We start from the raw sequence: 51,553 nt of genomic DNA, 5'->3' as shown, positions 1-51,553 counted from the left end.
GGGATCTGAATGGAGCGCCCAGCTCTCAGCTCTGGGGAGTGAATCAGCAGATGGGAGATTGTCTCTCAACCTCTCTCTCTCTCCTTTAAGTATAATAACGTGTGTGCAAAGATTTCAGTAAAATTAGAAGATAGCTTCCTGAGATATATATTTCAATTCTTTTTATTTCCTGTCTCCATGTTTTTTCATTCAGTTACCAATAATGAGCTTTTTTGTGTTTTGGAGTTTTTAAATCATTTTGTATTTGAAAGCAGATACACAGAGAGGAGAGACAGAATGATATTCCATCTGCTGTTTTACTCCCCAAGTAGTTGCAATGGCCAGAGCTGAGCCAATGCGAAGTGAGGAGCCAAGAGTTTCCTCCAAGTCTCCCATGTTGTACAGGGTCCCAAGGCTTTGGGCCGTCCTCAACTGCTTTCCCAGACCACAAGCAGGGAGCTGAATGGGAAGTGGAACAGCCGGGATTAGAACGGGCGCAAATATGGAATCTTTGCGCGTTCAAGCTGAGGACTTTACCCACTAGGCCACACCGCCGTTCCCAGTCTATTATTAGTAGTAGTTTTATTATTATTTATTTATTTTTAAATTCCTGGCTTCCCAACTAACCCAAACACTTCTACATATATGCCTTTTGAAGATTTATTTATTTGTATTACAAAGTCCGATATACAGAGAGGAGGAGAGACAGAGAGGAAGATCTTCCATCCGTGATTCACTCCCCAAGTGAGCATAACGCCGATCTATGCGAATTTGAAGCCAGGATCCAGGAACTTCTTCCGGGTCTCCCACACAGGTGTAGGGTGTCAAGGCTTTGGGCCTTGTCGACTGCTTTCCTAGACCACAAGCAGGGAGCTGGATGGAAAGTGGAGCTGCATGGGGGGGGCGGTGAGAGGGGAGGATTAGAACTGGTGCCCATACGGGAACCCGGAGTGATCAAGGCGAGGATTTAGTCGCTAGGCCACGCCTCTGGGCCCTATTATTTCAATATATAGTACACATTACATTGCTGTTGACCATGGTAAAGACAGAAAAAACTGTTTGCCTTGATTCCTGTGATATAAAATGCAATCAATCTCAATGAATGTCAATTTCAATGAACATCTTTGAACTTCTTACTCTTGGCAAGAAAATATTGTATTCTACTCTCCTAAAATGTGTATGTCAATTTTTCTCTCCTCAATCCCCAAGATTCCTCCAATCATATTTTACAGTTAATTTGTTTTATTTCACTAAGCACAATGGAAACTCTAATCTGAGAACTTCTACAAATTTCTATTGTCTATTAACCCTTTCGTCTATACCACCTAGACTTTTCCCTCAGCATACAAATGTAATATTTTATTAAAAATACTGAAATTGACTTCACTTGAGTAACTCTTTCATATAAAACAATAACCAATGTCTCTACTCCAATTTCCAAGAAAAATAAAGTATTTATGACCCACAGTTCCATTTCTGTCTCACTTTCTGTCCATCAAGTGTTACACAGCACATCTCCACCAAAAGCAGTGTACCCAGCTCACTAAGCACTTTTATGCTGCTAAATGGTTGTGCTTTATCCGATTGCACTGTTGTTCTTTTTTGTGTTTCCATTTTCCCTAAAGAGTTCATTTGAAACCATCTAAAATGGTATTAAGGACAGCATTTTCAACAGCATACTTTTATTACATTAGCACGAAGGGGCTGGATTCATTCACTGCATAGGTAGTTTGAACAAGACCACCTCACTCTTCTTACTCCCCTGTTGCCATCATCCCGCTCCCTCCCTCTGGACTCTGTTGGTTTTTGCCGAGACATCATTTCAATCCACTCTATACCTACGGGCTTTATCCACCACAAATCAAACTTTAAACAGGTATAGAAAACCCTAAATCCCCATGAGTATAAATAAAGACTAAAACCAAAATGATCCATTTATTTCTATAGATATTTGTATTCTATCTTAACTGCCATGTGCAAGAGAAACATACATTTGTATGTTTAAGACTGGTTTATTTTAATAGCAATAATAGTTTCCAATTGTATCCACTTTGTTGCAAAAGACTTCATTTTTTATGGCTGAGTACTCCATAGCGTATATATACCACCTTTTCCTTATTCAGTCATCAGTCGACGGATATCTGGGCAATACCATTCTTTAATGAGGAAATCATAATTCTTTGAAAAAAACAGAGTAGCTGGAAATAGATTCAACGTGTTCCATTGCAAGTCAGGTTTCTCAGAAATGTCTGGAGTATCTCTAAACAAGGAATGGATTTCTTTTGTATGAAAAATCAATATAATAAGAAATCAACTAAACCCCAAAGTGAGGAAGTGAGAGAAGGGAAACCTACTAATAAAAATAAGCTGGTAAAGGAAGGCAAATTTAGACAGTAGAAAAAAGCTCATAAGGAAAGAAAATATTTAAAGTGTGATGCCAAATAACTACTTGTACTCACTCCAGAGGAAAATTTACTGAAGGATGTGTTTTTAATATATATTCTTGATTTTAGAAAAAGTTGTGGAATATAAGGAAGCATGCGAGGTGCTGAAGGATATGAGAGATTGACTGGGGTAGGGTTTTCACGAAGATTCTGATATGCTAGATGCTCATTTTTTTAAAATGAACACTGTTTTTGAATATAAAACATTACTCCAAGACATCATCCCATAGGACTGAAAACCTCTATGGAATATTTCTATTTCCTCCTAATATTTGCTTGGTGTTATACAGTTTTTGCTTTGTGATACCTGCTTTGCAGAAGGAGGGGCTCACACACACACAAATACACACACATGTATAATTTCAAAGCTTTTGTAACATAATCTGTGTTCTCTCAGGCATGTTAGTAGCAGGTGCTGCATTGGAAGTGGCAAGTAGCAGGACCTTGAACTGAGCACACTCATATGGGATGCCAGCCTTCCAAGTGACCACTTCAAAGTTGCTGCCAAGTGACAATGCCCATCCTGCATGCCACACATTTAATGGACTGTCATGGAGATTTTGAAAATCCAGTGTAACATAAATAAACTGCCTGAGGATTCCAGCTGTTCCCTGATTTACAGTGGCGTTAGATCCTGAAAAGCTCATCAGAAATGTAAAATAGCCCTCTCCCTCCATGTGGCCCTCTCTGCCCCCAGCCCCAGCGCCCGCTTTCCCTCCCCCAACACGGGCAGCTGCTCAGAGAGCTTCAGGGCCGGCCGGGGCTCACACCTGAGCCCGACCGCAGAGGGGTTGCACCGGGCCTTATGGGCTGAGAAGGAAGCCAAGGCCATTGCAGTAATAAATGCCGTCGAGGAACACCAGGGCTCCGGGATGCTCAGAAGGTGGAGGAGGCCAGCCCTCCTGCTGTACAGCAGCCCACCGACCCTGCGTCCCCCACTGTGGCCACCACACCTGAGCCTGTGGGCGCCAATGCCAGGGACAAGAATGCTACCAAATCTGCCCATGACGAGCCGGAGTACGAGGACGGCCGGGGCTTTGGCATTGGGGAGCTGGTGTGGGGGAAACTGCGGGGCTTCTCCTGGTGGCCAGGCCGCATAGTGTCCTGGTGGAGGACGGGCTGGAGTCCAGCAGCTGAGGGGACCCGCTGGGTCATGTGGTTCGGAGACAGCAAGTTCTCAGTGGTGTGCGTTGAGAAGCTGTTGCCGCTGAGCTATCACGCCGGGTCCCAATATAAAATAAATCTTAAAAAAAAAACCTGTAAAATAGGTTGTCCTTCCATTTGACGGACAGAGATGGAGGAGGCATACAGATACAAGTTGAGTTTGAGATCATGCTTTAAATTAAAAGTCATCTGGACACACTGGCTCATCTTCACTTGCTTATTTACTTATTTATTTACTTATTTATTATTTACTTGTTATGTAGTTAAGAAGGAGAGATGGCAAGAGAATGAAAGAGAGAGGGAAATATGATCCCATCTGCTGGTTTTCTCCACAAATGCCTCAGCTGGAAATAATCCAGGCTTTTCAGCTGGGTATCATGGCCCCAACTAGTTGAGTACTCACCTGTTGTCTCCCAGGATACACACCAACAGGGAGCTAGAACCCAGGAGAGTTCAATGCCTACCCATCATTGCCACATCCTCTGTCCCATTAAACTAGCCCATAGTGCATGCATTAGTGCTACCATGCTTTGTGAAATAGATAGTATTACTAACATGATCACATCAAGAGAAAAGTGTACATGAAGCCAGTTTGAAAATATCTCCTTCATAGTTCCCTCTTTGTGGAGTCATGACTCAAATCCCATCACTCACACAATAAACCTGCTTGGGTCATGCCATTTCCTTCCAGACCCGAGTCTCCATTTTCATTCTGAATTGATTTTAGGCCCTAAAATATGCACCTCTCTCATGTTTCTTGTGGTCTTTTCTTCAATCTTCTTTCTCATTAAATCATTTTCTCCCTCCTGAGGGAAATTGAAATCAGAAAACAGACCTCAGTGGTCATTATACCTTTAGGATTTCACAGCACTGTCACATGCTAAAGTTTCAATAGGTTTTTGTAAATAAAAAAGGATATATTCATTAAAACGGTATTATGTGAATTCAATGCAAGGGAAAGATAAGCAATGAAAATCAAAGATAAGGGCCCAGCGTGTAGCCTAGCAGCTAAAGTCCTTGCCCTGAATGCTCTGGAATCCCATATGGGCACTGGTTCTAATCCCGGCAGCTCCACTTCCCATGCAGTTCCCTGCTTGTGGCCTGGGAAAGCAGTTGAGGACCGCCCAAAGCCCTAGGACCCTGCACCCGCGTGGGAGACCTGGAGGAAACTCCTGGCTCCTGGCTTTGGATCTGTGTAGCACCGGCCCTTGTGGTCGCTTGGGGAGTGAATCATCAGATGGAAGATCTTCCTCTCTGTCTTTCCTTCTCTATATATATTTGACTTTTCAATAAAAATAAATAAATCTTTATTTAAAAAGAAAATGAAAGATATGCAATGAAAATTGCTTATTTTTCGCTTAATAGAAAATTTCTTAACATCTAATACATAGAGCAAAGATATGTGAATACTTTCTAGAACAAGAGCGTGGAGGGTGTTTTATCCCTTGAGACAAACCCTGCAGCACTCTGATGATGCAAAGAATTTCCTCTGCCATCTAACTGAACGATCTGGATTACTAATAATTGGAGAAGATGGTTGCTAATATAGATTACATTCCCCAGCTTACACATTCACCTATAAATGGAAGGAGTAATGCAGGTAAAAGTATCTCATATATCAAACATAAAATTCTTTGCATGATGAAGAATTAAGTATATCTTAATTCTCTCTCTGATTATATCTTCCCAATTGGGCTCTTGTTTTTTGTTTGTTTGTTTCTTTGTTGCTTTTCCAACTTTATTTAGAAAAACAAGTGCAGGTCCCAGTGCCCCCCACGCCCTCCCCCACCCAGCCATAATTTAAATAACAGAGACAGTTGGAGGGAGGGAATGGGGGAGGAGAGCAGCTACAGCCTCTGCAGGGCTGCTTCTAGTCTGTCTTCTTGGCCACCAGCTTCTTATCATGCTCATCTGATGCTTCTCGGCCTTGGGGCCTTCAGCCCCTCCCCGGCCCAGGGTCGGAGGAGGCAGCTGCAGCCCCACTCACTCACCAGGGCCCTGCCACCCTCGGCCTCGCGCCGCCATGGATCAGCGAGCAGGAGCGCGTGGGTGGCACACTCCTAGCAGTTCTCCAAGAGCAGGTGGCTGGCCTCCTCATTGAGTGCAGACTCAGGGTTGGGGTGGATCAGCAGGCACTTGATGCTCAGCAGCACGTGTCGGATGCCCAGCTCCACCGTCCAGTCCCTCTTGAGCACATTAACACAGCTCTCGCCATTGGCGCCCACGTTAGGGTGGAAGATCTTGGTCAGGAAGTAGCCCTTTGCGGGAGCAGGCGGGGAAGTCCTTCACAGCAAGAATTCCATGCGGGAACAAGCCTCCTGCGTGTGTGCAGGGTTCCCTCAGGGCCCCCCATGGTGACCTGCAGGTCAGTGTGGTCCTCCGGGTTGGGGAGCACCTTGATGCCATCAGGCGGGTCAGCGGTCAGCATCTTCACCTCCTTGTACACCAAGCGGATGAGGTGGGCAGGGAGGTGACTGCGGCTGGCCGGGGCGGGTCCCCCCACCTCCTTCCAGCGCTGTCCGGGAAGCCAACCGGGGCGGGAGGGAGAGCGCTGCAGCCCCTGCGAGGACTCACAGCCCTGCTCTGGTGCCTGCTGCATCCAAAGCCCGCCGCGCACTCAGCGCAGACCCACCTGCCGCAGGGGCTCGGCTGCACTCCTATTTGTCTTTTTGAAATAAATGTTGCTCATACCGCAAAATCAAACAGGCAAAAGCACACGGAAATGAAAAAACAAAGAAGCATACAACTGATTTACAACAGAGTCAAAGGCGACCTGGGATGCCAGGGCAACTTGAACGAGGTGATGGATCACATGTGAGAATATGAACTTCTGCAGGAGCAGAAGCCGTGGAAGACTCCATATTTCTGGACAAGGAGAACGGGGTTAATTCCAACTCAGGTTCCTGCTGACTTTGGAGGTGACAGCTATGTATTCTGTGTTTCGGCTGTTACACTTCTCAGGGCGGAACAGAATTTGTCCAAGTGATCTTAGAGCAGAAACACATGCGGATTCAGCAGTGAGTCTGTTACAGGTGAGTTTGACAGCAGTTGGCTCCCCTTTCCCTGGGTATCTGATATGAAAGATGCACCCTTCTAAAAAGGCAGTGAGAGGTGTGCTGCATGGTCTTGATTGTTCTAATGCTCAGATCTAATGGTTTAATCAATGTCCTCAATTACTTATTCTTTTCCCCGTATTTTTCTTTTTCTTACCTTATCATGACTATTAGTATAGTTATTTCTTTTATTGGAAAGGCAGATATACAGAGAGAAGAGACAGAGGGAAATCTTCTGTCTGATGATTCACTCTCCAAGCATCCAATGGCCGGAGCTGCGCCGATCCAAAGCCAGGAGCCAGGAGCTTCTTCTAGGTCTCTCACGTAGGGGCATGGTCCCAAGGCTTTGGGCCGTCCTTGACTGCTTTCTTAAGCCACAAAGAGGGAGCTGGATGGGAAGTGGGGTTGCTGGGATTAGAACTGGTGCCCATATGGGATCCTGGTTTGTTCAAGGTGAGGACTTTAGCTGCTAGGCTACCGCACCGGGCACTACTATCATTATTGAATCTCCACAATCCTCAATCAGAACCTCCTTGCTGGATTTTTCTGGGCTAAGAAAATACATTTAAAGCTTCTAAATTATTTTATAAAATATTGAATGCAAAACATCACTTGCATGGGAAAACAAAAAAAATGAGATCTAAAAAAGGAAACAGATGCAACAATAAAAATACATGAGAAATAGGAATGAAGTCGCATTTTGTAAAGCCTGATGCCTAAAAGTCTTCCTGGATTTTCATTGTCTTTTTATATCCATCTATACATGCTAAGCTAGACATCATATTTTATCTGCAATTATATGTATTTCTGGTCTTTACCACTGTAGGTTAATCGAATCACAATGAGTCAGAATTCATTATTGTATGATACAATTTTGGAGATAATTTCAGTTGTGTGCATTTTAATGAAACGCAGTTGAATTTGTCATATCCTCAGTTTATGCCACATTTGCTGTCTGTGTAGCTTCAATTGCATCATTTGACAAATTGGCATGTATACACACGTTTTAATATGAATCATTCACACGACTTTCAGATTTGTAGACTCTTAATTATTTGCATTTCTGTTTCAGAAGAAAACAGAGAGAGAGATTCAGAGAGCTTCTCTTGCACTGATTTCATTGCCCACATGGCTGCAATGTGTAGGACTAACACAGACTAACACGTACCCAGGCCAGGACTCAGGGACTCAGTCTCGGCCTCCCTCGTGGACGACAGGGATCCACCTGCTTGGGCCAGCACTGACGATTCTCCAGTATGCGTGCACCTCTGATGGACAGCAGATTCTTGTGCCCAGCAACCAGGTGGTGGCACAACTGCATCAGGAGATGTGCAGACACACCAGATCTGGACCATGCCCTCAGTGACTTCACTGCCACAAACAGTGGTGATGACGTCACTGCTGACACTGACATCTCAGGCAACTAAAACAGATGGCCCCCAGGTGAAAAGACGAATACGGCTGATGAAAAACAGGGAAGCTACTAGAGAATGTCGCAGAAAGAAGAATATGTGAAATGCCTGGAAAATCGAGTTGCAGTCCTGGAAAATCAAAATAAAACTCTGCTAGAAGAGGATGCACCAAAGCCTTGCACCCCTGGGTCCTTGGGGGTGACTTCCAAAGAAGCTCCAGGCTCCTCGCTTCTGAAGAAACTGGCTCAGCTCTGGCCGTTTCATCCATTTGGGGTGAATGGAAGACCTCTCCTCTGTCTCTTTTATGTCTTAATGAAGGTCAATGGAACTAGAATGGATTGGGTATTTTGTTTTACTGTTTAATTATGCTGATCATCTGAATAAGTACTGACACATAACAACCAGTCAGGGTGTGGCCAGGAAAGAGAAGCCAGCATTAATAACGAGCCAAACAAAAGAAAACGTCACTGTGCTTTCCCTGTTTTTCCTTTCATCGGACTGCATTTCATGATCATCACTCTAAGTACAAGGAAGGACCCGTTTCATATACGTTTGCATTCCTGCCAGTCCTGCATACCTGCTACATGTGTCAGGTTAAAACTACATACCATGAACTGCAGCTATTTTAATTTTAATAATTCATTATACTTCTACCACGATGTTCACTATGGTTAATCATATCTAATACATCCTATCATTTTTCCTTTTTCCTTCTTTAAAAATGATATTTATGGGCCCGGCGCGGTGGCGCAAGTGGTTAAGTCCTCGCCTTGCACGCCCGGGATCCCATATGGGCGCCGGTTCTAATCCCGGCAGCCCCGCTTCCCTTCCAGCTCCCTGCCTGTGGCCTGGGAAGGCAGTTGAGGACGGCCCAAAGCTTTGGGACCCTGCACCCGCGTGGGAGACCCGGAAGAGGCTCCTGGCTTCGGATCGGCATAGTATCGACCCGTTGCGGCTCACTTGGGGAGTGAATCATCGGATGGAAGATCTTCCTCTCTGTATCTCCTCTCTGTATATCCGCCTTTCCAATAAAAAATAATAAAAATAAATCTTTAAAAAAATGATATTTATTTGTTTGTTTTTGAAAGACAGAATTATAGTGCAGGAGAGGCAGTGAGAGGTCTACCATTCACTGGTACACTCCCCCAATGGATGCCAAGGCCAGAGCTGAACTCATCTGAAGCTAGGAGCCAGGAGCTTCTTCTGGGTCACCCTGAACTTCCACTCATTGGTTTGTTCTTCAAATGGTCGCAACAGCAGGAGCTGAGCCAGGAAGAAGGAATGCCCTCTGGGTCTCTCCTGTGGGTGCAGGGGATGCAGCATCTAAGATGTCCTCTGCTGCTTTCTCAGGCCACAAGTCGGGAGCTGGATCCGGAGTGGAACATCAGGAGCCCGGTGGGCGGCCAGAGGGGAGTCAAAGCCAGTTGTGTCACTGCAGGGACCCTTCCATTGCCCTTCGTAACAATGCTTGGATTCTATTCATTTGGAAAACCAAATCATCTTCTCATGGTGTTCTGCTTTGTGCATTTCAAATGGTAATTTTGTGACAACATTTTAAATAAAAGCCATCCTTATTTTTTCATGTTTATTTTAATAGTCATCTATATATATAGAAATAAAGTCTTATTTTGAGGGAAGAAAGTTTTAAGGAAAACATAATATATCCATATTGTTCCTTCAAATTTTTTCTTTCATTAATTTCCTTATATATTTTTTTATTATTTTTTTTCCATTTAGCAACACCAGTTTTGTTTTGTTTTGTTTAAGATTTATTTTAGGGCCTGGCGCAATAGCATAATGCTTAAGGTTCTCCCCTTGAATGCCCCGGGATGCCATATGGGCGCCAGTTCTAATCCCGAAGGCCCTCTTCACATCCAGCTCCCTGCTGGTGACATGAGAAAGCAGTCAAGGACAACCCAGGGCATTGGGACCCTGCACCCGTGTGGGAGACCTGGAAAGAAGTTCCTGGTTCCTGGACAACATTAAGCATGGGCATTGTGATGTGGCAGCAGTTTTTTTAAAAAAATTAATTTATTTTTATTACAAAGTCAGATACACGGTGGAAGCAGAGATAGAGAGGATTACACTTCCCAAGTGAGCGTGACGGCCGGTGCTGTGCCAATCTGAAGCCAGGAGCCAGGAACTTCCTCCAGGTCTTTCACATGGGTGCAGGGTCCCAAAGCCTTGGGCCATCCTCAACTGCTTTCCCAGGCCACCAGCAGGGAGCTGGATGGGAAGTGGAGCCTCTGGGATTAGAACCGGCACCCACTTGGTATCCCTGCACATTCAAAGTGATGACTTTAGCCGCTACATCATGCCGCCGGGCTCAATTGGCAGCAATTTTGAAGTGATCACTAGCAGTGTTGGCATCCCATATGAGTGTGCTTAGTTCATGGTCCAGCTACCTCACAATTCCAGTGCAGCACCCTACTACTAACATGCGTGAGAGGCCATAGATTATGTTAACAAATCTTTTAACGTGTGTCTCTCTGTGTGTGTGTATATTTAGATAGTTTGAATTTGTTTCTTTTTATTTTGCCTTTCTGTTGAGACCATCCTTCTGCAAAGCAGTTTCCACAAAGCCAAAGCTGTATAGTATACTACAAAAGGAATATCAGGAGGAAGCAGAAATACTCTAGAAGTTTTCATCTTATTAAGGGATGACGTCTTGAATGAATGTTTCACATTCAAAAATACTATTCATTTGAAAAAAAACAGCTTCTAAAATAATTGAATCTTTTTGAAAACTCTATGCCAATCAGTTTAGGATTATAGAATTAAATAGATGAATAAATAGCTAAGGCAGAATGGAGACTGAGGCTATTACAAGACTGCAAGAAAATGAAACACGCCACTGAGTAACCAACACATGAGTGACAAATAATGTTTCAGCAATTTTTCCTTATTCATTTGAGGGGAGCTTGATTACAGTGTGTCTGAGTGAGGGTCTTTGTGGATAGGATCTGTTTGGGGTTCTCCAGCCTTCCTGAATTTGACTTGCTTTTATGTTCTTCAAGTTTGGGATGTTCTCCGATACAATTGTTTCAACACCTCCTGCAATCATGACTGACTCCCCACACCTTCCGGATCTCCTATAATTCTGGTATTTGACATTTGATGCTGTTGTTAATTTCTTGTCTAGATTTCTTGGTTTTGATCAGATTTGCTTCCAGGTTTCTTATTAGTTGTGTGTTCTGAATCTCATTATCTTCTATGTCTGACATTCTTCCCTTGGCAGCATTCATTCTGTTGGTCAAGGTTCCTATTGTGGTTTCAAGTTGTGAAATTTCATGTTGGACCTGCTGAATTCCTGTAAAAACGTTATTTTTAATTCCTTAGGCTCTTCCCAGTCCTTCTCACTGTCTTTGATTTTCTTTTTCATGACTATTTTGTTTCTTGATTATTTTTTAATATTTCTATCATGCAGCTCCTCAAAGTCTACGTCTCACAACTCTGAGTTTGAGCTAATTTTTATTATTACTATTGTTAAACTTTGGGGGGAGTGTTGGATTTTTCATATGAACAATTTCTTTTTCTGGTACCCCTCCTCATTTCTTTTGTTTTAAGATTTTGGCCTTTGATGTGCTTCTGTGGATAAAGGACCAGCTTATGTGTCTGCTGCTTTGTGAGTTTTGAGCACCTCAGACAGCCAGGTAACCAGTGTGTTTGTCCGCTACTGCCACCTTGTGGCATACCAGTGCTTTCACGCTCCTCAGCATTCATGCTTTCCAGCTTCAGGTGGTTGTGGAGCTTTGCACATTAAACCTGTAAATTCCTGCTCTGTGTGCAAACCCCTGGACACCTAGTGTGGTCACAGTGTCTGCCTGCTGTACACTTGCCTAGAGTGAGTGTGACCCAGCTTCGGCTACACAGTGTGCAATCATTACCTAGTTTCATCATAGAAAAAAGACTTTTTACGTTTAAAGTTACCAATCTTTTTTGTTGTTTTTTAAAAAGATTTATTAATTTATATTGCAAAGTCAGATATACATAGAGAGAGAGGAGGAGAGACAGAGAGACACATCTTCCGTCCAGTGATTCACTCCCTAAGTGATCGCAATGGGCATCACTGTGCCGATCCGAAGCCAGGAGCCAGGAACTTCCTCCAGGTCTCCCACGCGGGTGCAGGGTCCCAAGGTTTTGGGCTGTCCTTCACTCCTTCCCAGGCCACACGCAGGGAGCTGGATGGGAAGTGGAGCTGCGGGGACATGAACCAGCACCCATATTGAATTCCCACGCATGTAAGGCAGAGACTCCAGCCACTGGGCTAACATGCCAGGCCCCTAACTCAGTCTTCGTGTCTGTTAAATAAAGTGAATGATGGTACTTATTGGGAACAGGCATTTAACTTGGTCATTAAGGTGCCCGTGCCTGCTCTTGCAGTACATGGGTTAGACTCCTAGCTCCAGCTCCAGGTATGACTCCTAGCTCTTGCTCCTGTCTTGTTTCCAGCCAGTGAAGACCCAAAGAGGTGGGGCTAATGGCTCAGGCAGTCCTGTTCAGATCACCCATAGAGGAGATGTGGCCTGCAGTTCCAAGTGTTGCCCCACACTGGATGTAGCACGTATCTGGGGAGTGAATCAGTGCATCAGATTTCTGTGTGTGTGTGTGCATGCCTGCCACTCTCCTTCTCTAATAAACACATCAAGATGTTCAATAATAATTAATCCTTCATAAGCCTGTACTGAGAATTCAATATATTTAAAGCATTTATAGCAGTAGCTGGAACATAGCATCATGTGAATGGTAAACTGTTCATGTGAGTCTGTCATTGAAAATGAGCTTTTTTTAAAAAAAAAATTAAGATACTTATTTTACGTGAAAATCAAAGAGAGAGAGAGCACCCATGCATCTGCTGGTTCACACCTCCATCTCCAAATAGCAACAACAGTTAGAGCTGAGTTGATCCGAAGCTGGGAACTAGGAGCTTCTTCCAGCTCTCTCACATGAGTGCGGAGGCCCAAGGGCTCGAGCCATTCCCCACTGCTTTCCAGGCCACGAGCAGACCGCTGGATTAGAAGCAGCTGGCTCAAGAGTTGGTGCCCAGAGTTCGGTCCTTGGGCTCAGGGGCAACTGACGCTCCCTGCAGTGTGGCGACTGTGGGGGGTGCCCCTGCCGGGTTAGACCCAATGTGGGGGACTCACGCCAAAGACACTGCCACAAGGCAGTGAAAGAGTCCTCGGCCTCCCCCAGGACCCAAGAGAGCTCTTCCCTCAGGGTAAGTCCGCCATGAGGGAATTTGGGAACTGGGTGGAAATTCCTAGCTCCGCCCTGCTGCTAAGACCATGTGGCTGGGGGAGTTTGGGAGGAGTTCAGTCCTTGGGCTCAGGGGAAACTGACGCTCCCTGCAGTGTGGCGACTGTGGGGGGTGCCCCTGCCGGGTCGGACCCAATGTAGGGGACTCACGCCAAAGACACTGCCACAAGGCAGTGAAAGAGTCCTCGGCCTCCCCCAGGGTGGCCAGTGCACCAACTGGTGCCAGGCATTGCCTGCTGGCTGCCTGGAAGGGCGAACTCTGGGGTTTTTCAAGATATGTAGTTGCTGCCTGGGGTCACTCATGACTAAGGCTAGGTTGAGTGTAGGTGCAAAGTGAATTTTCGGGTATTCTCAGTGACAGGGTCATGAAAGATTTAAGCAGGCAAGGGGACCAAGACCTAGTGGTTTGGGGGAAGTGTCCAGAAGATAATTTTAGTAAGACAGATGCAACAGCTCAATTATGAATACACAGATGGGATATTAGTATAGAACATCACTGATCACCACATACTAGCCCACACCGAAGCTATGGATGGGGGCCTCTTTGGCAGTGTTGGGTACCATTGCCCAACTGAGTGTTGGAGTTGTGGAGTGGTCACATTTGGCAGGATCAAGACACTATCCAGCACACAAGAGAACTTGGGCTGGGGGTAGGCTCTGTGGGGTTGTGTGGGCCCAACCCTTTGGAATACAAGTCCCCCGGGTTAGGTCCCAAGCTGGGGTTGCAATGGTCTAAGCTAGGTGTGACCACGCCATCTGCCATCACTCATGGGTAAAGAAATCCACAACAGTCAGGGTAGATCAAGGCAGCAGCACCCAAATGTGCATCTTTAAACAGGATGTGGGGTGGGCCGGGCTGCCACTGGAAGGGGGCAGAATGGGCAGGGCTGAACAAACCTTAACTCACAAGTAACAACAGAAATCAGGTTGGAGCACAGCTCATGCCAGGTAGGTCCTTGCACATACTGATCTGCGTGAGGCAGAGGCACTAAGCCACAGCATCCAAGGGGCCAGGACAAGTGAGGGGCTCTGCCAAGCGAAGACAGAACAACCACCGGCCTACACCTGCTCTATGGCAGGGCAGAGGCCCGGTTGGGGAAATAACGGGACACCCTAGCTGGGTTGAGTTTCCCACCAAGGAGCGCATGAGGTGGAACTGAGGCTACATTCTGATCAGGATACGATCGTAATCTCACTTGGCACAATTGTGGACTGGGATGGGAAGCACCAAGCCAGGCCAAATTCTCACACCATCTGGGGCTCTGGAGGACCGGGGAGGGTTGTGTGACAGACTAGGTTAGGTCTCAGCCCTTACTGAACCATGTGTGAGCTGGGTAGGGGTATGGAAGAGCCATGGCTGGGTTGAAATATCCAACAAGAACCAGCTTGGGTCGGAGGCCAGGCAGGAAAAGCCACTGTTCCTCCTAGGATAACTGAGTAGTGCTGGCTCATGGACCCACTGGTATGCGCGAAAACTGGCATTGGGAGAGGTTCTGGTGGAGGAGCCTGGGCAACTTCTCTGGCAGGACACAGTCCCATGCAGGTAAGCGCAAGAAGCACAATAGGGAACAACCCAGAACAGGCAATGAGAATTATCCCACTGGCATACACATGGCATCGGTTGGGGGCAGACCAGCCTGAATCTGTTCACATTACCTTCTGGTGAATCCGAGCACCAGAACAGAGTGTGGGTCGAACCAGGTTCGGTTGCAACACATACCAGTACACAAGTAATGCCAAGGTGAGATGAGCCGTACCAGATGTGGCTGCAGCACACAAACAGCACATGCGACAATCAGGGAGGAGGCAAAGCCAATAGGGGAACGTGGGCACCCCTGCTGGATAACTACTTCCATTGGAAAGTGTGAATACGGATGGGGGCAGTTCAGACTAGGCAGGGCTATAGCACCTGTGGGCCTCACGGTGAGCTGACTGTTCTGACTGGTGCAAGTTAAAATTAGAGTGGGTTGAGGGGTGTTTGGGCTTAGCCACAGCGTTAGCTGGCAGAGGCTGGTACTAGGAGCCAATTCTGACGAGTCAAATGCCAAAACTACCTGGAGACTGCATACTCTGGGAGTGGATGTGGCCTAGTAGGGAAATAGTGGGCACCTCCCTCAGGGTTACCACCCTCACTGGACAGCACAGAACCAGGCTAGGAGCAGGGGTGGCTTGACAGAAAGGTACCTGCCAGTGGGTGTATGGGCTGGATAATAGGTTGGTTGGGTTGAACCAGGCTTCCATGTCCATTGACATGTGCGAGAGCTAATTGGGATGTGGGACAGACTGGACAAGCCTGCAGTGCATACTGGCAAGCATGGGAACCAGGGTAGGGGGCAGAACTGGTAGGGGTTTTGGGGAGTCGCCCCAACTAGGCTGCAGCTCCAACTGGTTTGCATGAAGACCGAGTATGAAGTGGGTAGAATCAAGCTGGACTACAACACCCATTGGTTCACAAGGAAGACAGGGCTGGAAGCCGAACGGACCCAGCAATCGCAACGACCAGCATATGCATAAGCTGATTGGTGTGACGAACAGTGTTGGAGTCTGTACTAGCAAACTCACTCAAGAATCAGATCTGGGATCAACTCAGATGAAGTTTCTTTGGATATTTCTCGAACTGAACTGCTGATCTTGGAACCCCAACCATCAAGAGACTGTCAGCCAGTGGACTCTGAATAGGTTTCATTACGGTTGGGACGGATAGATTGGCAGCAATCCAGAACTGATGAACTATCAAAACTGTATGAGCAGGACCCTTGGAGCGCGCCTCATGCTGGGGATCAGGGATGGGTGGGAGGTAGGGTGGGGCTTTCCCCTTTGTTACTCCCCTAACCCTAGATACAGGGCAAAATGATTATATTAGTGTGGAAACAATGATATTACCCACTTTCACCCTGTAGCCCGTGACCCTTTGTACCCCAATAAACTAAGATTATTAAAAAAAAAAAAAAGAGTTGGTGCCCAGATGGGATGCTGGTGCCACGGGGTGGAGGATTCGTCTTTCTGTACCATTGTGCAGGCCCCTGGATAGGAGCTTTGTAATGGGTCTAATTATTGGCCCCAGGTTAAACCTCTCCTCTATTTACAACCTTCGCTGTACAGCTGCGATTCTCCCACAACAGTGGATTCTAGGGCGTTGTCCCTGACGTCAGGCTCACTTTATACGGTTCGTTCTGGCCATTGTGGTGTTAGCAGATGTGAAAACACAGAGGCTTGAAGTGTGTGGTTTAGGTGTGGCCCGTGCACTTCTGTCATCGGGAAATCATTCTAGAACTTGCTTGCTGGTCCTAAGAGTAGGATGAAGACAAATGGACCAAGGTCACCCAAACTGACCTCAAACAGCTAAATGAGACTAATCAGACGCCACTTGTTATGGGACAATAGTTAATTAACAGAAAGTTCATTCAGAGTATTCGATGACTCAAGGAAATGTTCCAAATAGATGATTAAGTGGTGAAAAATCAAATAATAAAATAGTTTGTTCAGCAAGATCATACTTTTCTTTTAAATAAGTTGGAGGGAAGAGACAAGTACATCCCTGAAACTAAAAGAGACCCAACATTTAATCAACAGTTATCTGTAGTTTTTTGAGAGTTTTCCTAGATTCCAAATGAGTCAAGTGACTATTTTGATTTTTCAGCTCAGTGAGTAAAACATGAAGAAGATACGAGATGGATATGTTGTTAGGCAACAGGTCTATCCACTTGTGGACAAAGCACAACTCCAACAACAACAGTGAGCTCATCATCTGAGAAAGAGATTAGTTCTAATGACAAGCTCTCTAGGAGACAGAGTGGTGGGAGGGGGAGGGAGACCAAATTACTTTCTCTTTTAGAAAGTGGTTGGGGAAAGTGTGGTTAGGGCAAATGGAGCACGATTGTGTCAAGGAGACACAATAGGGCACTAGCAGAGGGCAGTGTTGAGAGCAACGCAAGCAGACTCTTCTAGAGGAAGAATGGCCACTGCTTCTCCAGCAAAACTGGGGCAGTCGTTTTATGGGGTAGCTGATGCTTCAGATGATGCTGTCATTGGAGGTGTGTCACTCAAGATCATAATGAACCCTAAGGTAGCTCAGCTTGAGGTGCTCTGCACGTGCTGCAGCCAATGCTCTCTGGTATCTTCAGGAACCTTCTGAAGAGAATCCCACTGATGTTGACCAGACAGCTATGATGGGACAGCAAGTTACTGTGTAACAGGGCGGTCCTTACTATGTTAGGCACCTGGGGGCGGCCTGCTGCTTAAGCTGGGGGAGGGGGAGCTCAGAGCTGCCTGGGAGGTGGTAGACCCAGCAGTTTCCACATTCCTACTGCCCCATCCAATGCTGGTCCTTTTCCTTTCAGGCGTGGGGAAATCACTGCAACCACACCCCAACAGGGAGGAAGCCACTGTCTCTCACTGTGTAGGCTGGAAAATGATGTGACAGCTTGTCACAACTGGCACAACTCGCTAAGAATGAACAAGGTCCCCCCAATAATTCCTGCGAGGCTTGAGCACTGGTGTTAAATGCATTCGGGAAACATGCCAGGTTAGTGCTAAAATAAGGTTCGCAGGCATGGTGGCATGGCCTGACAGCCAAAGTCCTGGCCTTGAATGCGCCAGGATTCCATATGGGCACTGGTTCTAATCCTGGCAGCTCCACTTACCATCCAGCTCCCTGCTTCTGGCCTGGGGAAAGCAGTCAAGGATGGCCCAGAGCCTTGGGACCCTGTGCCTGTGTGGGAGACCCAGAAGAGGTTCCTGGATCCTGGCTCCAGATCTGTAGAGCATCGGCCATTGCGGTCACTTGGGGAATGAATCATTGGACGGAAGATCTTCCTCTCTGTCTCTCCTCTCTGTATATCTGACTTTCCAATAAATAAATAAATATTTTTTAAAAAAAGGCTCGCATTTAATAAGAGCAACACAGGAAAGCCCCTGGGGAACAGGCTCAGAATATCTGCTTGCCACATAGTCCTTCCCCCTGCTGTGCCCCCTTGGAGTGGCAAGCATTGGTAAAGGAGACTGAGTAACAGCACACCGAAGACATAGGGCAGACTACTGTAACTGTACTTTTTTTTTTCCCTTTCCGCAGGCAACTTTAGTTGAAGCGTCATTGACAATAAAATCCATCCATTTACAATGGAGTCTAACAAAATCCTACAGTTTTGTTGCTGCCACAACTCCCAAGATTCAGCACTTCTTGACCCCCAGGGAAGCTCTCCATCAGCCCCTTTTGTAGCTCATCCTAAAGACCATTCCTGATCAGGTAACCACTGCTGTGCTTCCTGACTCCAGGTTAAGTTTGCCTTTTCTACAATGTTCTAGAATGAAGTCATCTATGCACCCCTCAAGGTCTGGCTGGCTTTGGTCCGCATCCTGCTTTTGAGATTCATTCAAGTCGTTTCACCTGTCAGTAGTTCCTTGGTATTGCTTGCTGGTTTCCAGTGTAAGAACATCCCACAGCCAATCTCTTTGTCCATTCATCTTTTTTAAAAAAAAAAAAAAGATTTATTTTTATTATTTTTTATTGGAAAGGCGGATATACAGAGAGGAGAGACAGAGAGGAAGATCTTCCGTCCAATGATTCACTCCCCAAGTGAGCACAACGGCTTATGCCATGCCAATCTGGAGCCAGGAGCCTCTTCTGGGTCTCCCAGGTGGGTGCATGGTCCCAAAGCTTTGGGCCATCCTCCACTGCTTTCCCGGGCCGCAGGCAGGGAGCTGGAAGGGTAGCGGGGCTGCCGGGATTAGAACCAGCACCCATATGGGATCCCGGGCGTGCAAGGCAAGGACCTTAACCACTTGTGCTACCGCGCCGGGCCCAGTCCATTCATCTTTTGACAGTCCTTTGGATGGCTTCCAGCTTGAAGCTATTACACATTAAATTGTGTTGTTCGGCTGTGTTGATCCAGGCATTTACAGGCATTGGGGTGCACTTAGTACTTAAAACAACAGTTTTTTGTGAAATTTGTTTTCATGCCGGGAGAGAAACCTTTGCTATCAAAATGCATGAGATTTTGTTCATTCCTTCAAATGATCACTCAATTAGCCATTAATCAAATCACTATTCACCTGATGCCTATTACCACTTAGTAATAACCTGACAATATTATATTTGCAGGGTGTTTCATAAAAGGTCGCATATGTCTGGGAATTTTGTACATTTCTCACAATAGTTCTGCAAGATTGCTTTAAACTGGGTCCAGCATGATAGCCTAGATGCTGAAATCCCTACCTTGCACATATTGCGATACCATATGGGTGTTGGTCAGTGTCCCAGCAGCCTCACTTCCCATCCAGCTCCCTGCTTGGGGCCTGGGAAAGCAGTTGAGGATGGCCCAAAGCCTTGGGACCCTGCGCCTGCATGGAAAACCTGGTAGAACCTCCTGGCTCCTGGCTTCAGATCGGCTCAGCTCTGGCTATTGCAGTCACTTGGGAAGTGAATCAGTGGACAGAAGATCTTCCTCTCTGTCTCTCCTCTTCTCTGCATATCTGCCTTTCCAACAAAAATAAATAAATCTTAAAAAATAATAATAAAAAGGAAGAAGAACACTGAGGCAGAACAGTTGAGCCACTTACCCACAATCATCTAGTCCAGCTAAGATGAGGCCCTGCAGAGAGATGCCAAGGGCGAGTGCCGGGAACATCTCTCTGTCTCTCCTTCTCTCCGGAAATCTGACTTTACAATAAAAAATAAATAAATCTTCTTTTGAAAGATGACACTCTATGTAAATAAGATTTTATTTTTTACCTATGATCATTTTTATACAACTGAAGTTTTTCATTCATTTATTCCTGTTGCTCACACTGGGTGCTAAGTTGGCCATATGCCCTCATCAGGACTAGGTGGCCATGAACTTGCAGCGGTTTTAGCAAGACGCTACATCAAGACTCCTTCCAGGCACACTCTGAATCTTCCTGATAACCCGCTGAGCCCAAGCACTTTATGAGTCACATAAATAAACAAAGCCTCTGGAATGCCAACGGGGGGCGGTTCCCTCCTTACTTGGCACTTGGCAATGTTAACATTCTCTGAGTTTGTGTGATGAATGTCAACTTTCACCAGGGAGGAGGAAGGGAAAACAAAAAGAAAGAGAGGTTAGAGGAGAGAACGTGTTGACTCCTGAACTGTCGCATTGGCGAAAGTATCAGACATCATCTATGCGGAGAGCAAACAAACAGAGTCGGAAAGGCAGCATTTTCTGCACTTCTATCAGGTGCTAAAGAATATGCTCTGAGACCTCACCAAGCCTTGGAAAGACCTAGAAGGCGAGTTCTAACAAGTTTCCAAGCAATGCCTATGCTTAGGCACACTTCAAGAGTCACTATGATTCAACGTCGCGTACTCAATGCATACCTTCTCTTATTTAAACACCCCAGTGGCACTACGAAGCCAGAGAATGATCAGAGCTTGCCCTAGAGTCACAGCTCATGAAGGACAAAGCCAAATTTGGAGCTTAGTCTGTCTTGCTCCCAAAGCTATGGTTTTCCCACCGTTTCAGACTGGCCCCAGACCAAGCCCTGAAAAGTGGACCCAAACTATTGCATGAGTTTGGCTCAGGCCCGCACATCATGGGCAAGATGGGAAAGTGCCGTGGCCCCCGCCGGGCCAGGAAGGTCAGCAGCCACCAGCGCGACCAGAAGTGGCACGACAAACAGTACAGGAAGGCGCACCTGGGCACGGCGCTCAAGGCCAATCCATTCCGGGGTGCCTGGCCCACGCCAAGGGCATCGTGCTGGAGAAAGTGGGCGTGAAGGCCAAGCAAGCCAACTCTGCCATCAGGAAGTGCGTCCGTCCAGGTGCATCTGATCAAGAACGGCAAGAAGATCACGGACTTCGTGCCCAACGATGGCTGCCTCAACTTCATCCAGGAAAACGACCAAGTGCTGGTGGCTGGATTTGGGAGGAAGGGCCACGCCATCGCTGACATTCCCGGAGTCTGCTTTAAGGTGGTCAAAGGAGCGAATGTGTCCCTCCTGGCCTTATACAAAGGCAAGAAAGAGAGACCAAGATCATAAATGTCGGTGTCAGAAGTCTAGTAATAAATTTTTCATATTCCAGAAAAAAGAAAGAAAGAAAAGAAAACTATTGCCTGAGGCTTGATTGCTTATGAAAATCCCAGTGTTTAGGGCCCAGCATCATGACCTAGCGGCTAAAGTCCTCGCCTTTACCATCCCAGGATCCCATATGGGCACCGGTTCTAATACCAGCAGCTCCACTTCCTTTCCAGCTCCCTGCTTGTGGCCCGGGAAAGCAGTCGAGGACGGCCCAAAGCCTTGGGACCCTGCACCTGCGTGGGAGACACGGAAGAAGCTCCTGGCTCCTGGCTTCGGATTGATTCAGTTCCAGCCATTGCGGCCACTTGGGGAGTGAATCAATGGACTCACGATCTTCCTCTCTGTCTCTCCTCTGTATGTCTGACTTTCCAATACAATACATCTTAAAAAAAAAAAAATAGGAAAGAAAGAAAATCCCAGTGTTTGGAATGAACAGGCCTGTTGACAACACTGGGGCTGGATGCCAGTAACACGAAAGGGAAGATAATGACCAATCCGGGACCTACAGCCAACAACCCTGCCCAGAGCTGTCTCTTCTCCGAGGTTCTCCGGGAAGTAACAGAATCTCAGGGTCACCATCCCTCTGCCTGCTTTCATAGTGACTGGCTACAAACCAATTTCAACCTCTCCCCTAGCTTCCTGCCTCTCACATTCACTGTACAAAAACCAAATATACAAGAATGTATAAAAGCCAAGATTTTAAACTTGAGTGTATTTTATTATTATTATTATTATTGTTGTTGTTGTTGTTACAAAGTCAGATATACAGAGAAGAGGAGAGACAGAGGGGAAGATCTTCTGTCCAACAATTTACTCCCCAAGTGAGCGCAACAGCTGGTACTGCGCAGAACCGAGGCCAGGAGCCAGGAACTTCCTCCAGGCAGGTCTCCCACATGGGTGCAGGGTCCCAAGGCTTTGGGCCATCCTCGACTGCTTTCCCAGGCCACAAGCAGGGAGCTGAATAGGAAGCAGGACTGCCAGGATTAGAACCAGTGCCCACATGGGATCCCGGCACATGCAAGGCGAGGACTTTAACCGCTAGGCCATGGTGCCGGGCCCTTGAGTATACTTTCTAATGTGAACAAAGAAATTTTACGTGCCTGCTTATTTTCTGTCATCTAGCAGACTTGGATTCGGGGCATCACTGTGGCACAACAGGTGAAGCTGCTGCCTGAGATACAGGCATCTCCTATGTGTGCTGGTTAGAGTCCCAGCTGCACCTGCAATTCAGTTTCCTGTTTATGCAGCTGGGACAGCAGACGACAGCTGAAGTATCTGAGCTCTCGTCACCCACATGGGAAACCCAGATGGAATTCTAAGCTCCTGGCTTCAGCCTGGGCCAATGGTGGACAAGGTTTCCATTGGAGGAGTGAATTAACACATAAGAGCTAATTCATTCGTTCTCTCTCTTGCTCGCTGGCTCTGTATGTGTGTGAGTCTATGTGTCTCTCCCTCTGTCTCTGTAATTGTTTCAAATAAAGATTCCTAAGGAAAGAAAGAGGAAGGGATGGAAGGGATGGAAGGAATGGAAAGAAAGGCAGAAAGAAAGAAAGGCAGAAAGAAAGAAAGGCAGAAAGAAAGAAAGGCAGAAAGAAAGAAAGAAAGAAAGAAAGGAAGGAAGGAAGGAAGGAAGGAAGGAAGGAAGGAAGGAAGGAAGGAAGGAAGGAAGGAAGGAAGAAAGAAAGAAAGAAAGAAAGAAAGAAAGAAAGAAAGAAAGAAAGGAAGGAAGGAAGGAAGGAAGAAAGAAAGAAAAAGAGAGAAAGAGAGAGGGGAGGGGGAGGGAGGGAGAAAAGGAAAGAAAAATAAAAGAAAGTCTAACTCTTATTTTTAAAAAAAAGACAAATAAAAGCATGAAAAACTTGACCTCACTAATGGTGAAAATTATTAAAACTTTGTCAGACACAAACTATGAAGCGTCACCTGAGAAGAAATAGCTTAAAATCTCTAGATTCAATAATTGATTTATAGTGTAACTATTTTTTTTACAAACCAAGCCTACACCTAGATGACCACACAGAGTCTATGACATGTGTAAAGAAGATGATCACACGGATAGTACACAAATTCTGCTACCGAAAAGAGGGGGTTTCTTTCCAAACTAACTCTACAAATGAAAGTTAGACTGAATTGAAAGACTTTGGGTCGAATGGAAACCAAAGACCGCTATTTCAGGTGGAGAACAAAGTCACAATTTTAGCAATGCTAGACAAGGTGTGAACTGGAACGGACAAGCAGCTGCTGGTTGGCAGACACGCCTCTGTTGCTATGTGCAGAGGAGGAAATAGACTGCGAAGGTCAGCCTACACACTTCCCCCTCCCTGTCAGCAGGGTGGGCGGATCTGAGGACACAGAACTTCAGCCTGACCCAATAGAAAACAAAAAGCAGAGCCTCTGAAGAATCTAAAACCAGAGGAAGAGGTCTTTAAGAAAGGCTCAGAGATGGCTAGTCACCTCATGGGCCTTTTTAAAAGTTGCTCGCCTTGTCGCGCAGTGGTTAAGGTCCTCGCCTTGAACGCCCGCAATCAGATATGGATGCCGGTTCTAATCCCGGCGCCCTACTTCCCATCCAGCTCCCTGCCTGTGGCCTGGGAAAGCAGTCGAGGACGGACCAAAGCTTTGGGACCCTGCACCCGCGTGGGAGACCCGGAAGAGGCTCCTGGCTTTGGATTGGCATGGCATCGACTGTTGCGCTCACTTGGGGAGTGAATCATCGGACGGAAGATCTTCCTCTCTGTCTCTCTCTGTATATCCGCCTTTCCAATAAAAATTTAAAAAATAAATCTTTAAAAAAAATTTGCTCGCCTTGAAACCTCGCCCAAAGTCAGGCGTGTAACCCAGCCGGAGCGGCACCTGCAGCAAAAGGACCACCTGGACGCCCAGAACAGCGACCCCAAGGAGGCGTCACGTGACCCTGGCTGCCAGCGCCCAGTGACAGCGTGAGAGGGTGCTACATCTTGACAGGTTTGCATCATGCGTGAATATAAACTGGCTAGTCTTGGCTCAGGGGGTGTTGGAAAGTCTGCTCTGACTGAACAGTTCGTTCAAGGAATTTTTGTTGAAAAGTATGATTGTACAATAGAAGATTCTTACAGAAAGCAAGTTGAAGCAGATGCACAACGGTGGATGCTTGAAATCTTGCATACTGCAGAAACGGAACAATTTACAGCCATGAGGGATCTGTACATGAAGAATGGACAAGGCTTCGCATTGGTTTATTCCATCACTGCACAGTCCACAGTCCTTGAATGCGCTGGGAACACGCATGGGTGCCGGTTCTAATCCCAGCAGCTCCACTTCCCATCCTGCGCCCAGCTGTGGCCTGGGAAAGCAGTCGAGGATGGCCCAATGCTTTGGGACCCTGCACCCGTGTGGGAGACCTAGAGGAATTTCCTGGCTCCTGGCTTCAGATTGGCGCAGTACCGGCCATAGTGGCCACTTGGGGAGTGAATCATCGGATGGATGATCTTCCTCTCTGTCTCTCCTCCTCTCTGTATATCTGACCTTGTAATGAAAAATAAAATAAATCTTAAAAAAAAAACAAAACCTCTGCAAAAAAAAAAGATGTTAATGAGATCTTTTATGACCTAATGCGGCAAATTAGCAGAAAAACCCCAATGTCTGCAAAGGCCTGCAAAAAGTCATCAAGTCAGCTCTTTAATAAGCTAAATATGCTGTAGCTCTGAGCCAGGTATGAAAAAGTGTTGCCCAGTTCAACAGTGCCAGCGTTCCAACTTTGTTAAACCTACCAGCATCTTAAATGCACTTTGCAGTGGTGGTACCCTAGAAGTGGCAGATGAAAGCTACTGTATCAGTTCGCACACTCTAATCACCTTTCAGTATCACAGGAGAGATTTTTACTTCCATAATAGTCCTACAGTGTGCAGCTGGTAAACCCAGAGGCTTCCTCCACCAATGTTGCACATGTATGAAAATAGTGGACTGTATACTGTAACAGGCCCCATTGTTTGTATTGGAGAGGACGATCACGCAAATCCTAAAACACCACTATTTTAGCATAATGAAAGTCCAAAAAGCTCCTGTATACACTACTCAGATAACTTTGCATCTTCGATAACTGTAGCCTATTGTAATTTTTGAAAGAAATTCAAGGTCATTATTATTTTATTGTATAAAATAAGCACTCTAATTAACACAGCTATGTAGCTTTCTTTTAACTTTTAGAAAGAATACCTATGGTGACAGTAATCTTGTCTGAAAATATAATAGTCCTGGGCCCTAGTGGCTTAAGTCCTCACCTTGAACTCACCCCGGGATCCCATATGGGCACTGGTTCTAATTCCAGCAGCTCCACTTCCCACCCAGCTCCCTGCTTGTGGCCTGGGAAGGCAGTCGAGGACGGCCCAACTCTTTGGGACCCTGCACCTGTGTGGGAGACCTGGAGGAAGTTCCTGGCTCCTGGCTTCGGACGGGCACAGCACCGGCCGTTGCGGTCACTTGGGGGAGTGAATCATCGGATGGAAGATCTTCCCCTCTGTCTCTCCTTCTCTCTGTATATCTGACTTTGGAATAAAAATAAATGAATCTTTTTTAAACTTTTCGAAAATAAAATAAATTTAAAAATATAATAGTCTTTTCAATATAATGTCTTAGATGAAAGACATTGACTTTAGTATCTGGTGGGAAGAAAATGTTCAGACTTTTCGAGTCTCCTTTTTACATGTTTCCTTTTTTGTTTAGAGGGAACAAAGTTTATAGTTGTATGTACAGTGGGTGTCTACAGCAAGAAGTATATATATTTTTTAAGATTAGCTTTTTAAAAGATTTATTTCTTTTTACTGCAAAGTCAGATATATATACATATGTAGATGGGGGAGAGACAGAGAGGAAGATCTGTCCAATGAATCACTCCCCAAGTGGCCGCAATGGCCAGTGCTGAGTCAATCCGAAGCCAGGAGCCAGGAACTCTTCCGCGTCTCTCACGCAGTGCAGGATCCCAAGGCCCTGGGTCGTCCTCCAGGGCTGGAAACTGGATGGGAAGTGGGGCTGTTAGGATTAGAACCGGTGCCCATATGGCTTCCTGGTGTGTTCAAGGTCAGGATTTTAGCAGCTAGGCCATGAGGCTGGGCACAAAAAGTGCATATTTTGAAACAACTTTTTAATGATTTTACAGTTTTTGTAAATCATTCCCAGGCTTGCACAGCTGTGGATTTCACTGTGAATCCATTGCTTGATCAGGCATAAGTGTATTTGCAATACCAAATATACAGGTTTAGTACTTTTGCTATGGACGTGGGGGGTTATGAGCCCAATGGGGGGCTGCGTATGTTCCCCAGCAAGACCACTGCTTCCACTGGTGAGTGTTAAGAACTGGGATAAGGGGCAGAGCAGGCCAGGAGGGGCTACAATGCCTGTTGGCCTGCATGTCAACTGCATTAGAGGGAGAGCCAGGCAGGGCTAACCAACCATACCCACTGGTGAAGGCATGAGCCAGAGTAAGTGCAGGCTTCTTAGGCTTTGCTGCAGCATCAGCTGGCAGGTGCTGGGACAGGGGACAAACCCTGTCAAGTTAGACAACAGGACCACCTGAAGAGTACAAGGTCCGGGGGCTGGGAGTGGGCCCAGTAGGGAAAATGTGAGTACTCCTCTGGTGGCTTTGCAACTCCCACTGGTAAGCACGAGCACTAGGGCTGGGGGCAGGTCTGGCTAGACAGGCAGTGACACCCCCAGGCTAGAGTGTGAACTGAACAGTGAGGTTGAGTTGAACTGGGCTTCAACAGCCATTGAAGTGTGCGAGAGCTGAATGGGATGTGCGGCAGACTGGACCGGTCAGCTGCACATACTTGCAAGCACAAGAACAGGTGTGGGGGCGGGCCTAGTGAGGGTTAGTGGGGACTCTAACTAGGCTGCAGCTCCCTCTGGTGTACATATCTGCCTTTACAATAGAAATAATAAATCTTAAAAAAAAAAAAAAAAAGTAACAGTGTATGGCATACCCAGATGCACATGGAGGATATGGCAGGCCACTGGAGCCTGCGGAGGACATCAGGTATCATAACTGAGAAAGGAGGGTGGGACAAATTGGTCAACCACCCCCGTCAAATGTTGACAGCAAATATCTGGGTGAATGGAGATTCTAAGGTAGACTATGTCAGCCATTGGACCTAGGAAGGATTTCCTCATCCTTTAATAGGTGATAGTAACAATATTTCAGGACAATTGAAACCACTTGAACAGAACCCTCTGAGCATGCTCCACACTGGGGACCCTGGGATGACATCGGGTGGCTGTTCACCATCCCCGGGTACTGAGGCAGTTGGGAGGCTGCGTGCGGCCTCTCCCACTCTCTCCCCCATTTACCCAGATGCAGAAAAAAGAAAAATAAAATTTGTAAACAACAGCCTCACCCACTTTTCCCTAATCCTCGACCCTTCCCACACTAATCAACTACATAAAGATCATCAAAATAAAAGTAAAATAATAATTAAAAAATTGCTTCATCCCCAGCTGTAGACAACTGCCTAGGTTGCTTTGTACCTAGGCAAGTGTTGCAGTGCGGGGAGAAAATCAGCCAATTGATGGCAAGTATTCTGAGCTTGGTCAATGCTAAATTTGGGTTAATTATACCAGTATACCAGCATAGTTGCTTTTTTTTTTTTTTTTTTTTGACAGAGAAGTACTTCTTTCTGGAGTCTTCCATGGCCTGGGCCACTGCACTCACAGGTAAGATAGGGAGCTGGGATGCAGTGGCTTAAAGGGGGGGAAACCAGAGGGCATGTCTGGGTCAAGCCAAGGCACACACCCATGTGGGAGACCTGGACTGGACTAAACAGCAGCATCCACTGCCCACTGGTGCTTACAAAAGCTGGGGGTAAGGGGTCCTGCATGGCTGGAGTATATGGCAGAACCCTCCCATAAGTGTTGGAGCAGGGAGTGGGCCATGTCAGGCTGGACCACAGCACCCACCAGAATGTGAGAGGACTTGATCTAGGGCAGATTCTGTAGGGGAACTGTGGGCTCACCTATGTGGGACTGCAGCACCCACTGGATTACACAGAGAGTTAGGCATGGTGATTAACCTATCCAGGCTAGATCACAGAACTCACCTGACATGGACTCACCTGACGTTCATGGGGGCTGAGGCTGGGGCTGGGATTGGGAAAATGCCAGGCAGGGCTGGGCTGTAGCACCTGCCGGCACATGCAAGGGCTAGGACTGAGAGCAGACTGTGCCAAGTAGGGCTGCTGCTCCCAGTGGCACATATGAGATCCTGGGCTGGGAGCAGGCCTGGAAGGGAAACTTGGGGAACTTCCCTAAGGGGCAGGCCAGGGAGGCAAAGCTGCAATATTCAACCGTGTTTGTGTAGGCCAGATCTGAAGACTAGCTGGCTGAGTCAGGTTTAGCACCCATTGCACAAGAACCAAGACAGGGTGTGGACCATGCCTTAATAGCCACGCTGTAACACTTGCCAGCGAGAGCTGAGACTGCAGATGGGCCATGTCAGGCTGGGTTGAAGCACCTTCCAGCATTCACAAGAACTAGGACTGGGAACAGGTGTAGTAGGGGAACTCTGAGGACTCCTCTGCTGGGCAGCAGCTCTCACTGAGGGGCTAGACAAACCAGGCTGGACTGCAGCACCCACTGGCATACATATGGGCTAGTTCTGAAGGCAGACCAAAGTAGGCTGTGTCCCAGCATCTATTGATGCTTGCAAGAGTCAGAATGGGTGTGGGCAAGGCTGGGCTAGGCTGTAGCTCCCATTGGTGACAGCTAGAATGGGTACTGGCATGAGTGAGAGCCAGGACAGATGGCAGGCCAGGCCAGGTTGGACTACAACACCCACCAGTTCACATGAGGGCTGAAGTGGGCTAGGCTTGGGTAGGCTTCTGCAAGTACTGATAAGAGCTGGGACTGGGGTTGGGCTGGGTTGAACCAGGCTCGAGCACCTGCTGGTGAATGTGGAAACTGGGGTAGGGCCATTTCAGATTCAGCCACAGCACCTGCTAGTACATGCCAGACCCAGGGTTGGGAGCTAGCCTGGTAGGGAAACTCTGGGGACTCCATTGCTGGGCTCCTGTTCCCACTGGTGAGCATGAGAGCTGGACAGAGGACGGGCTGATCTGAGGGTGGGTCAGGCTGGGTTAGGCTGCTGAACCCACTGACACGCCTGAGAGCTAGAATAGGTGCAGGGCAGTTGAGCTAGGCCACAGCACCAGGTGGCAAGTGCTGGTACTGGATATGAGTCATGTCACCTTGGATCACATCGCCACCTGGCAGGTATAACATGCAGGGTTGGGAACATGCCTGACAGGGGCAACTGTGGGCACACTCCTGCTAGCCTGTACCTACTACCACTGGTGAGCACAAGAACTACAGCTGTGGGTAAGCCAAGGAGAGCCAGGAGGCAGCGTACATGAGGGCTAAATCTGGGGGTGGGTCAAGCTGAGCTAAGCACCACAACCCGTGGGTGTGCTCAGGAGCTGGATGGAATGTGGGATGGGCCCAAGGGAGGCTGCAGCAGAGGCTGGCATGTGCAAAAACCAGGGTTAGGGGTGGGCCTGATGAGGGATATTAAGGGTCACTCTAACTAGGTCACGCACTCCCTGGTATGTATGAGGATCAGGTCTATGGAGGGCTAGCTGAGGTAAGCCGCAGAACCTGTTGCTTTGGGGGCTGAGGCAGAACTGACCAAGCAGCTGCATCCCACCGGTACATCATTGGCTGGTGCATGTGACGGATCACACCTGACCCTGCACTGCCTGGCTGGCACACATAAGAGCCCAACCTGAGGTCATACCCAGGCAAGGCTTCCTGGGAGACTCCCCGCCCGGACTACTGGACTCAGACCCTGGCTACAGGAGAAAATCACAGGATGGATGGTCCAACCTTGGAGTCTGTGCATCAGAACTGGGCCTGCTCAGTTGCAGATGCCTCTGCAGTGGACAGCATTTCCAGATACGCAGGATGGGAAATGATGGCAAGCTCATTTAGGCCAGCAGGGGGTGTCATTTGCTTCATCAGAGGATGGAAAATAAAACAGGTTGGATTCTGCTGGGCCTGTGAACCAGCTGCCCTTGGAAAGATGTTCTCAACCCTGGAGCAATGAAACCAACCACTTCTCAAAACTATCAAAACCACTCATGAACACTGCCCCACACTCGCATCATCAAAAGACCACCCCCACCCCTGGGTGCTGATCCTGCTAGGCAGCAAGGAGTGACACCTTTCCCCTTCTCCCGTGAGGACAAAGGAGGGGTGGGGCAAATCTGAAAGTGAGTCCCACCCACCTGCATCTACTGCTGACCCTCCCTAGCCTAATCAAAGGCTACATGGGCATGCATGCCTCTCAACTATATAAATAACATGAAAAATAAAATAGATGCATACAAAACAAAAACTTCCTTCTGGGGCCAGTATAACAGCTCAATTGGCAAATCTTCTTCTTTTTTTTTTTTTTTTAAAGATTTAATTTTATTTTTATTGGAAAGGCAGATATACAGAGAGGAGAGACAGAGAGGAAGATCTTCCGTCCGATGATTCACTCTTCTGGCAGCCGCAAAGGCTGGAGCTGAGCTGAGCCGAAGTCAGGAGCCTCTTCCGGGTCTCCCACGTGGGTGCAGGGTCCCAAAGCTTTGGGCCGTCCTTGACTGCTTTCTCAGGCCACAGGCAGGGAGCTGGATGGGAAGTGGGGCTGCCTAGATTAGAACCGGCGCCCATATGGGATCGTGGGCGTGCAAGGCAAGGACCTTAACCACTGTGCCATCGCACCGGGCCCAAATGGCAAATCTTCAACTTGCAAGAACCAGCATCCCATATGGATGCCACATCCTGCCCCGGTCTCTCCACTTGCCATTCAACTCCCTGCTTACGATTTGGGAAAGCAGTGAAGGATGGTCCAAAGCCGTGGGAGCCAATACCCACATGCCAGACCTGGAAGAAGCGCCTGGCCCCTGGCTGCTGACTGACTCAGCTCCAGCCACTGCAGCCATTTGAGGAGTGAACCAGCAGAGGAAGATCTTTCTGTTTCTCCTCTGCAAATCTGCTTTTCCAGTAGAAATAAATTTTTAAAGATTTATTTATTTTTACTGCAAAGTCAGATATATAGAAAGAGACAGGAGAAGAGACAGAGGGAAATATCTTCCATCAGATGATTCACTCCCTAAGTGAGTGCAACGGCCGGTGCTGCGCCATTCTGAAGCCAGAAACCCAGATCCTCTTTCAGGGTCTCCCACAAAGGTGCAGGGTCCCAAGGCTTTGGGTCGTCCTTGACTGCTTTGCCAGACCACAAGCAGGGAGCTGAATGGAAAATGGGGCTCCTGGGATTAGAACCACCACCATATGGGATCCCAGTGCGTTCAAGGGGAGGACTTTAGCTGCTAGGCAGTGGTGCTGGGCCCAGAATAAATATTTTTTAAATTGCTTTGTTCAAATTTCCAATGTATCTGAATAGAAATAGAGTGTATCTGAGCCCAGCTCCTTACCCAACCCACTGACAGCCCAGATCGCCACTTGCTTCCCTACCCCACACTGTTCTGAGTCATTTCACCCGTAGACACCTCAGTGTGCATCTCTGAAATGTTGTCATTGGAACTCAGCACTGAAGTCAGCAATCAAGTCATTCTCCATTGTGTGAGACAGTCCTGCAAAGTCCCCAGCCACTGGGGAGCAACATCCCAAACATGGGGGGTAGGTCATGAGGATGAAATGGGTCCCAATGTTACCCGAACCACCCACGTCACACCTGGGAGTGCCAATTTAACCTCCAGCTTCTCACTTTTGATCCAACTCCCAGCAGAGGAGGGAGCAAGTATGCTGGCCCCTGCCAACCGCAGGGAGATCAGAATGGATTTCTGGGTTCCTAGATTTTGCCTGATGCAGCCCAGACCTGTGTAGCCGTTTGAAAAGTGAAGCAGATGGGCCCGGCGCTGTGGCCTAGCAGCTAAAGTCCTCACCTTCAACGCGCTGGGATCCCATATGGGCACCAGTTCTAATCCCGGCAGCTCCACTTCCTATCCAACTCCCTGCCTGTGACCTTGGAAAGCAGCATAGAATGGTCCAAAGCCTTGGGACCAAACATCAACATGGGAGACCTGGAAAAAGCTCCTGGCTCCTGGCTTCAGATCAGCTCAGCTCCAGTCATTGTGACCACTTGGGGAGTCAACCAGCAGATGGAAGCTCTTTCTCTCTGTCCTTCCTTCTCTAGGTAAATCTTTCTAATAAAAGTAAATAATTAAAAAAAAAAAAAAAAAGAATAGGGCCCAGCGCGATGGTGCAGTGGTTAAGGTCCTCGCCTTGCACGCCCCGGATCCCATATGGGCGCCGGTTCTAATTCTGGCAGCCCCACTTTCCATCCAGCTCCCTGCCTGTGGCCTGGGAAAGCAGTGGAGGACGGCCCAAGGCTTTGGGACCCTACACCCGCGTGGGAGACCCGGAAGAGGCTCCTGGCTTCGGATCGGCATAGCATCGGCCGTTCTAGTCCCGGCAGATCCACTTCCCATCCAGCTCCCTGCTTGTGGCCTGGGAAGGCAGTTGAGGACGGCCCAAGGCTTTGGGACCCTGCGCCTGTGTGGGAGACCCAGAAGAGGTTCCTGGATCCTGGCTCTGGATCGGCGATGATTCACTTGAGGAGTGAATCGTCGGACGGAAGATCTTCCTCTCTCTCTGTCTCTCCTCTCTGTCTCTCCTCTCTGTATATCTGCCTTTCCAATAAAAATTAAAATAAATCTTTAAAAAAAAAGAATAAGATGGAAATAAGTGCACATTTTTAACCACCATTACTACCTTGTTGGAAATTATATACAGAAAGAAAAGTTAGGTGGACAACTGCAGAATCACAGCTCTGAGTTCAAAGCAAGTCAGGGTTCAATCAGGCCAGGATTGCACACTTATATTAACATCCCTCCACATCATTCTATAATCCTACCATTGGAGCCCTTGCCCACAAAATGATGGTTAAAGTGCTTGGTGAGGCCGGTGTACCGCGTGGCTCACAGGAAGCCTGTGTGGTTTGCAAGCTGAGCAGCTTGTAACTCCAGACCCCACCTATCTACACCGACGAGTCCCAGTCCCTTTGGAAGCTGCCCTGCTCCACCTGCAGAGCACAGAATACCCTGGCTGACATGGAATGAATCTCTCCTGGTGTCTGCTACTGAGAAAAACACCGGTGCTCCTGGAGCCACTATGAGGAAGTTGCATAGTAAAAATGTTTAGATCTTGTCTGGGGGAAACGAATAGATGAAGCTGAAGTTTCAGAAAATGGAAAAATATACTGAAGGAGAAAGCGAGAAGAAAGATGAAGGAAAAAAAGAGAAGGAGAAAGGGACTTGCAAGACTGGCTTCCTGTTCTACAGATGGGAAGATAAACCTAGAGGTCTAAGGTCACACAACCAACCAGTAGCACTTGACTTGACCCCTTGGCCCCAGGCTGCACTTCCCCTCACCTGGGACCTGGGGGCAGTGTTCAGTAATCACTCCCCTTCCTAGGCTCCTAAGAAGCCTGGCAATGGGGGAGGCATTTTTCTCTGTCTCTTCTGGGGGACACACATGAGCTAGCAGAGAAAACATCCCTTCCCCACCATTCCTGGCCCACTCTACCCCTGAACAGGGCACAGGTGTGTATGTGACTTCCTCATATTTTAAATAAACGTTGTCACCTTGTCTGTAGTTGGACCTATTCCTAGGCTGCTTCTCTAGCAGGCAAGAACCTGGCAAAAGCGCATTCGTTCCAATCTAGGCCTTGATCGTTCCAACCACCTCCACGGGAGAGCTGGATTGCATTCCCAAGGCCTAGCTTTAGCCTTGGCCCAGCTCGGCAGGCCACCGGGAGCATCTGGGAAGGAACCAGCAAATGTGAACACTCTCCTGGCTGTCTGCCTCTTAAATAAAATCTCAGCAGTTTCAAATTGGCCATTTACTGAAACTGACTACACGCACAACATGTACAACCAGTATCACCAGTTCCGGAGTACGTCACCACTCCAAAAAGAAACCCCACATCCTTAACTTCATGCCTGACTCTCTGCACGAGGCCCAGCAATCAGTCATTGGCTCTCGGTGGCTTTGGGTTGACCTCTGTGCATTTCATACAAAGGGACTGCTAAACTGTGTGGCCTTTGCATCTAATTTCTCTCACTTACTGCAATGATTTCCAGGTTTGTTCGTGTTGAAGCACATGTGGCTAAGTAATACTCTACCACTGGAATAGAATACATTTGACTTGTGAATTCATCAGTGGGTGTTGGACTCGTTTCCATCTTTTGCTATCGTGAATGGTGCTGCCGTGAACAAGTTTTGCATACAAGTTCTTGTTTGAACTTTTGCTGTTGAGTCCCTTAAATACATACCAAGCAGCGGAGTTGCTGGGTCAGATGATAATACTGTATTTATGCTAGCAAAAGTTGCCACACTCTTCCCCAGTGCCTTCCCTGTTTCACAGCCCCACTAGCAAGATAAGGGATTCCAATTTTCCTCATCTTCGGCAATGTGGGGTTTTTGTTTTGCTTTGTTTTTGATTTATTTACTTTTACTGGAAAGGCAGAATTATAGAGATAAGGAGAGACAGAGAGAAAGATCTTGCATCTGATGGTTCACTCCCCAAATGGCTACAACGGCCAGAGTTTGAACCAATACAAAGCCAGGAGCCAGGAGTTTCTTTTGAGTCTCCCACGCATGTGCAGGAGGGTCCGAAGGCCTTGAGCCATCCTCAACTGCTCTCCCAGGCCATAAGCAGGGAGCTGGATGGGAAGTGGAGCAGTCAGAACATGAGCCAGTATGGGATGCTGGTCGGTGCTTGCCACAGAGGATTAGCCAATTGAGCCATCACAATGGGCCAACATTTTTTTTTTTAAAACAGGAACAAAAGAGGGAGGGCATTTATTCATCAACTTCTCTTCTAATTTTACATTTCTTGGAAATCCACTACACTAAAATAGAGAAACAGACTCGCAAGGATGATGGCTCAAGTGTCTGCTGCCACTCACACAGGAGACCAAGATGAGTTACTGGCTCTTGGTCTTGGCCTGACTCAGCGCTGGCTATTGCAGGTGTTTGAGGAGTGAATCAATTGTCGGAAGATCTCTCTCTCTCTCTCTGTTGCTCTGCCTTTCAGGTAGATGAAATGATTGTTTTAATTAAAAAGAAGAACATGGACCCAATGCAGTAGCCTAGCCAGGATCCCATATGGGCGTTGGTTCTAATCCCAGCAGCCCCGCTTCCCATCCAGCTCCCTTCTTGCAGCCTGGGAACACAGTCGAAGACAGCCCAAAGCCATGGGACCTGCACCCACATGAGAAACCCAGAAGAGGCTCCAGGCTCCCAGCTTTGGATTGGGTCAGTTCCAGCTATTGTGGCCACTTGGGGAGTGAATCATCGGACAAAAGTTCTTTCTCTCTGTATGTCCTTCTCTCTGGAAATCTGCCTTTCCAACAAAAATAAATAACTCTGGAAAGAAAAGAAAAGAGCCTGCTGGGCGGAAGTGCAGCTGTGCAGGTGCAGGTACAGGAGCACTGTGTAAATCCTACTTGGTGGCATGGGGTGAGGCTGCAGCAGAGTGGTAAGCCAACCCCATGCAGTGCTGGCATCCTTACTGGGGCCAATTTAGGTCCTGGTTGCTCCACTTCGAATCCAGCTCCCTGCTAACATACTTGGGGAAGCAGCAGAAGGTGGCCCAAGTGTTTGGGCCTCTGCAGCCACGTGGGCGACCCTCTGTTGAAGCGCCCGTCTCGTGGCTTTGGTCTGACCATGATGGCCGTTAGAGGGAGTGAAGCAGCAGACCCAGAATTTCTCTCTCTCTCTCCGACTTTACCTCTCCCTTCTCTGTAATTCTGCCCTTTAAAGAAATGTCAAGAAAAATTAGCTTGCTCCTGATGATTTTGTTAGATTTCCCCTGAGTAGAATCTGAAGACCCTATTTGGTCCAAGACTTAGTTGGTCCCCGAAGCTTGCCTTGAAAAATATTCCTCAGGCCTGGCGGTGTGGCCTAGCAGCAAAAGTTCTCACCTTGAATGCACCGGGATCCCATATGGGTGCCGGTTCTAATCCCAGCAGCGCCACTTCCCATCCAGCTCCCTGCTTGTGGCCTGGGAAAGTAGTCAAGTATGGCCCAAGGCTTTGGGACCCTGCACCCGTGTGGGAGACCTGGAAGAGGTTCATGGAACCTGGCTTCGGACCGGCATAGCATCGGCCGTTGCGCTCACTTGGGGAGTGAATCATCGGATGGAAGATTTTCCTCTCTGTATATCTGACTTTCCAATAAATAAATAAATCTTAAAAAAAAATAAAAAAAGAATACTTCTCACATGTCTCTTGGTGCTTTGAGAGGAGGCGGAAGGTGCAGAAGGATCACTTGGTACACTCAGGAATCTTCTTGGATGAAACTCTGAAATCTGTAGGTATTGCATTCTTCCAAGCTTTTCTGATGTCCTGAGACTGGCGAGCTACTGAAGAGACATACAAGAGACATTTGAGCTCTGACACTAATAGAGGTCTCAAGGAAGTCACAGTGCCGCCCCCTCCCCTAGTTCTGTGAGATTCCGCATTTGCTCTGTGAGAAATAGGACTGATTTTACTACGGGACACACATGCCACATGCAATTCCCTCAAGGTCATCTTATTACCGTCCAGGGATTGTACTGAGCAGGAACGAGGGTCTGCTTGTGCCCCTCAGGAACCGTGCCGTGTTTAGGCTGTGTCCAATTGGGGCTACTTACTGCTTTTATTTGTTGGAGAGGCAGAGAGACCAAGTTCTCATCCAACAGCTTGCTTCCAAATTCCCACAGCGGGGAGGGGATGGTGCAAAGCCAGGAGCAGGGGACTCGACCCCAGGGCTCGCGTATGGGCAGCGGGGGCCCCACTGACTTGAGTTATCACTGTTACCCACCCTCTTAGGTGGACAGAGCAGAAGTGACTAAAGCACCCTGCTGAAGTCAAGCCAACACTCCCATCCAGGAATGTCTAGAATGCTGAATCACCCTGACCTTGTCTCTGCAAAAGGTCAACACTTGCCATGAGCAGGACTCCGTGCTACACGTCACATGCACGCACAAACTGAGGGGCTGCTGTCTTCTCCCATCCCCCCTGCCTACGACGTATGAAATGCCATGCTGTGTCCCCCGCGCAGTCATTTTCCTCACCCAGTCATGCCACCATGTGGAAGTGGCCCCAGACTTTCCTGCCAGGAAGCGCTCCATCAGAATCTCTCCAAACTAACAAAATGCTTTATCTGAACTAAGAGTCTCTCTCTCAGTTGCCTCTGAATCCAACGCCCCCCAGGGGTCTGCATTGGCAGGAAGCGAAATGCCTATTATTTGCTTTAGAATGATGTACTTTTTTTTTGAAATTGGAAAAAAATCTCAGTCCGAGCAATTCATGTGGAAAGCAGTGAGTATTGAGGTGAGTTTGAACCGCATTGGGCAAGGCTTCCCTTGTGCTGAGAAATCAACATTGTTTACTCCTGGAATCCTGCCCAGATTTCTGTTAGCTCATACCCAGTTTGTCCTCCCAGTCTTGTGACTCACGAAGGTTTTTTTCCCAGCTAGGGAAGGTTACGAGGAAAATTCCTATGTGACCCACCCTCCTGCACTGATCCCTGGAGGTCCCTGACTTGGGTCACTGCCTCAAGGAGGAAACCCCCTCTGCAGGCCCGGCTGGCGCTGGTCGTCAACACAGGCAGCTCCCTTCCATTTCAGTGGCCCGTTGCTGGATCAACAAATCTGGCAAGACTCGGGACTCTTAAACTAGCCGCTGTCTTGTTAACTCTCCCTGCTCTGGATTGACGTGGCTTCACTGAGAGTGTGAGGTCTGCTCCATGTCAGAGGGGCTGTGGTCCTCTGGGGGGATTTAGAGGGGCTGAGAACTCCAACCCAACCCATTCATGGTGCGAGTGACTGATAACTGGCTGTCAGCTGTCTGCTCAGAGAAGGCTGTTGATTGAAACGTCCACAGCTGGCTCCTCTGCGGGGCAAGAACGTTCCCCATTACAGCAGCTGAGCTCCCAGAGGACGCGTTCTCAGCGTCTCCCTATTCACCTAGGGAGGAAGTGGCTCAGGGCATTGATTTGAGATTTAATGGTGGAGAGGCTGAGGCTTTGGACAGCTCAGCTTCCTCACCCGCCAAATGAAAACGATGCCTTTCTCACCAGTTAGACAGGATATTTAAATAAGATACAGAAGGCCTTCCCCAGCTGGTACATATGTGACCGACCCACTCTACCCAGCTCACACTGTATGATGTGGGCAGAGTTACTCTGCTTTAGAGAAGGATGATTACTTTTCCATATCTTGATTCTGGAGTACTACAATTATATGATGATTATCTATGAAAGGGGCATGACAGTTGGTGGGATTTTTCTCATTTTTCCACAATAAGCACATGCCAGTTTCTTGTACGATTTTTTGTTTTACATTTAAAATTTAAAAAGTAAAGCTAGGGTTATGGACTCATGAATTTCAGAATGCCTGGAATACCCCCTCTAGCTTGGAATTTTATATCAATTCCTGCTCTCTCTCACCATTCCCTTGTATATGTATGTAGGATTCTGCCTTGTATCTGGGCTGGACTGTGACACTGTTTTAGCAACAGAGTGCAATCTAAGCCAATGTCATAGCTTATCAGGCCAAGCCTCCACCTATAGCACTGATATCCCAAATGGGTGTTGGTTCGAGTCCTGGCTGCTCTGCTTCCAGTCTATCTCTGCTCATGTGCCTGGGAAAGCAGTGGAGAAAGGCACAAGTGTTTTGGGCTCCTGCACCCACATGGGAGACCCATAAAAAGCTGCTGGCCTCTGCTTCCAAAGCTCCTGGCTTTAGGCTGGCTCAGCTCCAGCCATTGCAGCCATTTGGGGAATGAATCAGTGCAAGATTCTCTCTCTCTTTCTCATGCCTTCTCTCTCTGTAACTCTTTCACGTAAAATAAATAAATATTTAGGGGCCTGGCGGCGTGGCTTAGCGGTTAAAGTCCTCACCTTGAACGAGCTGGGATCCCATATGGGCGCCGGTTCTAATCCCAGAAGCTCCACTTCCCATCCAGCTCCCAGCTTGTGGCCTGGGAAAGCAGTCGAGGATGGCCCAGAGCCTTGGGACCCTGCGTCTACGTTGGAGACCCAGAAGAAGTTCCTGGCTCCTGGCTTCTGATGTCAGACCCCAAGGAGACAAGAGACTCCTGCTGTCCTCCTTGTGCAACACCTGCCTTGAGTCCGCCTCTTCCCACATGGGTGGGAACCAAGACTCTCCTGCTGACCGCCTCGGCTGAGCTCCCAGCCAAAGGCTGGCATCAACACCCAGCCTGGTGAGCAGATCTGGGCCAGAGAGCCCATAGGTTCTATGGCACAGTGGTACCCTCCAAAACATCCCAGGCATCCTCATCTCCTGACAGTCATACTCTGCCATTGTCATCTGGTGCCTTTTGCCAGTCTGGACCAAGATCCACAGCATGAGTGATTCACACCGTGATAGTTCCACGATTAGTCTATACAAGGTCTATGGTTTCAGCCTTAGTGTCTCTCATGGGAGAAGCTCCAGGGAGAGGCATACACAGGTTGACCAACTCATCCAGAAGCCATCCGGCACTTCCCTGGCTTTAGCACTGGGATGTCAAACCTGAGGGCCTCTCCACCCACCCACCCACCCAGTCCTTGAGAACCAGCTTGCAATATCACTCTAGGCCTATGGTGAGGATGGAGTGAGATGGCCAGCAAGTAAGGAATTGAGGCCTTCTCCCAACAGCGATGTGGGGAAGCCACCTTGAAACCAACATACCCCTCGGTCCCTGCTGAAGCCCACTCACCACTGCATGAGAGACCCCTAACCAGAATTGCTCATCTAAACTGAGCCTGGAGTCCTGACCAACAGGAAATGTGTGAGAAAGCAACTGACATTAAATCTATTTTTTTAAAGGCTTATTTATTTTATTACAGATATACAGAGAGAAGTGAGATATGCAGAGAGAAGGAGAGAGAGAGAGAGAGAGGAAGATCTTCCATCCAATGATTCACTCCCCAAGTGAGCACAACGGCCTATGCTATGCCGATCCGGAGCCAGGATCCAGGAATCTCTTCTGGGTCTCCCACACGGGCGCAGGGTCCCAAGGCTTTGGGCCATCCTCAACTGCTTTCCCAGGTCACAAGCAGGGAGCTGGATGGGAAGTGGAGCTGCCGGGACTAGAACCGGTGCCCATATGGGATCCCAGTGCATTCAAGGTGAGGACTTTAGCCTAGGCCATGCCAAAGCCCCCTCCCCCCCCATTAAATCTTAATACCATTAATGCTCACTAATAGGGGAGTAATTAGATAGCTTACACAGATTGCTATACTCCAGCAGATAACAAACCACATAGCATGCTATCTATGCTGTCTCTAGCAATCATGCTGATCTGTTTGGGACCTGCTTTTTCCTTTCCTGAAAATCACCCTGAGGGAGTGCTGCTCCAGTCCCTGGAGAACACAGTTGGGCTCCACCTGCTGGGTGAGTCAGTCCCACTCTAATTGTTTTCCAAGCCTTAACCATCAATCCCTGGGGTTCGGGAGTCCTCACACCTCTCAGGTTCCAGCTGCTCTCTGGGGTCTCCCTGATTTCCCCAAAGGCCCAGGTGCTCATCTAGATTGTTAAGGCAGCCTTCTCCTGAGGAAAGGCTCCCTGCTGTCTAGCAGACAGCTGTGTGCAGAGGCAGCGCACGGGTTGCAGGGCTCACTTCCGCTGGAGTCAGGGAGGGACTCTCTTGGACTGCAGGCTATTCTGCAGGGAAATCCAAGGTGAGATCTCATTATGGAGTGTGAGTCGTTGATCTTGGAGGAACCCTTCCTTCAGCAGCCCCTTTTTCCCAGCGAGCTTGCTGCAGGCCTTCTTCCTGCCCTGGGGAACACGAGAGCAGAGGAACGTAATCCAACAGGAGTGCAGAGAGCAGGCAGGACCATGAAAAGATGAGCTTGGGCCTGGCAGCATGGCCTAGCGGCTAAAGTCCTCGCCTTAAATGTGCCAGGATCCCATTTGGACGCTGGTTCTAATCCTGGCAGCCCCACCTCCCATCCAGCTCCCTGCTTGTGGCCTGGGAAAGAAGTCAAGGACAGTCCAAAGCTTTGGGACCCTGCACCCATGTGGAAGACCCAGAAGAGGCTCCTGGTTTCGGATCAGCACAGCATTGGTCGTTGCAGCCACTTGGGGAGTGAATCACTGGATGGAAGATCTTCCTCTCTGTCTCTCCTCCTGTCTGTATTTCTGTCTTTCCAATAAAAATAAATAAATCTTAAAAAAAAAAAAAAACACCTCCAAAAGCTGGGCCTAGCAGCTTAAATACTCATCTTGCATGCTCTGGGATCCCATTGGGCGCTAGTTTATGTTCCAGCTGCTCCACTTACTGTCCAGCTCCCTGCCTGTGGCCTGGGAAAGCAGTCGAACATGGGTCAAAGCCTTGGGGTTTTGCACTCGTGTTGGAGACCTAGAGGACATTACTGGGTCCTGGCTTTGGATCAACTCCGTTTACACTTGGGGAGTAAACCAGCAGGTGGAAGTTCTTTCCCTCTGTCTCTGTAAATCTGACTTTACAATAAAAATAAATAAATCTTAAAAAAAAAAAAAGTAAGAAAGCTGAAGTTCAAAAAGTGAATTGACCAAATCTATCCCCCCCAAATAAATGAGTCTGAAAGAAGAGTCGTGGAAGTTCAGGAGTCCCGGCACCAACCAGTGGAATGTCTCATTCCACAACGTGTGGAAGCGGGGAGCGGCTGTGTTTAGTAACCATCATCCCATCAACTAAGAGCATATGGTATATGGTAGGATCATGACTCCCCAGTCAGTGCAAACATCATGCACTCTAACCTATCCAGTCAGTAAGAGCTGCATCCCACTTGGCAGCCACCAAGTAAGAGCCATATCCCCGCATTAAGAATAGTGGAACCTGGGCCCGGCGCGGTGGCGCAAGTGGTTAAGTCCTCGCCTTGCACACCCGGGATCCCATATGGGCGCCGGTTCTAACCCGGCAGCCCCGCTTCCCTTCCAGCTCCCTGCCTGTGGCCTGGGAAAGCAGTTGAGGACGGCCCAAAGCTTTGGGACCCTGCACCCGCGTGGGAGACCCGGAAGAGGCTCCTGGCTTCGGATCGGCATAGTATCGGCCCGTTGCGGCTCACTTGGGGAATGAATCATCGGATGGAAGATCTTCCTCTCTCTCTCTCCTCTCTGTATATCCGCCTTTCCAATAAAAAATAATAAAAATAAATCTTTAAAAAAAAAGAATAGTGGAACCAAGCGAACAGATCCTTCTACTTTGTTTAAAGAAAACAATGTGGGTCAGTCAGCTCACTGCTTACCGCTGGAGCTGTAAAAGGAAAGATCTCATCCTGGAACCAGAGAAGCCCTCTCTCTCCTCTTCTGGGACTTTCCAAGAACCCAAGATCATGGCAAAGGTCACGTTACGGACATGTTCCAGAGTTTTTCAGAGGACCTAGCCTTACTGTGGCCATTTCCTATTGTCTGTGATGTCACAGAAGATTGCAGAGATGGGGTGAGAGATACGGAAACCGAGCCTCTAGTCCACTGGACCCAGACAGAAGATCTGTATCTCCACGCTTTCTCCGATTTTGCGGATATTTGCATGTCCCTGAGTCAGACGTCATGTGTGATGTTTCATGGTGCCGCCAAGCTTTCAAAGCTTTCCCCTCGAAGATTTATTCATTTGGCTGGAAGTCAGAGAGAAAAATAAAATTACTCATTCCCCAAGTGGCCAGAGCTGATACAGGCTAAGCCTGGTGCGCGGGACTCCAGCTGGATCTCCCACCCAGACGGCAAGCACCTAAGTACTGTGTCTTCTTCTGCTACTTTCCCAGATGCATCAGCAGGGAGATGGATCAGAAGCAAAGCAGCTGGAACTTGAACTGGCATGCTAGTGTTGCAAGTAGCATCTTAACCCCCTGTGCTGACATGCTGCCTACCAAAGCCTGCCTTTTAGATGTCCATATATTATTCCAAGTATAGCTTACATATTATGCTTTTTTTTGTACTTATATTTCTTTTAGTCTATTAAAAGGAGTTTGAAAATAACATCATCATTTTTTTTAAAGATTTATTTTTATTTTTATTGGAAAGGCGGATATACAGAGAGGAGAGACAGAGAGGAAGATCTTCTGTCTGATGATTCACTCCCCAAGTGAGCGCAACGGCCGATGCTATGCCGGTCCGAAGCCAGGAGCCTCTTCTGGGTCTCCCACGTGGGTGCAGGGTCCCAAAGCCTTGGGCCGTCCTCAACTGCTTTCCCGGGCCACAGGCAGGGAGCTGGAAGGGAAGCGGGGCTGCCGGGATTAGAACCAGCGCCCATATGGGATCCAGGGCTTGCAAGGCGAGGACCTTAACCGCTAAGCCACTGCGCCGGGCCCAACATCATCATTTTTTATAAAATTTATTTTTATTGGAAAGTCAGATATACAGAGAGGAGGAAAGACAGAGAGGAAGATCTTCCATCTGCTGATGCACTCTGCAAGTGGCCACAACAGCCTGAGCTGAGCTGATCCAAAACCAGGAGCCAGGAGTCAGGAGCTTCTTCTGGGTGTTCCATGTAGGTACAGGGTCCCAAGGCTTTGGGCCGTCCTCAACTGTCTTCCCCCGCCACAAGCAGGCTGCTGGATGGGAAGCTGGGCTGCTGGGAAACAAACTGGCACCCATATGGGATCCCGGGCGTCTGCAAGGCGAGGACTTTAGCCACTAGGCCACCGCGATGATCCCAAATCACACCAGTTTCATATACAGCAGGACTTCCAAGGGGCACTGGTACGATCAGGGATCTCATCTATACCATTCCTGCCCACTCACCTGTTCCTGCTCTACTCATAGGCTACGATGAACCTGGTTACCCAGACTCCTAAGTGTGGAGAGCTGGCCTGCTCCCTTAGGGCAAAGAAATGCTAGAGAAAAACAGTTTCTTTGGAATTCACAGGCCATGCAAGCCAGGTAAGTTAATCACATTGAACAGCTTAGTGTAGATCCTATCAAGCTTAAGTAAGTTGGGACAATTTAAAGCTGTCTGAGTATTTTGAAAATATTGCAAATCTTATCCCAGAGGGCTGGGTTTTATCATCCTGCTAAGAATTTTGTCCCGAGGGCAGCTGATGGATGGATTTAAACACAGGAGTGATGGTCTCATCAGGTAAATGGGAGAGTGGTGGGGGAAATGGATTCTCATCATGGGAGGAAAAGGAGGGAGTGATGCCAGAGTAGTTCCCTTTTGGGCCAGGAACTGCCCAAGGGTAGGGTGTGGGTCAGCCTGTGATGGGGCAGAGCAGCAGGTTGACTTGCACCTGCTCACCCCCTCAACCCTTCTTCCTAAGGCTTAGGGAATATGTCACAGCCCAAGACTACCAGGGCATTGGCATTCCCGGGGTCCACAGCTGGCTCAGCAGCAGTGAAGACACCGGGGAAGATGCTGAGGCCATGACTGCTGAGTCCAGGAGTCCCCTGATCTTCCTTCCTCCTGGAAAGTTTTGGAGGGCCCTACCTCCTGGATCTGTGTGAGCTGGAGTTTATCAAGCAATCCTACTGATTTCATATTTAGAGGAAAATACTGCCCCAGGTGCAACCCCAGGAAAAAAATCATTTGGTTTCTGCTCTCCCCCTAGCACACAAAGATCTGCAGCCAGCAGCAGATAGGGACTGGGCCTGGCATGGTGGCTTAGTAGCTAACGTTCTTGCCTTGCATGCGCCAGGATCCCATGTGGGATTCTATTCCTGGCTGCCCCACTTCCCTTCCAGCTCCCTGGCTGTGACCTGGGAAAGCACTTGAGGATGGCCCAAAGCCTTGGGACCCTGCACCTGCATGGGAAACTCAGAAGAGGCCTCAAGCTCCTGGCTTTGGATTGGCACAGCTCCGGCCATTGCGGCTACTTAGGAAGCACATCAGCAGACAGATCTTTCTCTGTCTCTCTTCTTTGTGTATCTGACTTTCCAATTTAAAAAAATCTTGAAAAAATTACACTACTGAGTTTTGAATCTTTTAAAAATACTTCTTTATTTGGGGCTCGGCACAGGAGCCTAGCGGCTAAAGTCCTTGCCTTGCATGCACTAGGATCCCATATATTCACTGGTTTAAGCCCGGTGGTCCTGCTTCCCACCCAGCTCCCTGCTTGTGACCTGGGAAAGCAGTTGAGGATGGCTGGAAGCCTTGGAACTTTGCACTCATATGGGAGACCAGGAAGAAGCTCCTGGCTTCAGATCAGCTCAGCTCCAGCTGTTGTAACCACTTACAGAGTGAACCATCCAATGAGATCTTCCTCTCTCTCTCTCTCTCCTCCTCTCTGTATGCATACCTGCCTTTCTAATAAAAATAAATAAATACGTTCTTTCAAAAAAATATATTTGGGCCTGGGCCAATGGCTCAGTTGGCTAGCTCTCCCCTTTCAAGCACTGGGATCCCACATGGGTGCTGGTTCATATCCTGGCTCCTCCACCTCCCTCCCAGCTCCGTGTTTGTGGCCTGGGAAAACAGAGAAGGATGGCTCAAAGCCTTGGTACCCCATGCCCATGTGGAACACCCAGAGGAAGCTCCTGGCTTCGAATTAGCTCAGCTTCAGCTGTGGCAGCCACTTTGGGAAGTGAATCAGCAGATGGAAGATCTTTCTTTTTATTTCTCCTCTCTTTTTCTGATTTGCCTATAAATCAAATCAGTAAAACTAAACCATTTTTTAAAATTTTTATTTATTTATTTAAAGGAAAGAGTGGCAGAGAATGGGTGGGAGAGATATCTTCCATCTACTAGTTCACTCCTCAAATGGCCACGATGGCCACGACTGGTCCAAGTTAAAGCCAGGGGCTCTGAGCTACATCCGGGTAATGTACAAGGGTGGCAAGGGTCCAAGCACTTGGGCTATTTTCTGCTGCTTTTCCAGACTCAACAGCAGGGAGCTAAATGGAAAGCAGAGCCGCAGGGACTCTAACTGGCTCTGATAGGTGATCCTGGCATTGCAAATAGCTTAGCTTGGTATATCATAATTTAGGCCCAACCAACAAAGACAGGGAATAGTCTATAGACGTTTTCCCAGAAGGCAACATCTCAATAGTGAATGGCTGGAAGGATGAAGGAGAGTCACCAAAACTGCCTGTAACATTACAACTAGGAAATGCACCACTATCACCATTATTCCTAACACTCACTGCAATTAGAATGGGCTTTCCCTTCTCTGCACATTGATCTGAGTGCTGTTAAATTCCTTCCCCCGGGGGACCGGCAGCGTGGCCTAGCAGCTAAAGTCCTTGCCTTGCATGCACTGGGATCCCATATGGGCGCCAGTTCTAATCCCAGCAGCTCCACTTCCCATCCAGCTCCCTGCTTGTGGTCTGGGAAAGCAGTCAAGGACGGCCCAAAGCCTTGGGACCCTGCACCTGTGTGGGAGACCTGGAGGAGGTTCCTGGATCCTGGCTTTGGATCAGCATAGCAGCGGCCATTGCGCTCACTTGGGGAGGGAATCATCGGACGGAAGATCTTCCTCTCTGTCTCTCCTCCTCTCTGTATATCTGACTTTGTAATAAAATAAATAAATCTTTAAAGAAAAAAATTCCTACCCTCATTCAATCCGCATAACTGCAGACACAAAAATGCCTGCCTCTCATCTCTTTTTCTTTCTTTTTCTTTTTTAATTTACCTATTTTTATTGGGAAGGCAGATTTACAGAGAGAAGGAGAGGCAGAGAAAGATCTTCCATCTGTTAGTTCCTCCTCAAGCAGCCGCAATGGCTGAGTCCATCTGAATCCAGGAGCCAGGACTCTCCTCTGGCTCTCCCACATGGGTGTGAGGTCCCAAGGCTTTGGTGCCATCTTCTACTACTTTCCCAGGCCACAAACAGAGAGCTGTAAGGGAAGCAGAGCCACCAGGACACTAACTGGCATCCAAATAGGATCCTAGTGCATGCAAATGGCAAGGATTTAGCCACTGATCATCCGTGCAGGGCCCTCTCATCTCCACTTGCCAGAAGACAACAGCAAAGCCAAACAACCTCCTTGGGGAGTCAGATCTGCAACCACCAGCCACGTTTGACTTCAGAAAGCCTGCACTTGATGGGGAGCATGAACCTGAGACAAAGCAGACACAGGAGAGAGCCATCTCTCTCCTGCCAGCTCCCAACTTCCCTGTCCTCCTCAGCCCAGGAGGATGACAAGGCTATTGACCTACTGACCTGGAAACCAGGGATGGGTAGTCTCTGAGTCAGAAGCAGAGGATGCTAGACAAGTTCCCATCTACTTACTGGGTCATGAAGTGCGTTCAGGAATGGAGCTGGGCCAGGAGCAGGATGCCCTACCTTACCAACACAATTATACCTCTCGCACTCTATGATCTAAATGATTCCTGTCACAAGGTCCAGCTTCGCGCCACTCACATGATGGACCCCAAAAACGCCACCAGGGGAGGCATTTCTCTGGTGAATCTGTCTGAGAGCCGAGCCCGCTTCAGAGCCAAGTCAGTGTCTGAGGGTGCTTTTCTGAACGGAAAAGTTCTTAAGTCCAGCTGTTCAACTCATGGTTGGCCAAAGGATCACATACCAAGGTGGTCACTAGTAGCTGATGTCATTCCAGTAACTGGACTACTGATCCTTCCCCAACTCCCTTTTCCTAATGTCCGTAAGCCTGGTGAGTCAGATTAGTCATTGTGGGCTCCTTGGTGAAGGTAGCTTGGGAGCCAAGGGCGGCAGACATTCTGAGAGCTCTTCCTGCCAAGTCAGGGTGGGGCCCGTTGAATCACACCCATCTCACAGCACTGGATATCTGAGTGAGGACCAGCCTCACATTCTTCCTTTTTTGTAGATTTATTTATTTATTCGGAAGGGTAGATTTACATAGAAAAGAAGTGACTGCTTTTTCACTCCCGAAATTGCTACAATCACTGGGACTAAGCCAACCTAGAGCCATGAACCAGGAGATTTTTTTTTAAAGATTTATTTATTTTTATTGGAAAGGCAGATATACAGAAGAGGAGAGACAGAGAGGAAGATCTTCCACCTGATGGTTCACTCTCCAAGTGGCTGCAATTGCTGGAGTTGAACCAATCAGAAGTCAGAAGTCAGGAGCTAGGAACCAGGAGCTTCTTCTGGGTCTCCCACACGGGTGCAGGGTCCCAAGGCTTTGGGCCATCCTTGACAGCTTTCCAAAGCCACAGGCAGGAAGCTGGATGGGAAATGGAACAGCTGGAACATGAATCAGCATCCATATGGGATCCTGACACTTGCAGGCAGGCAGAGGATGGACAGTTGCACCATCATGCCAGACACATATTGCCCTTTCCTGGACACCAGTGGGTTATCCATGGTCCAGGAAAGCAGGAAGGCATCAAATATCACACTGAATGAAAGAAAAGTCTCTGGGTTTCTGAACCTAAGTCAGAGAGAGTCCTCTCAGTGGAAAACCAAGTAGCTGTTCTCCAGGGGGAAGCATGGGCAGCCCCTGCAGTGGCCCAGTGGGTGTCCTAGCGTTTGAGAGGAAGCCACAATGAAGAGAGATTGTACCCACCGTTCCCTGATGATCTCTCTGGCCTATGAGCAGCACTGCTCTGAGCTGAGCAAGAGTGCAGTGTCCAACCCAGGCAGCAGAACAGAACTTGGAACAAATAGCTCAGCACAGAGAAACAGAGGGACAATGGGATGGGGCCCAACCACTTCTGCAGACTCTGGAGCTCACAGAATGCCGGACCAGCTCAGCAGCTCTCATTGTGGGAGATAAGTGCTGTTCTTCAGACCGTAGCTTAGAGGCTCCAGAGAGAAACGCCCACATTCAACCAGTGCTGAGAGCCTTTGAGGACATGCTGAAATGGCCCTGGGAATGGTCTGAGTCCTCGTCACCATTCAATTTTACATCCAGCAAGAAGTGAAGGTCTGAGGCCCGGCACAGTGGCCTAGTGGCTAAAATCCTTGCCTTACACAAGTTGAGATCCCATATGGCTGCCAGTTCTATCCCTGTGGCCCAACTTCCCATCCAGCTCCCTGCTTGTAGCCTGGGAAAGCAGTCAAGGACGGCCCAAAGCCTTAGGACCCTGTACCCAAGTGGGAGACCTAGAAGAGGCTCCAGGCTCCTGGCTTCAAATCAGTCCAGCTCTGGCCATTGTGGCCACTTTTGAAGAGTGAATCAACTGACAGAAGATCTTCTTCTCTGTCTCTCCTCCTCTCTGCATATCTGCCTTTCCAATATAAATAAACGTTTGCTTTGCTTTAAAGGTGGGGGGTGAGGGCCCGGCGCTGTGGCCTAGCTGCTAAAGTCCTCGCCTTGAACGCACTGGGATCCCATATGGGCGCAGGTTCTAATCTTGACAGGCCATCCAGCTCCCTGCTTGTGGTCTGGGAATGCAGTCGAGGACAGCCCAAAAGCCTTGGGACCCTGTACCCGCATCGGAGACCCGGAAGAGGTTCCTGGTTCCAGACTTCGGACTGGCGCATCACCTGACGTTGCGGTCACTTGGGGAGTGAATCATTGGGCAGAAGATCTTCCTCTGTCTCTCCTCCTCTCTGTATATCTGACCTTGTAGTAAAAATAAATACATCTTTAAAAAAAAAAAAAGGTGGGGGTTGATCCAAGCACATCGACGGGTCGCGGGAGATACACTCAGTGATCTGCCTGGGTGTGGATGGGTGACAGCGACAGGCTAATGGCAAGACACAGGACAAGGGTGGCAGGGGAGCGTGGACAAGAGGAGCCGGTGAGGAGGGCAGCCGTTGATTTCAGAGCAGGGGCGTCCAGCAGGAAGACAGCAGCATCACACAAAACAGTGACCTGGACATTCCCACAGGCAGTGGTGTCTCTGCTGGCCTGATCTTAATTTCTTACCCGCACTCAAGTTCTGAGAGCATTTCGTCTGGAAAAGGTAGTGGAAAATTCTGCTGGTGTCAGCCCTGAGTTACTGCATTTTCTTGTCATTAATTCCTTCAAAAGATCATGGTGTATTGACGGGATCCTATGAGGATATGCTACTCAAATGACTTATTATGGGCCCGGCGCTGTGGCCTAGTGGCTAAAGTCCTCATCTTGAATGCACTGGGATCCCATATGGGCGCCGGTTCTAATCCAGGCAGCTCCACTTCCCATCCAGCTCCCTGCTTGTGGCCTGGGAAAGAAGTCGAGGACGGCCCAAAGCTTTGGGACCCTGCACCCATGTGGGAGACCTAGAAGAGGCTCCAGGCTCCTGGCTTCGAAACAGACCAGCTCTGGCCATTGTGGCCACTTTTGAAGAGTGAATCAACTGACAGAAGATCTTCTTCTCTGTCTCTCCTCCTCTCTGCATATCTGCCTTTCCAATATAAATAAAATAAATCTTAAAAAAAAGTGAAGGTTTGCATGGCTTTAAAGGTGGGGGTGAAGACCCGGCAGCGTGACCTTGCAGCTAAAGTCCTCGCCTTGAACGCACCGGGATCCCATATGGGCGCCGGTTCTAATCCAGGCAGCTCCACTTCCCATCCAGCTCCCTGCTTGTGGCCTGGGAAAGCAGTCAAGGATGGTCCAAAGCCTTGGGACCCTGCACCTGTGTGGGATACCCGGAGGAGGTTCCTGGTTCCCGCTTAGGATCGGCACAGCACCGGCCGTTGCGCTCACTTGGGGAGGGAATCATCGGATGGAAGATTTTCCTCTCTGTCTCTCCTCCTCCCTGTGTATCTGACTTTGTAATAAAAATAAATAAATCTTTTAAAAAATGATTTATTATATATACAGCTTCTCTTCTAGATTATAAAGGTGAATTCAGGAATCACAACTTACCCGACTCTGAATAAAGTGAGTTCTCTTGAATATAGCTAATAAGTGCTTCATAGATGAGAGCTGGGGGGAAGAGCGAGGGGAGAGCAGCAGGCCACTTGGGACACCCACAGCCTATATTACAGGATCGGGCTTTGACTTCCAGCTGCGTTCCCCAGTCCAGCTTCTTGCTGATACAACACCCTGGAATGGAAAGCAACAAATGATGGCAGGGGCCAGCCATAGGAGACCCAGATTGAGTTATAGTTCCTGTCTGGCAGGGCTCTAACCTTTGAGGCATGGGCCAGAGGTTCTCCACTTCTCTGCCCTTTAAACAAGTAAAAGACCATTTTAAATAGAAAAAGAGTGAGGGAAGAAAGTGAGGAAGGACTTCAGGGAAAAAAAAAAGAGGGAAGTAGGACAGAAGAGGGCCGGGTTAAGGAGATTAATTGACCAGAGATGTTAAGGGAAGGCGGTGGTGACAGGCCTGCATCCCAGTATATACGGTGTCACAGAAATGAACTTATCTATTGCCTCATCCCAAATGGCTGGGGACAGTTTACCTTCGGGCAC

The 51,553-nt window shown here is 48.1% G+C and overlaps 2 long non-coding RNA genes and 2 pseudogenes across 2 annotated transcripts; 1 reads left to right on the top strand and 3 right to left on the bottom strand.

The window, feature by feature from the left end:
• Window positions 1-5,455: 5,455 nt before the first annotated feature.
• On the bottom strand, window positions 5,456-6,186 carry LOC121146626 (annotated as a pseudogene).
• Window positions 6,187-20,868: 14,682 nt separating this feature from the next.
• On the top strand, window positions 20,869-21,371 carry LOC121146674 (annotated as a pseudogene).
• A 12,305-nt stretch (window positions 21,372-33,676) lies between these two features.
• Window positions 33,677-34,352, bottom strand: LOC121146668. The gene is made up of 2 exons (XR_005882236.1): window positions 33,957-34,352; window positions 33,677-33,715 (listed from the first exon to the last, which is right to left on the bottom strand). It is a non-coding gene; the product is annotated as an uncharacterized LOC121146668 (long non-coding RNA).
• Window positions 34,353-41,860: 7,508 nt separating this feature from the next.
• LOC121146662 lies at window positions 41,861-51,222 on the bottom strand. Its single transcript, XR_005882234.1, has 3 exons — window positions 51,005-51,222; window positions 42,533-42,966; window positions 41,861-42,188 (listed from the first exon to the last, which is right to left on the bottom strand). It is a non-coding gene; the product is annotated as an uncharacterized LOC121146662 (long non-coding RNA).
• Window positions 51,223-51,553: the final 331 nt, after the last annotated feature.

Source organism: Ochotona curzoniae, unplaced genomic scaffold, assembly GCF_017591425.1.
Source record: "Ochotona curzoniae isolate NIBS_2020 unplaced genomic scaffold, NIBS_Ocur_1.0 contig_1328, whole genome shotgun sequence".
In the NCBI taxonomy this organism is placed as follows: domain Eukaryota; kingdom Metazoa; phylum Chordata; class Mammalia; order Lagomorpha; family Ochotonidae; genus Ochotona; species Ochotona curzoniae.
The sequence above is the reverse complement of the archived record's forward strand: the minus strand, read 5'-3'. Positions and strand labels throughout refer to the sequence as shown.